Source organism: Chlorocebus sabaeus, chromosome 20 (genome assembly GCF_047675955.1).
Source record: "Chlorocebus sabaeus isolate Y175 chromosome 20, mChlSab1.0.hap1, whole genome shotgun sequence".
NCBI lineage: Eukaryota > Metazoa > Chordata > Mammalia > Primates > Cercopithecidae > Chlorocebus > Chlorocebus sabaeus.
In genome coordinates, this window is record NC_132923.1 from 125131644 (window position 1) to 125199298 (window position 67655).

The 67655-nt window shown below is 53.4% G+C and overlaps 4 protein-coding genes across 10 annotated transcripts; 2 read left to right on the top strand and 2 right to left on the bottom strand.

Annotated features, from left to right (window-relative positions):
• The first annotated feature begins 6341 nt into the window (after positions 1-6341).
• On the top strand, positions 6342-12311 carry MAD2L2 (mitotic arrest deficient 2 like 2). Its single transcript, XM_007980551.3, has 9 exons — positions 6342-6693; positions 7118-7169; positions 7259-7377; positions 9205-9276; positions 9873-9973; positions 10659-10753; positions 11068-11141; positions 11619-11711; positions 11976-12311. Exons 2-9 carry the CDS (start codon positions 7130-7132, stop codon positions 12015-12017), a joined length of 636 nt encoding a protein of 211 aa, XP_007978742.1. The 5' UTR covers positions 6342-6693; positions 7118-7129; the 3' UTR covers positions 12018-12311.
• A 131-nt stretch (positions 12312-12442) lies between these two features.
• FBXO6 (F-box protein 6) lies at positions 12443-23390 on the bottom strand. 3 transcript variants are annotated; one of them, XM_007980556.3, is made up of 6 exons: positions 23232-23390; positions 18919-19207; positions 15433-15559; positions 14795-14890; positions 13419-13554; positions 12443-13212 (listed from the first exon to the last, which is right to left on the bottom strand). In XM_007980556.3, the coding sequence occupies exons 2-6, from the start codon at positions 19202-19204 to the stop codon at positions 12976-12978; spliced, it is 882 nt and encodes a 293-aa protein (XP_007978747.3). In that variant the 5' UTR covers positions 19205-19207; positions 23232-23390; the 3' UTR covers positions 12443-12975. The 3 variants fall into 3 exon arrangements, with proteins under 3 accessions (XP_007978747.3, XP_007978746.3, XP_007978748.3); XM_007980555.3 differs by lacking the exon at positions 23232-23390 and adding an exon at positions 23054-23174; XM_007980557.3 differs by lacking the exon at positions 23232-23390 and adding an exon at positions 22743-22975.
• A 1414-nt stretch (positions 23391-24804) lies between these two features.
• FBXO44 (F-box protein 44) lies at positions 24805-33375 on the bottom strand. Of its 5 annotated transcripts, none has more exons than XM_007980563.3 (7): positions 32870-32968; positions 31725-32019; positions 29029-29155; positions 28792-28887; positions 28550-28685; positions 25779-25957; positions 24805-25569 (listed from the first exon to the last, which is right to left on the bottom strand). In XM_007980563.3, the coding sequence occupies exons 2-6, from the start codon at positions 31987-31989 to the stop codon at positions 25814-25816; spliced, it is 768 nt and encodes a 255-aa protein (XP_007978754.1). In that variant the 5' UTR covers positions 31990-32019; positions 32870-32968; the 3' UTR covers positions 24805-25569; positions 25779-25813. The 5 variants fall into 5 exon arrangements, with proteins under 5 accessions (XP_007978754.1, XP_037840965.1, XP_007978752.1 ...); XM_037985037.2 differs by adding an exon at positions 32129-32304 and having other exon boundaries at positions 24805-25957; positions 32870-32945; XM_007980561.3 differs by lacking the exon at positions 32870-32968 and adding an exon at positions 33261-33375 and having other exon boundaries at positions 24805-25957.
• Positions 33376-33387: 12 nt separating this feature from the next.
• Positions 33388-39565, top strand: FBXO2 (F-box protein 2). Its single transcript, XM_007980558.3, has 6 exons — positions 33388-33526; positions 37083-37454; positions 37857-37986; positions 38056-38151; positions 38707-38845; positions 39089-39565. Exons 1-6 carry the CDS (start codon positions 33505-33507, stop codon positions 39221-39223), a joined length of 894 nt encoding a protein of 297 aa, XP_007978749.1. The 5' UTR covers positions 33388-33504; the 3' UTR covers positions 39224-39565.
• Positions 39566-67655: the final 28090 nt, after the last annotated feature.

Consider the following 67655-nt stretch of genomic DNA (forward strand, 5'->3'; position numbering starts at 1 on the left):
CTACACTAAAAACCACTGAACTGCACCCAGTGAAAAGGTGAACTTCATGGTTTGTTTGTTTGTTTCTGAGACAGAGTCTTGGAGTCTCGCTCTGTCCCCCAGGCTGGAGTGTAGTGGCGTGATCTGGGCTCACTGCAAGCTCCTCCTCCCCGGTTCACGCCATTCTCTTGCCTCAGACTGCCGAGTAGCTGGGACTACAGGCGCCCACCACCACGCCCAGCTAATTTTTTGTATTTTTACTAGAGACGGGGTTTCACTGTGTTAGCCAGGATGGTCTCGATCTCCTGACCTCGTGATCTGCCTGCCTCAGCCTCCCAAAGTGCTGGGATTACAGGCGTGAGCCACCGCGCCCGGCTTATGGTTTGTGAATTATATCTCCATAGAGAAGTTTTTTTTTTTTAAATGGCAGTTGAGCTGGATCAAAAGTTCTTATCTTGTGGCCCAGGATGGCTTCAGAGTATATCTGGACACTCCTGATGTTGTGTAAGACATTTAGTGTCTCTGGGCCAGGTGCAGTGGCTCAAGCCTGTAATCCCAGCACTTTGGGAGGCTGAGGCGGGCACATTACTTGGGGTCAGGAGTTCAAGGCCAGCCTGGCCAACATGGCAAAACCCTGTCTGTACCAAAAGTACAAAAAAATTAGCTAGGCGTGGTGGCACATGCCTGTAGTCCCAGCTACTCCGGAGGCCGAGGCAGGAGAATCGCTTGCACCAAGGAGGCGGAGGTTGCAGTGAGTCGAGATCACGCCATTGCACTCCAGCCTGGGCGACAAGAGTGAGACTCAGTCTCAAAAAAAAAAAAAAAAAAAGAAAGAGACATTTTCTGTCTCTGTATAGAAGCCCAAAGTTTAAGAGCATATGACCAGGCTAGGCGCGGTGGCTCATGCCAGTAATCCGAGCTTTGGGAGGCTGAGGCAGGAACTCTGGAGGCCAAGTGTTCAAGACCAGCCTGGGTAACACAGCGAGACCCTGTCTCTATGAAAAAAGAGCAGATGACCAGCAAGGTCCCCCTGACCACTGAGGGGTCAGCAACACTGGGAATCAGTAGAATCCCACAGAGGGAATGGTGGGTGAGGGCTTTGCTCTGGCTGCAGTGTTGAAAGCCATCTCAGGTCAGCAGTGAACCCTGAGATCTGGGACAGCTGTCCAGGTCAGGCCTCACACCAGAAGGCAGATGAGAGCGGAGAGGAGCTGTCGGCTGGAAACCCTTGTCTTTAGGCATCTTGTTCCATGATGATACGTGTCCTCCCTAGGGCAGTTTGGGAGTTGCCTGCTGCCTTGGGAAATGGAAATGGAGCTATGGGGAAGCTGCTAAGGATAGTTTGGATGGGGTTTTGAAAAGCATGACAGCTTGTCCAGAGTGTTTGTTCTGGGGGCTTAAATAGTGTATATAGACCTTAATATCATTGTCATAACAGCCTTAATTGAGCATTTATGTGGGCATTGAGCACTTTATTTGTTTATTTATTTTTCGAGACAGGGTCTCACTTTATCACCCAGGTTGGAGTGCAGTGGTACAAACATGGCTCACTGCAGCCTTGATTTCCCGGGCTCAAGTGATCCTACCACCTCAGCCCGCTAAGTAGCTGGGACTACAGGTGCATGCCACCATGCTCAGCTAATTTTTATATTTTTTGTAGAGTTTTTGCCATGTTGCCCAGGCTTGTCTCGAACTCCTGAGCTCAAGTGGTCCGTCCGCCTTGGCCTCCCAAAATCCTGGGATCATAGGAGTGAGCCACTGTGCCTGGCATTGTGCACTTTATATTTTTTATAAATATGAACATGGACATAAGCATTTGCTCTTTGCTCAATCCTATGAAATTGGAACTACCATTATCCCATTTTACAGATGAGCAAACTGAGGTTCAGAGAAAGAAGAGCCTCACAGCTGGTTAAGGGGAAGCATTGGGGAGAGAAGCAGCAGGGTGGACACATGAGCAGGACGAGTGGGTGCTGGGGACACCATTGGGAACATGCCACAGCCCTTGCTTTTGTTTTTGAAAATAACTTTTCTCTGCATAGTGCCCATAGCCCAGGCACTGAAGTCAATGTCTTTTGCTCCTCATCCAGACTCAGTTGAGATTCAAGTCAGGCAAGTGGTAATGAGCCACTGTCCACCATCATTTCATTCCTCTGTCACTCATTCTTTCATCCACTCATTTGACACACATTCGCTGAGAACCTGAATTTGGGCTGGGCATGGTGGCTGAAGCCTGTAATCTCAGCATTTTGGGAGGCTGAGGCAGGAGGATCACTTGAGCCCCAGAGTTCGAGACCAGCCTAGGCAACATGGTAAGACTCTGCCTCTGCAAAAAATTTTAAAAATCAGCCAGGTGTGGTGGTGCACACCTGTAATCCTAGCTACCCTGGTGGCTGAGGTAGGAGGATCTCTTGAGCCCAGGAGTTTCAGGCTGCAGTGAGCTATGATTGCCCCACTGCACTTTAGCCTGGGTGACAAGGAGAGACCCTGTCTCTGGAAAAGAAAAAAAAAGAGAGAGAGAGAGAACCTGAATTTGGCTAGGCACTGCATTGAAATAATGAATGAGGCTGGGTCCCTGCCCAGGATCATTGCAACTGGATGGGCCCCTGAGCATCAGGATATCAGGAGATTGTCACCAGGCTATGTGTGGCTCACTCTGTACGTCCCCCATACCCATGTGATTGGTGTCCTGGGAACCTTCATTCTGCCATCAGCCTGGTGGAGATGGGAGGGGTCTTGGAATGACCTCTGGGGGCTGGAAACCTCATTGCCTGGTTCACTCACTGGGTGTTTGTTCCATAAACCCCAGCAGTCCTCTTCTGCCCGTGCAGGCCTTTCTCTTTGCTGGGCTGGTGCTCACAGCTCACCTTCTCAGTTTCTACTTCAATGTCTCTTGGGAGTGATTTTCCCTCCATCCCCATTGCAGATCCTCAGGGACCTGCTCTAGTTGGCAAATAAGCTCTCGCTCCCCCTAAACACCCATCCTTCCTTCCCACCTGCCTTCCTACATATTGTCATTATGGTGAAAAATATGCAAATAACTTTGAACAACAGTTTCCCAGCAGACGGGTGTTCAAAAATGTAATAAATTAACCCCATAATGTAATCTGGATCCCGTGACCATCCATCATGCTGATGCGATTAAGATATGCAAAACCAGATGCTGAGGAGCCCATGGATGGAGTGTTGGCAGAGCTCCCCGGATGGGCCCATGATGGGCCCATGCTGACTCGGCCCCCTGCCCCTGCTCCCACCCCCATGGAACCTGAGGCCATCAGAGGTTTAGGGAACATCTGTCTGGCCTGTTCATTTCACTAATGAGACTGAAGCCTTTTGGGGGTTTGGGGTCAGATCGGTTTGAATCCTTACCCATCTGCTTCCTAGCCCACCTTCCTTCTGTTTGTGATTGGATCTGAACCCAAGTCCCCAAACCCAGACTTTTTTTTTTTTTTTGAGATGGAGTTTTTGCTCTTGTTGCCCAGGCTGGAGTGCAATGGTGCGATCTTGGATCTCGGCTCACCACAACCTCCGCCTCCCGGGTTCAAGCAATTCTCCTGCCTCAACTTCCCGAGTAGCTGGGATTACAGGCATGTGCCACCACGCCTGGCTAATTTTGTATTTTTAGTAGACACAGGGTTTCTCCATGTTGGTCAGGTTGATCTCGAACTCCTGACCTCAGGTGATCTGCCCGCCTCAGCCTCCCAAAGTGTGGGGATTACAGGCATGAGCCACCCACCGTGCCCAGCTGACATTTTTTTTTAATTGCAATAATTTTGGGTTACACGGATAAGTTCTTTAGTGGTGACTGCTGAGATTTTGGTGCACCCGTCACCTGAGCAGTGTAGACTGTACCCAATACGTAGTCTTTTGTCCCTCACCTCCCCACCCTTCCCCTAGAGTCCCCAAAGTTCAATATATCATTCCTATGCCTTTGCATCCCCATAGGTTAACTCCCACTTACAAGTGAGAACGTACGATATTTGCAAACCCAGATATTTTTACCCACAGGTTTCTAGTTGACAAGGTGGGTACCCCAGTGTCAAAAGCTGTTGGGACCTCAGTTTCCCCAAGGAAAAATGAGGGTTGAGTTTATGTCCTTCAAGGTTTTTCTCACGTTCTTAGCTCTGTGTGTCAGGAATTCTATGGGTGGCTTGTATTGTGTCTTCTCGGGGCAGAGGGCTGGGGCTGGGAGTCCATGGACGGAGGGCCTGACTTGAGCCCCAGTGCCCCTCACACTGTGTCCTGAAGGCCATCCCACAGGAGTCACCTGGCTCTCAGTTTCCCCAACCCAGGCCCCAGTCTGAAGGGCTCCTTTGCAAAGAGTTGCCCCCTATGACTGCCACTGCCTGTCACTGATACAGAAGCTGCTTAAGCAGCCTCCAGAGAGGGAAAGGAAAGACCCTTGTTTTTCCCAAGTTCTGCAGTGAGTCAATCTCAGGGAACCACAGGACACTGTCTATAAGCCACTGAGCTGCTTGGCCAGTTCTGTGTGGAAATGGCATGATGTGGGCAGGATCCCCACGTCTTGAGAAGGGTTGCTGTGGCCAGAACGTGCTGCTGCCAAATGCACCAGTTCCTAAAACAAAATCATCCGTCCCTTTGGACGGATGATTTTACATCACAAGTTTACAAAATGCATCACTTTTTTTTTTTTTTTTTTTTTTTTGAGACGGAGTCTCACTGTGTAGCCCAGGCTGGAGTGCAGTGGCTGGATCTTAGCTCACTGCAAGCTCCGCCTCCCGGGTTCACGCCATTCTCCTGCCTCAGCCTCCCGACTAGCTGGGACTACAGGCGCCCGCCACCTCGCCCGGCTAGTTTTTTGTATTTTTTAGTAAAGACGGGGTTTCACCGTGTTAGCCAGGATGGTCTTGATCTCCTGACCTCGTGATCCACCCGTCTCGGCCTCCCAAAGTGCTGGGATTACAGGCTTGAGCCACCGCGCCCGGCTGCATCACATTTTTACAAAATGCAGATATTCTCTGGGAACAGTCCAAACCTCTGTGGCGATTCCGACACTTTGCTGGGCATCCGGGCCCCTGGGGAGCTTGTTAAAGGGCCAGTGCCCTGCTGTGCACCCCACCTCGATCAGGTTGCTCACAGGTTGCTCGGGGCAGCAGGGCAGCTGTGATTAATGGGCTCCTGGGGGATTCTGATGCAGATTTCCTAGGACTGCATTTGAAGAAATGTTTTGCTGACATTCCTAGCTTAATGGGTTACTTACAAGTTACTTTTTCTCTCCCCATTAGAAGTCTGGAAATGCAGGTTTGAAGGCATCAGGGGGTCGGGGGAGGGATCCGGGTCTCCTATAATGAGCTGTAAATGATAAACAAGCCTGGCTAGATCTGTGTCCAAACAGACGGATGGGATTAACAAGCTCGTACCTCCCTGGAGGTCGCAGACAAAGTCCTCTTGGCTTCTGGTCCTGACTTGTTGCCCACTAACTCCGTAGCTGCTTCTCAGATCTTAGTTTTCTCAGTTGTAAAATAAGGGGGCTGTAAATAAGTGGAAGCCCTGGTGTGAGAAGAGGCATCAGAGCTAGGTTTGTATTCCCACTGTGTGATTTTGGCGAATTAGAGAACGTTTCTGGGCCTGTTTAACCATCTGTAAAGTGGGACTGTAAAGTGGAGATTTAGCTGCTAGGGTTAAGGAGGGAATTAAAGGAATCAGTGTTTGACACATAAGAAGCACTCGATGCTAGTCATTTTTTATTATTTTAATTAATATCATCTCTGAGGGCCCTTTCAGGACTTCCAGACGGAGTCCACGTCCGTGGGGGACTTCGGAGCAGTAAAAGGTAGTGGCAGGAGGCACCTCGGCCATCGCCCACCCCACTAGCTGGGAGACTCGGGCAGGTTATTCACCCTTCTGCACCTCGCTTCACTCATCTGTATAAAGGGAACAGTCACAGTAACTGCCTCATGGAGTTACTCCGGGGATTTAGATAATCCAGTGACACACGTAGCCCAGTGCCCAGCACTCGGCTGGAGCTCCATAAAGGTCAGCTATTGTTCTGAAGCGTAGGGCGGGGAGAGTTCATCCTGTTGGGCCGTCAGGCCAGGCTGTATTTAGGTACCCGGTGGGGGCGGGGCGGGGGCGGCGCCGGTGCACGCCCTCTTTTTTTTATTTTTAAAATTTCACCCGGGTCTTGACAACCGGTGCAACCCTGTCCTCCCCTGTTCCCGCCCCCGAGCCAGAGGAGCCTCTTTTAGGTGGGCAACTGCAGAGATGGTGACTCGGGTTAGCTCAGATGTGGCTGCCCTTAGTCCCCAGCTGCGCACTCCCCTTTGCCCTCCCCAGCAACCCCTACCCGCCCTCTTCCGGCGCGTGCTAAAGCGAGAGAAACGCCCTCGGGGGAAGATATGTAGCAATCCGATGGAACTTGGAGATCAACGTTGTGTTTCCTTCGCGCCCACCTGAAGTCGAAGGGAGGTGGAGCGGCGGGTCTCAGCCCCTCCCCGACGCCGAAACCCGGCCTACGTCCCCCGGAGCCCAGTCCCCACAGGCGGAACCGCCCTGTGCGAGCGAGGCCGGGTTTGGACTGCGCGGGAATGGGCGTGGCCTGGGCGGGGCGGGCGCTAGGACCCGCCGGAGCGCCGTGAACGTCACCCAGCGGCGCCGAGGCCCCGGGTTGAGCGGGAGGCGCGATCGGTCCGGTCGGTGGCTCCCCGCGGCGGGGCCGGGCCCGATCTCGGGCGGGAACCGAGCCCAGAGCCGGTACTGGGGGAGGGAGAGGGGGCGGATTCCCGCCGGGAGGGATCCGGCCGGGCAGGGGGCGGAGTCTTATTCCAGCGCAGCTTTGCTTTCCGCGTGTCCCGCTTTGCACTGCCGGCCCTGCGCATCCAGCTGTTTCCCTCTGCGTCCGCGGCCCTGCCCTTTTCGGGGGCACGGCTGTGATCTTTCCACCCCCCGAGACAGCGGAGCGAGGGGGCGCGGGCGGCCAGTGGATAGAGACTGATGCCCCCAAGCACGGACGCCAGCGTCGGGTTGGGGGTTCTTCCCAGCTGCTCTGAGCCTGTGCGAAGCGGGAGGTCATGCCCCAGTTCCCACGGACTGTGGGGAGGGAAGAGACGGTGGAGGCGAGCGGGTTCTGGGCTCCTGGGTGTCTGGAACTACCCTCTGCCCTTGCCCCACCACTCAGGTAGCGGGAAGGATGACCACGCTCACACGACAAGACCTCAACTTTGGCCAAGGTAGGGAGGCTGGACCTGCGGGGTCGGGGGCGGGGGCGTCTGGGCTGGCGGGCTTCCCCGAGCGCACCACCTGCTTGTGCCCCCTGCAGTGGTGGCTGATGTGCTCTGCGAGTTCCTGGAGGTGGCTGTGCATCTCATCCTCTACGTGCGCGAGGTCTACCCTGTGGGCATCTTCCAGAAACGCAAGAAGTACAACGTGCCGGTCCAGGTGAGTCACGTCCCAGAACCACAGCTTGGGTACAGGGTGGACTTTTAAGAACTCTTCGAGGCCGGGCGCGGTGGCTCAAGTCTGTAATCCCAGCACTTTGGGAGGCCGAGACGGGCGGATCACGAGGTCAGGAGATCGAGACCATCCTGGCTAACACGGTGAAACCCCGTCTCTACTGAAAAATACAAGAAAAAAAAACTAGCCGGGCGAGGTGGCAGGCGCCTGTAGTCCCAGCTACTCGGGAGGCTGAGGCAGGAGAATGGCGTGAACCCGGGAGGCGGAGCTTGCAGTGAGCCGTGACCCGGTGTCACTGCACTCCAGCCTGGGCGACAGCGGGAGACTCTGTCTCAAAAAAAAAAAAAAAAAAAAAAAGAACTCTTCGGTCGGGTGTGGTGGCTCACGCCTGTAATCCTGGCACTTTGGGAGGCCGAGGCGGGCAGATCACTTCAGGTCAGGAGTTCGAGACCAGCCTGACAAACCATGGTGAAACCCCATCTCTACTAAAAATACAAAAATTGGCTGGGCGTGGTGGCTAACGCCTGTAATCCCAGATACTCAGGAGGCTGAGGCAGGAGAATCGCTTGAACCTGGGAGGCGGAGGTTGCAGTGAGCCAAGATTGTGCCACTGCATTCCAGCCTGGGTGACAAGAGCGAAACTCCGTCTCAAAAAAAAAAAAAAACCTCTTCCACTTCAGGCCAAGCCAGCACTTTATTTTTTATTTTATTTTATTTTTTGAGACTGAGTCTCGCTGTGTGGCCCTGCCTGGAGTGCAGTTACATGATCTTGGCTCACTGCAACTTCCACCTCCCGGGTTCAAGCGATTCTCCTGCCTCAGCCTCCCAAGTAGCTGGGGATTAAAGGCGTGTGCCACCACACCTGGCTAATTTTTGTATTTTCAGTAGAGACAAGGTTTCGCCGTGTTGGCCAGGCTGGTATTGAACTCCTGACCTCCAGTGATCCGTCTGCCTTGGCCTCCCGAAGTGGTGGGATTACAGGCATGAGCACTTTATTACGAAATAGATTTTGTGTTAGATAATGTTGCCCAACTGTGGGCTAATGTAAGTGTTTTGAGTGTGTTTGGGTAGGCCTGGCTATGATGTTCTGTATGTTACATGTATTAATTGCATTTTCCACTGGCGATATTTGATGGCTTTATCCAAACAAACAACAACAAACCCATAGTATCCGAACAACAACAAACCCATAGTAAGTTGTTGAAGGCCACCTTTAGAGGGAAAAGGAAAAAAAAAATTGACATTTACTCACTTTTTCTTTATGATGAAGTGATTGAAGCTCAGAGAAGTTAAGGAATTTGCCTGAGGCCACACAGTTCCTTAGTTCTTAACTTTTGAAATCTGATTACGTTTTTCTGGATCCTTTTTCTGGAAAAATGCCCACGTGCACAAAGATACAACTTTAGGGACTTTTCAGACTCTGGAGGAGTCCATGGACCCCACATTAAGAACCCCTGATGATATACTAAATGCTCGTATTATTTTTAGTAGAGACGGGGTTTTGCCATTTTGGCCAGGCTGGTCTGAAACTCCTGACCTCAGGCGATCCACCCACCTTATCCTCTCAAAGTGCCAGGATTATAGGAGTGAGCCACTGCGCCCAGCCTGAGTTCTTATCTTCTAACTTCTTTCTCCATAGATAAATTCACAGTTGTTAGCCTCTGGAGGGAAAGTGGGGTCTTCTGGGTAGGGGGCCCTGGAGAGCTGCTGGGCCTCTGACCGAAGGCAGACAGGGCCTTGGGCTCCTGGTCGTGTTGGATGGTTTCCCCATCTGTGCTTTGGGCCTCACCAGCCGCTTGGTGTTGTGTGCAGATGTCCTGCCACCCGGAGCTGAATCAGTATATCCAGGACACGCTGCACTGCGTCAAGCCACTCTTGGAGAAGGTGAGGGTGCACTGGGCTCCGCAGCCACCTCACCCCCTGCTCACCCCTGTCCCTCTATGCTCACAGTCCAACTCTGGGATGGGGTGATGCTAGGACTCTGTGGCGTCTTCATGGCTCCAATACCCAGAAGCCTGTTCCCTGCACTCTGGAGACCATCCCAACCCAGGGGCAGGCTCCAAGGCATGTGGGCCATGTTCAGGGTGCCTTGGGCCTGGGAACCTGGGTTGAAGCTGGCTGTGAGTAGGGACTGCCCTGGTGGGTTCTGGGTTCTTCTCACATCCGTTCCCTGTTCTCCACGCTAAACATTGTGTCTGAGCTGAACCCCTCAGGGTTTCTTCCCCATCTAGTCCTGATCTCAGACTTCCTGGGACCTTCCCTATGGGGCCTGGTTATTCCCTCAGCCTGCACTGCTCATACCGGAGGGTGCCAGCTTCTCAAACCCGAGCTATCTGGGCTCTTGGGGACGCCCAGCCTAGCAGCTGAGCAGGGCTGTGAGTGGGCCGCTTCCCCTCCTTCCTTGGGCAAGGGGGTGGAGGCGGGGTGGTGGAGTGGGGGTGGGGTGCCTGGGTCTGCAGTGGGGGTTCCTCTCCTTGCAGAATGATGTGGAGAAAGTGGTGGTGGTGATTTTGGATAAAGAGCACCGCCCAGTGGAGAAATTCGTCTTTGAGATCACCCAGCCTCCACTGCTGTCCATCAGGTGGGCTGCCCCTGCCCCTCGCCCACTAGCTGGCAGCAGGCCTGTCTCTGGCAACACACCCACCCCTTTAAGGCGGCCCTTGAATACCTTGGAAAAGGCCTGGGGGGAGAAAGGGCAAGATGCGCCAGCCTGACAAGGGGACAGCCTGTAAGCAGCTGAGATGGGTCCAGAGAAATGACATGAGCTACCCAGGGTCACCTGGCTAGGGGCAGAGCCCAGGACACAGAACCAGTTTTCTGTCCAGTCAACTCAAAGTTGACCTCTGGCACATGTGTTAGTTGGTCAACTGCATGCTTCCGATGGTGAGGTCAGGGCACTTGGAATCTATGACCAACCTGTCCCCACAGGCTGCGTGGCCTTAGGCAAGCCCTTTCCCCTCCTGGCTTGGTGTCCTGGTTCTTGGGCCTGGCTGCACATTAAAACCACCTAGGGAGGCCTCCTCAGATCGCCCCTATCTCCCCTGCCCCCCGCCAAATTCTGACTTTGTCTGGGGTGGGGCTGGGCATTTGTTGTAAACTCCCTTGCTGGTTTGAATTGTGTGGACAGGATAGGGGGCTGGGTCCTAGGCATGCAGCACTCTCAGAGGCACTGGAGGGGGTTCTGTACCCCAGGTCTGCATCCAGGCTTGATGCCTGGGGTGGAGGGGAGGGCGCCAGTGTGATGGGAAGACCTCCTCTCCTCTCAGCTCAGACTCCCTGTTGTCTCACGTGGAGCAGCTGCTCCGAGCCTTCATCCTGAAGATCAGCGTGTGTGATGCCGTCCTGGACCACAACCCCCCAGGTGTGTTCCCTCCCCACCCTCTCTTCCCTTGGCGTTTCCACGGTTGTTTCGGGTTGGTCTGTGTTCCCAGGTCCATGTTTGGCTGCTCTGAGACTCATCTCTTCCTAACCCTGAGAGTCCACCTCCTCTGGGAAGCTTCCCTGATTGATTCCACCTGGCTTCCATCTCCCTATTGACTGGGGCTTTTCTTAGCACTTGCTTTGCCATCTGCTCTGGGGGTGCTGCCGAGCCAGCAAGGGAAGTGGGAAGAGGCTGGGCCCAGTGGCAGGCACCAGGGCGGCGGGGGAGCCTCCACCAACCTCTTGCCTCTCCAGGCTGTACCTTCACAGTCCTAGTGCACACAAGAGAAGCCGCCACTCGAAACATGGAGAAGATCCAGGTCATCAAGGTGAGATGAGACGGGTCTGGGTCTGGGTGCAGCCTCTAGAAACGTGATGCGGCAGTTTCAGGCAGGCAGGGGCGTCGCCTGTGGCCAGCCATCCATTATATTGGTGCAGCAGTGCCTGGTACCCAGCAGGTCCTCAGGCCTGGCCACTGCTCCACCTGGGCACTTGGGGCAGTGAGGAGCTCAGGTGGAGCCACCTGCTGGGGCCCCCAGCTCATCCTGGCTCTTCTGAAGTGGGGGCTCTTCAGGGAGGGGTCCTGGCCCATCAGATTCAGCATTGGTACCTGGGGCTTGTCACTTGGGTTCTATGGACTTGGCCTCTGTGGGGGATGGGGGGGCCTGGGGTCTGCATCACCAACAGCTTCCTAGTGATTCTGAGGCTCAGGTTGGAGGCCCCTGGTCTGGAGTGGGAGGGACAGCAAAGTGAGGGCAGGCAAGGGCCCAGTTCCGTCACCCCCCTGACCTTTGTCCCCTCCCTAGGATTTCCCCTGGATCCTGGCGGATGAGCAGGATGTCCACATGCATGACCCCCGTCTGATACCACTAAAAACCATGACGTCGGACATTTTAAAGGTGAGCTTCGTGGGGACCTGGGAAGCTTTATTTAGGGGCTGCTTAGGAAGTGAGGCCCGGCACTGAGGCCTTACTAGAGGGCTTGGGGGAGAGAACGAGGGAATGTCTGGTGGAGGGCTCCTCCCGTCTCTACTCTTCTCCACCTCGGCTATGGCCACGAGGCCCCACCCTTGGCGGAGATCTGCCCACCAGGTGCTTCTGTGTCCTCCAGCAGGGATGCCCTGGCTGTCTCGCTGACTGTGGCTGTTTGTTTATGGTCGTCAGATGCAGCTTTACGTGGAAGAGCGTGCTCACAAAGGCAGCTGAGGGGGCATCTGCCACCTCGCTGATGCCCGAACTGTCAGACTTTGGGGGATCCCTGCCTGGGGCAGTGCTGCATGGCTGCCCTGATTCCAAGTGCTCTTATCGCCTCTGTGTGTGGATCACCCGCCCCAGCCCGGGGCCGCTCAGGTCTGCTTGGAGGATGCCTCCCCCAGGAGGCAGTGAAGGATGCCGCAACCTCGACTTCTCAGCCTCCTGGGGTTCTGCCGGCCAACACTGTCTGTCTCAAATACTGTGCTGTGAGTTCTTTCAATAAAGGGGCCCCAAGGGCTGGGCTGAGCTGATGCCATCATTAACCAGAGTGGGAGGGACAGGTATGGCCAGGGGAAAACCTGGTGGGGGGGGTGCTGCTTCTCCACCAAAATGCCAGGGACCCCCTCTCCCCACTCCTAAAACCAACCCCAGGCTGATTTTACTGAAAACATGTATTTTTTATTTTTTAATATTTATTTATTTATTTATTTATTTATTTATTTATTTATTATTATTATTATTTGAGACAGAGTCTCGCTCTGTCGCCCAGGCTGGAGTGCAGTGGCGTGATCTCGGCTCACTGCAAGCTCCGCCTCCCAGGTTCACACCAGTCTCCCGCCTCAGCCTCCCAAGTAGCTGGGACTACAGGCACCTGCCACCACGTTAATTTTTTGTATTTTTAGTAGAGATGGGATTTCACCATGTTGGCCAGGATGGTCTCGATCTCCTGACCTCGTGATCTGCCCGCCTTGGCCTCCCAAAGTGCTGGGATTACAGGCGTGAGCCACTGTGCCCAGCCTGAAAACATTTATTAAAACAAAACGTCAGAGCTATGTGACAGTAAGTTTCCACAAGCTGGTAGGGTTGAACCGGGGCAGGAGTCGCTGGTACAGGGACTTCACTGCCCACCCCATGCTCAGCTCCTGCATGGAGGAACCTCTGGCTGACCCGGATACAGTATGGACAGCTGTCAGAAAATCTGGAGAACAGCTTGGTAGGGCGATTGGGCAGCCTCCTCCTGTCCATGCTTCTGCCCAGGCTGAGCCTCGGAGGAGGCCTGGGTCCTGGTCCTCTTGTGGCTGACGACGATGCTGCTGTTGGTGACTCGGGGCCCATACCAGCCTGCCCAGTACTGGGTGTCACTGCCCCCGTGCTGAAAGAGGATGTAGCGGACACCCCGGGGGTAGTCTGAGAAGGTGTAGGAGACCTGCCGGGAGGAGGGGACAGGAAGTGACCACCAGGACTGGGGAGGGGAAGGCACGAGCCAGGTCCTCTAAGAGAGCTGCCCAGGCGGGAAGGCAACAGCTCCAGGCCAGAGAGCAGGGGCACCTTGGGCCCTGAGGCTGCCCCTTGCTTCCTGCCATCCTGGCCCTGGGAGGAGTGGGTAGAGAGAGCAAGTGGGTGAGGCCTCACCTCTGTCCATGCAGCATTGTTCCACTGTTGGATGGTCACAGGTGGGGGCTCGAAGGAGGCCAATACGAAGTAGTCAGCTGAGGTCAGCTGCACCTTGAGTTGGTAGGTGCAGCCACAGTCGGCTCTGGCAGCAAACCTGGTGGAGGGGTTGAGAGCCCTGTGTCCAAGCCACCGAGGGCTGGCCCCAGCACTGGGGGCAGGGGGAACCTACACATTGGAGCTTGGAGCTTTGTTTCCCATCAGCCAACACTGCTCTGCCTGCTAGGCCCAGCTGGCTTCAGCGCTCCCTATGCCCCACTGTAGCCTGGGGGTAAGCAGTTGGTCCATGCTGGCCTCAGTTACCCCATCTGAGAAAAGGGACCCTTTCGGGCATCCTACTAAAGATGTGACCTCAAAAAGCAAAAGATCCCTCCAGAGAGGCCTGGTCTGTCCAAGCCACGTCACCTGTACTTACAATGGACCAGGCTGTGGATTCAGTGGGAGAGTCAAGGGGGTAGCCTGTGTAATGGGGCTGGCACAGAGCTCACCTTCTGCTCAGCCCAGCCCAGCCACCTCTCCCCTCTGCAGCTCTGCATACTCTTCCATCCTCGCCCATTTATCCTCAGAGTGGCGGCCCTGGGGTCTGCCTAGAACTGGGGTCCTGCTTCTGCCACTGGCCAAGCCAGAGCCTGGCACACTTCTGTGCACAGAGTAGGAGCTCGAAAAAGAGTCATGGGATGAATAGGAAAAGGACCCGGGGAGGCAGGTAGGTCAGGGGACCTGAGGGTTTCCACCCAGTCCAGAGAGGGCTGAGGTCCTCTGTTGTCCGAGTGCCTGTCAGTGTTGACCGGGCACAGTGGCTCACGCCTGTAATCCCAGCACTTTGGGAGGCCAAGGTGGGTGGATCACTTGAGGTCAGGAGTTTGAAACTAGCCTGACCAGCATGGTGAAACTCCATCTGTATTAAAATGATTAAAAAAATAGCCGGGCGTAGTGGTGGGCAACTGTAATCCCAGCTACTCGGGAGGCTGAGGCAGGAGAATCGCTTGAACGTGGGAGGTGGAGGTTGCAGTGAGCCAAGATCGCGCCACTGCACTCCAGCCTGGGTGAAAGAGCAAGACTCTCAAAAAAAAAAGTGCCTGTCCATGACAACCCACCGGGGGGCCTCAGCCTCCTCATCTGCACACTGGCGCTGCTGTGTCCTGCTGACTCCGTCACAGGGTGGTGGGGAGGCCAGGAGGTGCCGCAGGGTCTGGGCACAGCGGGGGCAGAGGCCGGGGCTACCTGGCTGTAGGACACTGCTGGGCACAGTGGGCACTTGCTGTGGCTTGTCTCACCCGGCACAGCAGTAAGAGGAGCATGTAGAGTGGGGGACACAGGCCATGGACCTTACTCACCAGTCCTTAACCACGATGTCCGGCCGGAATGTGTCCAGTAGCTCCTCCCAGTAGCCCTCAGCTACAAGGTCCACCAGCTGGGACTTGAGGCACATTCTGGGGAGCAGAGTTGGGGGCTTGCGTACCTGGGTGTGCTATGCATGGCCCCCCCTCGCCCAAGCCTTGGCAGCCCCTGGGAGCCCAGGGAGGTGGTCTGGGGACTTAGGGTATCCTTTGGCCGCCGCAGGACAGGCACTGGCTGGGGCTGACTGGTTTCTCCTCCAGTGTAGGAGGGAGTCTGACCCACTTGTGCCTGGGTGGCATCTGATTCCAGTCCAAAGGCCTAGTGTTCCAGGGCACCAGGCAGGGCACTCTTGTAAACTCAAGTTCCTAGCTTAGGGATGGATGCCTGTAGATAGCCCTGGCTTATCTTAACCACCCAATGGACTCTTGGCCTGCTTCAGTGATCCCCACCCCCACTGTCCATGAACACAGCACTGAGTGACTCCAGGAAGCAGTGACTCTGGGCAAGTTTTGGGGCCACCTCCCTTGAGCTTCACAGAGAGGCCTTCCCTTAGAAGACTTTGCCTGAGACTTGGCAAAGGTGTCCTAACCCTCTGTCCCCTCCATGCAAGCCTGGTAGGTTCAGTTTGCCTTACTCATAGGATGTGACAAAATACTTCTTGACTTTGGGGTCAGGAAAATCTGTCCCGTGGGCTCCAGGGAGGCTCTCCACCTTCCAGCGGTCCCCACCATTGAAATCGATTTGCCAAGCAAACATATCCTCTAGGAAGAACAGAAGCCGAGGTGAGACCCGCTGTGTAAATCCAAAATACAGCCCTCCCCACCTGGTCCTGGGAGGGCGGGAGGGAGGGTGGTTGGCGTTAGTGACCTTCTTGGGAGGCAGGACTTGCTCATGCTCAGGTTTCTGGGGCTGTGGACACCAAAGGGTTAACAAGCTTGTTCCTTCTCAAGGGCACTGTGTAGCTAAGGTACCCCATCAGCCCAAGTATACCCCAACTGCACCCTGGAGCACCCCTCCAACACATTCCCACCTGTCTTCACCATATCAGCTCTGACCTGACTCTGTCCCTCCCACACAGTCCCAAACTGGCCTCACTCCTAACACACAGCTGGAGAAAATGCATGTTACCAGAAATTCTAAACTAACCCCTTCCTCACTTCCATGTTGCGGTGGAACTCTGGGAAATACCCAAGTATCAGTTCTCAAAAAATGAAATTACGAGGGGCCTATGAGAGTACTGTCCTCAAAGACTAATGTGAGGCCAGGCACAATGGCTTGGTCTGTAATCCCAGCACTTTGGGAGGCTGAGGCAGGTGGATCTCTTGAATCCAGGAGTTCAAGACCAGCCTAGGGAACATAGCGACACCCTTTTTTTTTTTTTTTTTAAATAAGTAAAATAATTTTTTAAAAAAGGCTAACAAGTGTTCATCCCAACACAGACTGCTTACTTGACCCAGATGGCACCCCAGATGTCCAGGAGGGAGAGGCCATTGGTTAACGACATAACCCAGATTGGAGGCCCTAGAGGATGGGTTTGTGGGTGGCCATGGGAACAAAGATTCCCATAGGGCCCAGATGGCCCAGGGCAAGAGTGCTAAGTGGAGGAACTGGTACCCTTTGGGCTGGGTGGTGTGGTAACATTCATGGGTGGACTTCCATTAGGTGGACCTGGTGGGTTCAGGGGGGCGATCACCCTCTTCACACTGAACTTAGAGGACCTTAGAAAACAAGGGCGCTTCTCTACTGGCGCTGCCCAGGCAATCACTGGGGCACTTCTCAAATGGCTTGCTCCCCCTCCAGAAGCCCGCTATTCTCACGTGCTCTGGGGTCCCCAGTAGAGAACCAGAGGAGTAATACAGAAATCCACGAGCTGGGCTGACGCTGAGTACAGACCTGGGGGTATCTCAGCAAGGCTTGACTGAACACTGCCGGCCCCGGGCAGGCCAGGCTGCAAGGCCAGCTCCGTTAGGCGGTGTTAAGCCAAGTGGGCAGCTTAGCTGGGCAGCTTCTGAATGAAATCCGGGGCAGGCAGAGGGACTGAGTGTCGAGCGCTGTCTATGGGGGCTCTGGGATTTGGGGTGGGGGGAATTTGAGGCCTTTATCTGTCAGGACCAAACCCTGGAAGCTGGGCAATTGTGCATCTTTGGGGAAGTCACTCATCTTGGGCCCAAAGCTCGCCATCTATACAATGGAGTCCACCCTAATTGTCTTGGCATCTCCCAGGTTCCTGTGTGTGTGTGTAAGAGAGAGAGAGAGAGAGAGAGAGAGAGAGAGACCCTCTGTCACTCAGGCTGCTGGAGTGCAGTGGCGCGATCTCAGCTCACTGCAACCTCCGCTTCCCAGGACCTCCGCTTCCCAGGTTCAAGTGGTGCTCCTGCCTCAGCCTCCCAAGTAGTTGGGATTACAGGTGCCCACCACCATGCCCAGCTGATTTGTGTATTTTTTGGTAGAGGGTTTTACCATGTTGGCTTTTACCAGGGTTTTACCATGTTGGCCAGGCTGGTCTCGAACTCCTGACCTCAAGTGATCTGCCTGCCTTGGCCTCCCAAAGTGCTGGGATTATAGGCATGAGCCACCGTGCCTGGCCTATTTGTTTTATTTTTAAATTATTTTTTTCAGAGACAGGGTCTCACTCTGTTTCCCAGGCTGGAGTGCAGTGGCACAATCTTGGCTCACTTCAACCTCCACCTCCTGGGTTCAAGCGATTCTCCTGCTTCAGCCTCCTGAGGAGTTGAGATTACAGGTGCCTGCCACCATGCCTGGCTAATTTTTTTGTATTTTTATAGAGATGGAGTTTCACCATGTTGTCCAGGCTGGTCTTGAACACCTGACCTCAAGTAATTGCCCATCTCAGCCTCCCAAAGTGCTGGGATTACAGGTATGAGCCACTGCACCTGGCCAATCTCCCTGGATCCTAATGAGGATGAAGAGAATACAGAGATAGCAAGGAGGTTCTAAGTACACAAACCAGGTCTCCAAATCAGTTGCTGCTGGAGTCCCAACAGGAAGTATGGTGTGTCCGGGGTGGATGGTGGCTCATGCCTATAATTCCAGCACTTTGGGAGGCTGAGGCAGGCGGATCATTTGAGCCCAGGAGTTCGAGACCAGTCTGGGCAACATGGTGAGACCCTGTCTGTAATTAAAAAATATATATATGGGAAGCGTGGTGCCTGGTACATAGCAGGTACCAAATGAAGGAAGGGAAAAGGGAAAAAAAATCCCTGGGAAATACAAGAGAATGTAACAGGCTAAGTGGAGACCTTCAGCTGTGATCACAGGCCCCTCTGGATCCTCATTTTGTTTGTATAATGGGGCTAACAGGAGGATGGGTAAGTACATTTGTAAAGATCTCCCATGAATACCTGGCACAGACGAGGCCCTTGGTCAACATGAGGCAGCTTGGGCTGTACTCTGGGGGACAGGTGGGTCTGCAGTGTGCTTGTTCATTCAACGAGCATTTCTTGGGCACCTGCTATGTGCAGGTGTCACTGTGGATGCTATAGTGTAGCAAACAATGTCCATTTGGCCACTGGAACTTGAAGTTTGTGGCAGAAAAAAATATGGAAATTCTGAAAAAAACACTTTTTTTTTGGAGACTAAGTTTCACTCTTGTCACCCAGGCTGGAGTGCAGTGGAGTCATCCCAGCTCACTGCAACCTCTGCCTCCCAGGTTCAAGCGATGCTCCTGCCTCAGCCTCCCGAGCAGCTGGGATTCTAGGTGTGGGTCAGCATGCCCAACTTCCTGTGTTTTTAGTAGAGACAGGGCCTCGCCATTTTGACCAGGCTGGTCTCCAACTCCTTACCTCAGGTGATCCGCCCATCTCAGCCTCCCAAAGTGTTGGGATTACAGGCGTGAGCCCCCGCGCCTGGTGAAAAATGTTACAGGGCATGAAATGGAGGTGCTATGCTGGAGGTGGAGAGTGCTGTTTTTAGATTGGGAGCACAGGGCAGGTCTCTGAACTGAGACCTGAAAAATGAGAAGGAACCAAGGGAGTGAGGTGGGTGTTTAGGATTAGAGAACATTCCAGGTAGCGTGGGAATCACAAGTGCCAAGGCCCAAGGATGGGAAGGATGGGAAGGAACGAGCCCGGTGGTGGCCTCCACCCTGCCCCCATGCCACCTTCAGCGCACGGGTTGCGCAGGAGGTTCCTGTGCAGGCTCCGTAGGAAGTAGAAGATCTTCCAGTCGGCCACGGGCTGGTCCCAGTCCTCGGTGATGAAGCCCTCTCGAAGGCACTTGCGCTTCCAGAGGGTCATGAGGTCGATGAGATCCCGCCAGAGGCTGCAGACCAGGCGGCAGTTCAGCAGCAGCTGGCGGGCGGGCACGTGCGTGAACAGCTCCAGCAGGATGTTCTCGGGCAGCTCGTTAATGCTGTCCAGGGCTGCCTTGGGGTGGGGAGCATCCATGGCCTGTGGGGGGGGACAGCGGTTATGAGCCTGACCAGGGAGGTGGGCCCTCAGGTCCCCAGGGAACTAGGCCAGGGACTCCTCTCCAACCCTGCATTAGCCAGGTGTGGTGGCACACTCGTGGAGTCCCAGCTAGTTGGGAGGCGGAAGCAGAGGCTGAGCCTGGGAGTTCAAGGCTACAGTGAGCTATGATTGCGCCACTGCATCCCTGCCCGGGCAACTGAGCAAGAACCTGGCTCAAAAACAAAAACAAAAAAACCACAAAAGAGCATTTCGGAGGCTGAGGGTCCTTCCAGTAAACAGTAGCCCCTCAGTGGAAAGAGTAGTCATGGGACCCACATTCAGAAGAGTGCAAAACAAGTAGGAAAGTCTTTAGAGACACATATTTTAAAAGGCCCCTCCCCAATTTAAGAAAAAATTGCTTAATTTTAAAGCCAGTGGTTTGGGTGGACTGTAAGATTTTGTGGAGGCCACACTTATCTGCAAAGTTCTGTGAGGGTTTTGGTGATTGTTGTTATTTTAATGCTCTGGATTCACTGTCAGAATATATCTTTTTTTTTTTTTTTTTGAGACAATCTTGCTCTGTTGCCCAGGCTGGAGTGCAGTGGTGCGATCTCGGCTCACTGCAACCTCCGCCTCCTGGGTTCAAGCGATTCTCCTGCCTCAGCCTCCCGAGTAGCTGGGACTATAGGTGCCCACTACCACGCCCAGCTAATTTTTTTGTATTTTTAGTAGAGACAAGGTTTCACCGTGTTAGCCAGGATGGTCTCCATCTCCTGACCCCGTGATCCACCCGCCTTGGCCTCCCAAAGTGCTGGAATTACAGGTGTGAGCCACCGCGCCTGGCCAGAATATAAAATCAGTTTTATGAATGTTCATTCAGTGGTTGGCGAGCGCTAAGAAACCACCTGCCTCTCTCCAGAAGCTCACTTTGGCCTGGAAGTCAGATGTGATCAAACAACCCCATGGGAAGCCCCCACAGCACCCGGCTGGGCTGCCTTGGGTGTCAGGCCAGAATCTACTTGGAGATGGCCGGAAAACAAAAATCAGATGGAGGGTGCCTGAGAAGACTGCCTGGGTTTGAATCCTGCTCTGCAGTGACCAGTTGGGAAGCTGTGGAAAGGAGGCGGTAACTGTCCTGACCCTGGAAGGGCCAGGAGAACCAAGTGAAGCACAGATCTTCGGTCAGCATTGCTGCCAGCACAAACCTGCCCTCAACACTGTCCCCCCTGTACCTCTGCACTGCACGCGGGTTCTGGAAAACTTCAAGCAATGCCACAGCCCTGGCCTGAATCTGTTACCTGGGGGCACCTATTAGTCCCCTAAAGGGATCCCAGGTACTTGCCCCAGTAGGTGGGGGTTGGCCAGCAGCCAGGGCTCTGCCCTGTCACTCAGGTGGGCCTCATCTGCTTACACATGAGGAGAGAATGTTCTCCACCTACAAGCAGGGAAACAGAAACTTGCGGGCCTCTTTTTTTTTTTTTCCCTCCCCCACCCCCGAGACAGAGTTTCGCTCTTGTTGCCCAGGCTGGAGTGCAGTGGTGGGATCTCAGCTCACTGCAATCTCCACCTCCTGGGTTCGAGCAATTCTCCAGCCTCAGCTTTCCAAGTAACTGTGATTACAGGTGTCCGCCACCACACCCCGCTAATTTTTTATTTTTAGTAGAGATGGGGTTTCACCATGTTGGCCAGGCTGGTTTTGAACTCCTGACCTCAGGTGATCCACCCGCCTCGGCCTCCCAAAGTGCTGGGATTACAGGCGTAAACCACTGCTCCTGGCCTTTTGCTGTGGCCTCCTGATTTTCCACAGAGGCTTGGCCATAGCAGCAGTTCATAGTCTTCTGAAAGCTCCCATCCCAGAAAACCGGAGGGTGGGTGTATGCTGGCTCCTGCCCGGGGAGGAACACTTTACATGGCAGAGAAAACAGGTGAGGTACTTGTGCCTCGTGAAAAATGCTTTGCAAGCTGGGAGCGGTGGCTCAAGTCTGTAATCCCAGCACTTTGGGAGGCCAAGGTGGGCGGATCAGGAGGGCAGAAGTTCGAGACCAGCCTGGCCAACATAGTGAAACCTCGTCTCTACTAAAAATACAAAAAATTAGCCAGGTTTGGTGGTGTGTGCCTGTAATCCCAGCTACTTGGGAGGCTGAGATAGGAGAATCATGTGAACCCGGGAGGCAGAGGTTGTAGTGAGCCGAGATTGCACCATTGCACTCCAGCCTGGGTGACAGTGCAAGACACGCCTCCAAATAAAAAACAAAAAAGAAAAGAAAAAAGGCTTTGCAACCTTGGTAACACAGGGAGACCCTGTCTCTATAAATAGTGAAAAAATTCGCCGGGCATAGTGGCGAGTGCCTGTGGTCCTAGCTACTTGGGAGGCTATGGTGTTAAGATCGCCTGAGCCCAGGAGGTCAAGGCTGCAGTAGCTCACAGGCGTGAGCCACCAAACCCGGCCCCTCAGAGGTTTTCTAACTTAGAGTCCATGAGGCCTGCTGAGGTCACACTCTAGGGAAAGAAGGAGCCCGCTGGAGCAGAGTGAGCCATGATTCCTCCACGGCATTCCAGCCTGGGCAAGAGCAAAACTGTCAAAAAGAGAAAGGCTTTGATAGGGAAAAAAACCCCAAAAAACTCAATGTGGCCAAGTCTTCTAAGTTATGAGAAGCAAATGTAAGCATTCGAAAAAAAATGTAAAACCTGTCAATTAAAAATGCCTGTAGTCTGGGCAACATAGTGAGACACTGTCTCTAGAAGAAAAGAAATTAGGTTGGGGGCGGGGACTCATGCCTGTAATTCCAGCACTTTGGTAGGCCGAGGTGGGCAGATCACAAGGTGGGGAGTTCAAGACCAGCCTGGGTAATATGGTGAAACTCCATCTCTATAAAAATACAAAAATTAGTTGAGTGTGGTATCGTGTGCCCGTAGTCCCAGCTACTCGGGACGGTGAGGCAGGAGAATTGCTTGAACCCGGGAAGTGGAGGTTGCAGTGAGCTGAGATTGCACCACTGCACTACAGCCTGGGCAACACAGTGAGACTGTCTCAAAAAAAAAAAAAAAAGAAGAAGAAAAGAAATTGGCTAGACCTGGTGGCCCGTGCCTATAGTCCCTGCTACTCAGGAGGCTGAGGCAGGAGAATGGCTTGAGCCCAGGAAGTGGAGGCTGCAGTGAGCTGTGACCATGCCACTGCACTCCGGCCTGGGTGACAGAGCAAGACTGCCTAAAATAAATAAATAAATAAATAAACGCTGGCAACTTCTAAAGTCACTGTCTAGACTCTAGACCAAATAAAAGTCACTGGGCTCCAAGCTAGAGGCGTTTAGGCACCAATAGCTTCCTACCGTGGTGACTGAAGTCTGGTCTCTGGCCCAGTCCGCATTTTCTTGCGCCCCTTCCCCGCCCCCACACGGGGCATTTTGTGGTGGGGAAGTCCATGCCAGCCCTAGGAAGCCCTCACACCGATCGGGTTCCCCAACTGCCCGGCCCGGCGTCTCGTGCTGGCCTTCACCGCACCCACCCTCCCAGCAAGCTCTCGGGGCACTCTTACTTCACCGGTTTCTCGGAAACAGAAACCGTGGCTGGGGAAAGGCAGGCGCCGGATCTCGCAGGCGCGTGGGGGCCTGGAGGTCCCCTGACAGTTCTCCGAATCCGGCAATGGCCTCGGGATGTGGCCGGGGTGGAGGCGGCCGCAGAGCCTCCGCTCAGGTGGCCCCGGGGCCAGGCCCCCAGTCCGGACCCAGCGGCCCGCGCCCCCCAGCCCTGGACGCCCGGACCAGCGCCCGCAGGCTCCGTGAACGCCCAGGCGCCTGAGACCCCGGCTCCCCACTCGCCCGCCGCCCGTCCCCCCGGGGCCGCAACCTGGAAGCAGCGGCGGAGCTCCGGGTCGGCCCGAGCCTACGGCCTCGGCGGCGTCGTCGCTGGGCCCCGCCCGGCCCCGCCGCCGCGTCACGCGCTGCGCTCGGTCTCCACCCCCGCCCCGGACCCCGCTGCCGTCCCTCTCGGCCCGGCCCCGCACCTTCGCCGCGGGAAGACTAACCTGAGGTCCCTGGGGCCCGGGCCCTCGCTGCGGCCTGCGTGTCCTGAAGCTTAGTCTCCCCCTCCAGGCGGCGGGCGGCTCAGCACCCACACCTGCACCCCCCTCCTCTGCAAGGCAAAAGTCCCTGAACGCTAGGCAGCTCACCGGACCTCCGCACTAGTTCCTTCCTTACGGGACCCAGGGCTCCACCCTTGACCCTCGGTTCACTCCCTAGAGGGAGGAGCTGACACCCAGCAGGCTCCTTCTTTCCCTAGGGCGTGACCTCCGCAGGTAACAACCTGAGGGGCTGGGAGGTGGCTAACGCCTGTGATCCCAGCACTTTGGGAGGCCGAGGTGGGGAAGGTTGCTTTAGGTCAGGAGTTCGAGACCAGCCTAGCCAACATGGCAAAAAACCTGTCTCTACTAAAAATACAAAAATTAGCAGGGCATGGTGGCGCATGGCTGTAATCCCAGCTCCTCCGAAGGCTGAGGTGGGAGAATCGCTTGAACCTGGGAGGCTGCAGTGAGCCAAGACTGCACCACTGCACTGCAGGCTGGGCAACAGAGCCAGACCTTGTCTCAAAATTGTCAGGATTAAGGTCATGAATTTCTTCCATCAGTCAACAAATAATTAGCAAGCACCTTGTTCAGGCAACCACCAAGGGTTGTGCAGGCTGTGCACTGCACAAGGGGACTGGCCCAGGCCACATTAATTGCAGTCAGGGCTACATCTTCTCCATGGAAGGCCGTCCTTTTGCAGTTTCTCATGGGCTGGTGGATGGTGATCCTGCCTTGGCCAAAGCCCTTATCTAGCTCACCCTTGATTGAGATAGCTAAATGTAAGGAGTATTTATTAAGTGCTGTATTAGTCCATGTTCATACTGCTATAAAGAAATACTCGAGACTGGAATTTATAAAGGAAAGAGGTTTAATTGACTTACAGTTTCATATGGCTGGGGAGGCCTCAAGAAACAATCATGGTGGAAGGTGAAGCGGAAGCACATGGCAGCAGGAGGGAGCCAGGGAAACTGTCACTTGTAAAACCATCAGATCTCGTGAGAACTCACTCACTATCATGAGAACAGCATGGGGAAAACCGACCCCATAATCCAGTCACTTCCCACCAGGTCTTTCCCTAAACACCCAGGATTACCATTCAAGATGAGGTGTGGGTGGGGACACAAGGCTTAACCATATCAAGCACCAGCTGTGTGCCAGGCACCATTCTAAATGCTTCGGCTTCATCCAATGTTAGTAAAGCTCTTGGCAAAGAATAACACCAGGAGGCAGAGCCTGGGTGGCACTGCTGATTTGGCACAAGGTGGACTCAGGGGCTGCTCAGAGATGTCCACACACCCCAACCCCAGCCTGTGGCTGGGCCTCCAGAGGAAGCCAGCAGTACTGGACGGCTGCCAGGTGAGACACCTGCAGCTCACTGAGGGGTCTGTCCCATGAACCTGCTTCTGTGATGGTCCGGTTCCTGAAATGCTGACCCCTCTGTACCTTAGGCAGAAGCCACACCATTGTACCATCTGCAGGTCCCGGCGGGACCACCTAAAGCCTGCCTTTCCTTCCAGAAACCACAGGGCACAGGTTAGGCTGGGCACACCTTTTATTTGACTGCATGCAGTAGGGCGAGGTCAGGAGAACACTGCTGTCCTTCCAGCAGGACAAGAGGCAAGTTCCAAGGGTGGCTGGGTGGGAGACAGAGGTCTTGGGAATGCCAGTTCTAGGGGCGGGGTGGCGGCTTGGAATGCTCTCCAAGCCACAGGGGGTCTGGCCTGGATTTGGGAGGTGGGCAGGGGATCCTTCAAACACCCTACCACACTCATCCAGGGCTCATGTGTCCAGCTGTCAGAGCGGGTCCCAACCCTGCTCCCCACCTACCCTGGGACATCCTGTGCAGGATTCCCTCAGTCCTCTGGGAACCTGACCCCCACCTGGCACCCATCTAGCTTCTGGGCTCTACTGATAGTGAGGACAGTCCACACCTGACCTGGACCCCACTCCACCCTGGGTCTGCCCATCTCAGACCGGGCCTGAGCCTCTGGGCCAAAGCCACCTCTTCTGAGCAGGCAGGCAGAGTAAGAGACTGGGAGCAGCAGACAGGGGCAAAGCATGGCCCACGAGCCCACCGTCCACTTCCCAGACTGGTCTGAGTTACATGGTCACCTCCCTGCACCATCAGGGCAGCTGCAAGCTTGTCAGATGTCTTGCCTGTCCCTGCTCTGAGGGTCAAAGAACACAGAATGGTCCCAGGAGGGGAAGGGAGAGACAGATCCAGGCTGGCCTCCAAGCTTGACTTTCTGGGGGGCCCAGGGGAACACGCCGCACCTCCCACATCTCAGGTGCTCCGTCTCTGAAAGAGGCCCATGCAGGCTTCCTCACCCATCATTCAGGTCAAGACCTTTTGGGGAGAGCTGGCCCCCACCCCAGCATGTGAGGGCTGCCCACGCTGAGAGGCTCCACAAAGAAGAGGCAGCTGGGGGCAAGGGTCAGAGGTCTGGGGACGCCTGGCCTCCACCTCCCCTTCCCAAGCCCAGCCGTTTTCTGACAGCAGTTGTTTACCAGTCAGGGTTCAGCAGATGGGGGCTCAGGGGGCGTCAGGGCAGCGGGGGCCCGATGGTGATGCTGCTGTTGGTGACCCTCGGGCCGTACCAGCCGGCCCAGTAATGAGTGTCCACGCCGCCGTGCTGAAACCAGATGTAGCGGACGCCGGGCGGGTAGTTGGAGAATGTGTGGGAGACCTGGCGGGGCAGGTAGAGGAGGGAGAAAGGTCAAGGGAGCTGACTCAGGCTGGGTGTGGCGGTTCACACCGGGAATCCTAGTACTTTGGGAGGCCGAGCTGGGAGGGTTGTTTGAGCCCAGGAGTTTGCGACCAGTTTGGTTGCAAACCAGAGATAGTGAGATACCATCTCTACAAGGAAAAAAAAAAAAATTAGCCAGGCATGGTGATGTGTGCCTGTACTTCCAGGCAGGCTGAGGCAAGAGGAGTACAGACTAAGGTAGGAGTTCAAGACTGCAGTGAGCTGTGATCACGCCACTGCACTCCAGCCTGGACAACAGAGTGAGACCCTGTCTCTAAAAAACAAAAGAAATAAAAGAAAATGAGCCTTAAAAAAAAAGGGTGGGAGCTGACCCTGAGTGTGGCACTGCCTGAGGGGGGCAGGGGAACAAGGAAGTGGCTGAGTTCTCGGTGCCAGTCTAGAAATCAGTGGAGTTCTAGTTTGAGCTCTGTGATTTGGGACAGATCATTTCCTTTCTCTGTGCCTCAGTTTCCTCATCTATAAAATGGAGCAAAATCCTGCTGGTCCACTCCACAGGTTTATCATTCAGCCCAAAGGAATGGAAAGAAACTGCAAGCTGCCAAAGGATGTCCAATATGCTCATCACAGGGCACATATATTATTTAAGCTAAAATTAAGTAAAATTGCCGTGCGCGGTGGCTCACGCCTGTAATCCCAGCACTTTGGCAGGCTGGGGTGGGTGGATCACCTGAGGTTGGGAGTTCGAGACCAGCCTGACCAACATGGAGAAACCCCATCTCTACTAAAAATACAAAATTAGCTGGTGTGGTGGCGCATGCCTGTAATCCCAGCTGCTCAGGAGGCTGAGGCAGGAGAATCACTTGAACCTGGGAGGTGGAGGTTGTAGTGAGCTGAGATCACGCCACTGCACTCCAGCCTGGGCGACAGAGTGAGACTCCATCTCAAAAAAAAAAAAAAAAAAAAAAAAAAAATTAAAATTAGATGAAAAAAAATTCAGGTACTCAGCTGTACTAGAAACTGGCTCTTACTAACTGTTCAGTGGTCACATGTAGCTACTGACTACTTTATGGATAGTGTAGACACAGACCATTTCTATCACTACAGAAAGTTCTATCGGACAGGGCTGGGGTTGGCAAACGATGACCTGCAGGCCCACTGCCTGTTTTTATAAATAAAGTTTTACTGGAACAGAGCCATGTCCATTCGTTTACCTATTGTCTAGAGCTGTTTTCACACAACAACAGCAGAGTTAGAGAGTTGAGTAATTGTGACAAAGACAGTGTGACCTGCAAAGCCTAAAATATTCATGTCTGCCATTTTAAGAAAACATTTGCTAGGGCTGGGCACAGTGGCTCATGCCTGTAGTCCCAGCACTTTGGGAGTTTGAGGCAGAAGGATGACTTGAGGCCAGAAGTGCAAGACCAGCCTGGGCAACAAAGCAAAACTCTATCTCTACAAAAAAAAAAAGAAAAAAAATTTTTTTTGAGACGGAGTCTTGCTCTGTCGCCCAGGCTGGAGTACAGTGGCCGGATCTCAGCTCACTGCAAGCTCCGCCTCCCAGGCTCACGCCATTCTCCTGGCTCAGCCTCCCGAGTAGCTGGGACTACAGGCGCCCGCCACCTCGCCCGACTAGTTTTTTGTATTTTTTTTTAGTAGAGACGGGGTTTCACCGTGTTAGCCAGGATGGTCTCGATCTCCTGACCTCGTGATCCGCCCGTCTCGGTCTCCCAAAGTGCTGGGATTACAGGCTTGAGCCACCACGCCTGGCCAAAAAAGTTTTTTTAATTAGTGGTGGTGCGCACCTGTACTCCCAGCTGCTCAGGAGGCTGAGGCAGGAGGATGGCTTGAGCCTAAGAATTTGAGTCTGCAGTGAGCTATGAATGCGCCAGCCTGGGTGACAGAGACCCTGTCCCTAAAAATATGTAAGTAAATTAAAACAAACAAACAAACAAACGTTTGCTAATCCCAGTCTAGAAAACAGTAATAATCAATACTAGTAATTAGTAACAGTCAAACAGTCAACCTTTTGGAATTTTTTTTTCTTTTTTTCTTTTTTTTTTTTTTAAGATGGAGTTTCCCTCTTGTTGCCCAGGCTGGAGTGCAATGGTGCGATCTCGGCTCACTGCAACCTCTGCCTCCTGGATTCAAGCGATTCTTCTGCCTTAGCCTCCTGAGTAGCTGGCATGCACCACCACGCCTGGGTAATTTTGTATTGTTGGTAAAGACAGGGTTTCTCCATGTTGGTCAGGCTAGTCTCCAACTCCCAACCTCAGGTGATCTGCCTGTCTGGGCCTCCCAAAGTGCTGGGATTACAGGTGTGAGCCAAAGCGCCCTGCCAACCTTTTGGAATATTTTTTGGCCCTGGCCTTGCCAGCATCATTTCACTGATTTCTTTCAGAGCTCTATGACGGAAGCACTATATACCCATTTTACAGAAGCAGTGAGTAAAGCTCAGAGCATTGGAAGCACAGCTGAGAAGGTGCAGAGCTTGGATCTGAACCTAGGCCCCATCTGACCGCAGCCTCAGCCTTGGACAATCTGCCTCTGCCCCTGCCTCCCAGGCCCACGCACCTCCCTCCACTTGGCATCGCTCTTCTGCTGGATGGTTGCCGGGTCTGGCTGGAAGGTCCCCAGAGGCGCGTGCGCGGACGACAGGAGCTGAACGCACAGCTGGTACTTGGACCCGCAATCTGGCCTGGCTGCGAACCTGCAGGGAGAGGGAGGGCCCATCAGGGCCTCGGAGATTGGGGGCAGGGCAGGGGTGGGGCGCCTGATTGGCATGCCCCCCCCAGACCCTTGCCCCAGGCACTCACCAGTCCTTGACCTCGATGTCCGGCCGTGTGGTATCCATCAGCTCCTCCCAATACCCTTCGGCCTTGAGGTCCACCACCTGGGACTTGAGGCAGGTGCTGGGGGCAGGCAGAAGGGTGGGAGGGGCTGGGGCTCACCACTAGGGCAGTGAGGGGCTAGGACTGCCCCTTTCCAGGGTGGGAGGGACCCCAGGGTAAATAGATTTGGGCTTTCCCCTACCCCAAGTCCCTGGATCTTACTAATATGAAGTCACGAAGTATTTCTTGACCTGGTCATTGGGGAATTCCTTCCTCTGGTCTCGAGAGAGATCCTCCACCTTCCACTCATCGCCTCCATTCACATCCAGGCTCCAGAACTCGAACCCCTCTGATGGAAAAGCAGAGTTCACACTGAAGGGAAGCCCCTCAGTGGCCACCTTCTCCCAAGTGCCCCTTCCTCCCAACTCCTCTGCCCGCATCTTGGCGGCTGCCCTCAAGCCCTGTGCTGTGGGACGCTGCAGATCACAGTGGCCACCACGTATTAGCTGCTTCCTGTGTTGCAGGCACAGGGAGGTGACTTCCCTGGGGGCCCTGAGACACATGGTGATGTGAATGACTAGACCTCTTCTGTGATGGAGAACGCTCTGATGTGGGTCAGACAAACCTGGGTCTAGTCCCAGCTCTACCAGCACTCGGTTGTGTGACCTTGGGCCAGTTGCTCTTCCTCTCTGACCCTTGGTTGTCTCCTCTGTAAATCCGAGTAAGAACAGGGCCTGAGAAGCTTTTTTGGCAAAGTGCCAAAATATTTTAGGACTTGTGGCCCACATACTATCTCTATTGTATAGTTTTTTGTTTGTTGTTGTTTCTTTTCCTATAACCCTTCAAAAACATAAAAACTTTTTTTTTGTTGTTTGTTTTTTAAGACAGAGTTTCGCTCATCACCCAGGCTGGAGTGCAATGGCTCGATCTCGGCTCACTGTAACCTCTGCCTCCTGGGTTCCAGTGATTCTCCTGCCTCAGCCTCCCGAGTAGCTGGGATTATAGTCGCATGCCACCATACCTGGCTAATTTTTGTATTTTTTTGTAGAGGCAGGGTTTTGCCATGTTGGCCAGGCTGGTCTCGATCTCCTGACCTCAGATGATCCACCCACCTTGGCCTCCCAAAGTGCTGGGATTACAGGTATGAGCCACTGCTCCTGGCCCAGATGCCTTCTGTGATGGAGAACGCTCTGATGTGGGCCAGACAGACCTGGGTCTAGTCCCAGCTCTACCAGTACTCAGCTGTGTGACCTCAGGCCAGTTGCTTTCCCTCTCTGAGCCTCAGTTGTCTCCTCTGTAAACTGGAGTAAGAACAGGGGCTGGGAAGCTTTTTTCGCAAAGTGCCAAAATAATTTAGGACTTGTGGGCCACAAACTATCTCTATTGTATGGTTTTTTTGGTTGTTGTTTCTTCTCTCTCTCTCTCTTTTTTTTTTTTTTTAAATAATCCTTTAAAAATGTAAAAACAGGCCAGGCACAGTGGCTCACACCTGTAATCCCAGCACTTTGGGAGGCTGAGGCGGGTGGATCACCTGAGGTTGGGAGTTCGAGACCAGCCTGACCAACATGGAGAAACCCCATCTCTACTAAAAATACAAAATTAGCTGGATGTGGTGGCGCATGACTGTAATCCCAGCTACTCGAGAGGCTGAGGCAGGAGAATCACTTGAACCCGGGAGGCGGAGGTTGCAGTGAGCTGAGATCGTGCCATTGCACTCCAGCCTGGGCAACAAGAGTGAAAATCTGTCTCAAAAAATAAAAATAAAAAATAAAAATAAATAAAAATGTAAAAACAATTCTTAATGCCTTAGCCAGATTTGGCTCATGGACAGCTTGGAGGAGTTGTTTTATTATCATTTTGCTCCAGAATTTGGTCAAATTGTGGAAAACGAGGTTCCCATGCCATCCCAGTGTCTACCCAACAACACAGCAAGCAAGGATCAGTAGAAACCTTGCTTTACCTGTTGTTGTAACATACTGGGAAGAAGACCAGATCTCCCATTCTTCCACAAGCAAAACCCCTTTGGCCCTCTGGGACCATGTCAGTAGGCCCAACCCTGGAGCCTAGAAACTAGGCCAACAAAACATGGCCCTGACTTCCTGGCCTTGTGTCTTAAGCAGAATTAGTTTCAGTTGGCCAACATTCCCTTTCCTAGGAAAGGTCACTGGGGAAATAATCTTAAGAGTAGAATAAGAGGCCGGGCGTGGTGGCTCATGCGTGTAATCCCAGCACTTTGGGAGGCCAAGGCAGGTGGATCACTTGAGGCCAGGAGTTTAACACCAGCCTGGCCAAATACAGGCTGGTTTAACACCAGCCTGTATTTTAATAGAGACATGGTGAAACCATGTCTCTATTAAAAATACAAAAAATTAGCTGGGCATGGTGGCGGGCACCTGTAATCCCACCTGTAGTCCCAGCTACTCAGGAGGCTGAGGCAGGAGAATCCCTTGAACCCGGGAGGTGGAGGTTGCAGTGAGCCAGGATCGCACCATTGCACTCCAGCTTGGGCAACAGAGCGAGATTCCATCCAAAAAAAAAAAATTAGCCAGGTATGGTGGCGCATGCCTGTAATCCCAGCTATTTGGGAGGCTGAACCTGGGAGGTAGAGGTTACAGTGAGCCAAGATTGCACCACTGTATTCCAGCCTGGGTGACAGAGTGAAACTCTGTCTCAAAAAAAAAAAAAAAAAAAGAAAAAAAAAAGAAGAGTAGAGTAACAATAAGAAACACCACTCTTGGCCTCAGTTTGCCCATCTGAAAAATGTGTGTACTATCAGTAGCTACCTCTTGGGGTTACTGTGAGAGGAGAAAAGGTGTTAAACCATCCAAAGCACCTGGCTCATACTAAGTGCTCAATACATGTTCCTGGTGTCACAACTGTGTGTACTGGAGGCATGCCAGACCCGGCCTGTACCCCACCTTCAGCACACGGGTTGTGCAGGAGGTTCCTGTGCAGGCTCCGTAGGAAGTAGAAGATCTTCCAGTCGGCCACGGGCTGGTCCCAGTCCTCGGTGATGAAGCCCTCTCGAAGGCACTTGCGCTTCCAGAGGGTCACCAGGTCGATGAGGTCCCGCCAGAGGCTGCAGACCAGGCGGCAGTTCAGCAGCAGCTGGCGGGCGGGCACGTGCGTGAACAGCTCCAGCAGGATGTTCTCGGGCAGCTCGTTGATGTTCCCCACAGCCATGGCTAGTGGCTTCTGGATACCCTCCTGTGGCTGTTGAAAAGCTATGCTGCAGGCCTCATCCCTGCTTTGTCATTTATCTCGGGAGAGTCATGGTGCCTCTCCCAGCCTCAGTTTCCTTCTCTGTAAATGGGTACCTTACCTCCAGGGGTCACTGGGGCGGTCCAAGGAGCTTAGGGCATATCAGGTACTTTAATAAAAGGTGAGCTCTGATTTTTTTCTCTGGCTTCTCACAACAAACGTGGAAGGCACTGCCCAAGGTCAAAAATAAGGGCAGAGGGGGAAGGAGCCGGGATCTTCTTTGATTCCAGGGCCAGCCTATTTCAGTAAGCCAGTCTTTAATGGGGATATACTGCGCAGCCCGGCAGAGCACCCCAGGCCTCCAGTGCCGTCACCATCCTTTCTCCCATCCTTGGAACATGATGGGAGGAGGAGACTAATTATCACTGCCTCTCCCGGAGGTCCAAAGGGCTGCAGCCACCTTCTCAGGATCTCAGAGGACATGACCTCCTGCCTAGCTGGGAGTGGCAAGAGGGTGGGCGACAGGGAAGGGCCCTTCCTATCTCCCTACCCCCACCCCCAGCCCCGCGGCTGGGCTCCTCCAGCCCCAAGTCTGCCAGCGCGCCTGCAGCCTCCCCTTCCCACGCTGTGCTTTAAAATGTCCCCCAAAGTCTGGGCTCCGACCCCTGCACATCGATGGCGATCCCAGCCCCCGTTCGCGGCCGCGCCGCGCAGCCCGTTCAGGCCCGGCGGCCTGGGCCTGGTCGGTGCCGGGCCTCCCTCGGCAACTGCGGCGCGACCGGGAACCCAGGAGCCTTCCCGGCAGCCCCCGCCCAGCCGCGCCCCCTCCCCGGCGCCCCCCGCGCCCCCTCCTGCCGGTCACCTGCGCTCGGCTGCAGCGGCACGATCCGCTGGGCCGCCCAAGCTGCACCGCCTGGACCTGCGCTTGCCGGGAAAGTGAGGCTCCGCCCCGGCCCTCCAGGCCCCGCCCCCGCGCCCAGCGCCCCGCCCCCGCGCCCAGGGCCCCGCCCCGCGCAGCGCTGGGCCAGGGACGCGCCCCCCGCCGCGTCGTAGGAAAATTACCTGGTGTTGGGGGTGGGGCGGAAGGCGCCTCCTATCCCCCGACTACGCTTGGGCCACCCGCCCCGCACCCTCGGCCTGACCCAGCCTCTCCCTGCCTCCCCTCGCCGCCTCCTCCCAGCAGTCCCCCAGGAGCGAGCTGGGAGATGCCCCAAATCGGACCCCTCCCCAATTAAACGAAAACAACTCCTGACCTTTCCCGGCCTCCTGGGTCCGCTGAGGAACCCGCAGCCCCGGGCCTCGAGCCGATTGCTGGGACTGCGGGGCGGCCGGGCGCGGGGCCAGAGGCGGGGCGGGGCGGGTCGGGTCGGGGGCCTTTAAGAGGCGCGGCCGCCGGGACCGACACAGACGCGGACAGCGCCGGTACTCGCCGCCCCGGGACTCGCGCAGCCCGCAGCGCTCCGGCTCCTCCTCCTCTCGCGACCGCCCTCCGCAGCGATGGACGGAGACGGTGACCCAGGTAGCCGCCGCCTGGACGGCTCGCTGCGGCGGGGAGGGGAGATGGGGTCGGCGGGCGAGCGCTGCATAGAGCGGAGTCAGAGAGCGAGGGGGCCCGGAGACCTGGCGCGGCAAACTTTCACGCCAGCGAAGTCCTAGAGGCGGTCTCCAAAGAGCACATCTCTCTGCTATCTTGGTCTGGCGGGAGGCCTTGAGAGGCGACCCGCAGGGAGAGAGGACTCCTGGGTCCCATTTAGCCAGGAGGTAGCACGAGAGGACCCCCACGTTCCCGCCTCCCAGCTTCCTGAGTGTCTGTCTGGCGGGCGCCTGGGATGCGTCTGGGACGGAGGCTGTGAGCCTTTTCTTTCATCAGCTCTTCCAGCTCTGGGCCTTGGGCCGCCTGGATCCCCGTGGGTTCCTTGGGGTCCCTGGCCTGGCCTCACCTATCCCTGCCTTCCTCCTGAGCTCCCTTGTCTGGAGGGGCGGCCCCTCCCCTCCCCGGCGTGGTGAGATGCCCAGTGGGGACCGGGCCAGCGGTGAGGGAGCGTTGGGGGCAGCTTTGGTTGGTGCTCAGAGCCTTCCCAGGCTGCCCAGTCATCCTCTCTGGCACCCAAGACCCCTCACCCCCATCCCTCCAACTCCCTGCGGGGCCTGCAGGGGTTGCTTGCTGAGTCAGGATGGAAACAAGACCTGCCTGCAGACAGCCCTCACTCTTTCCTCATCAGGTCCAGCTGGGGGTGGGCATTGCTTGGGGTATGCGATGGCAAACAGACTGATGAAAGCTCCGGGCCCCCCCACCCCCCATTCTCCCCACCCCCCATTCTCCCCACCCCCCATTCCCCCCACCTCCAGCCCTGAAAATCCCAGCTCCTGCAGCCCTTGCTCCCAATCCACGGCCTTCTGGCCACACCCTCTGTAGGGCTCCAGAACTGGCTCCTGCTTTTTCCCAGGGCTCAGCTATTCCCTGGACTCTGGGGCCCACTCCAGATGAGTGAATCAGCCTCGCAGGCAGGCAGCTTCCAGGGGCCAGATAACTTTCCGCCGGCAACAATGTGGGGAGTTGTGTGTGTAAGAGAGAGGGTGGGGGGAGCTGTAATTGGATCTGGGGCCTTGAGTGCCAGGCCCCGGGGCCAGAAGAGGGGACTGGGTGAGGTGCACCTTTCGGGGAGCATCAGGTGTCCGATGGGGCCAGGGCCAGAGGGGAGGGCTGGAGAGGTGAGGACACTGGGCCCAGCTCCCCAGAGAGCTGTGGGCATCTGCCTGGGCAGGCGATGTGGCTTCAGGGCTTGGCATTTTCCTCTGTCTTCCTGCTGTTCTGCAATGTGGTCTGGGAGAAGCTGTTAAGCCCCTTTTGGCCTCAGTTTCCTCTTTGCCAAAGGGGCAGGTGTAAATCCCCACATCATAAAGATGTGGCCAAAAAAATGCTAATAAGGAAGGAGAAGTGCTGTGTTCAATGTGGTTCACTCAGTAAGACTGACTGAGGACTCGCTCTGTGCTCTGGGCTCTGCGAAAGCTCTCAAGGGCCCGACTGTGTGTTGGGCAGGGAGGAGAAGCTGCATGTGAAGAGGTTAAGGGCTGGTGGGCCTGGAGACTTGGGTCTGGGCCCTGCCACCTGTCCCCTTCCCCAGTGCCTGGCCTGTTCCCACCACTGCCTTGACTCTCCAGGGCCTAGCCCATGGGAGCTCCCCATCGTAGGTCTGAGAGCTGTAGTCTTCCTGATCACCCAGAGTGGCCCTGTCTCCTCCTCACTGACTCTCCCTCATCCAGGCATCTGGGGCACTCGGTGTCCACTTACTCAAGGCTGTGATGGCCCCGCTGAAGCCAACTGGGATCCAAGAGACAGTCCGGCTGCTGCGGTGACATCTGCCTGCCTCCTTACAATTCAGAATGCTCTTGTCCCCCTTGTCAGGGGATTTGGACATCTGTCCTGTTTGTATGGCCTAGCACAATGATTACTCCCATTTATAGATGAGAAAACTGAGGGCCAAGGATGGGAAAAGGAGGTAGAGAAAGTTTCCTTCCCCAAGGCCCTATGTCATCTCCTTGCTTGTTATGGTTTATTTAAATAAGTCCCTCCTCATCCCCAAATCACACAATAGCTGGGGACAGCTGGGTTTCTGGGCTCTGTTCTCCAGCCCCTGAAGGCCCCAGGTCCCATGTCCCCTTCCCTAAATACTGGCAGTGTGTCCTTCAACAAGTCACTTAATCCCTGAGCCTGAATATTTGCACCTGCAAAGTCAAAATCCTGGCCTTGGTGCAGTGGGGCATGACTGTAATCCCAGCACTTTAGGAGGCTGAGGCAGGAGGATTGCTTGAGTACAGGAGTTGAGGCCAGCCTGGGCAACAGAGTGAGATCCTATCTTTAAAAATAAAAGTTAGCCGGGCGTGGCGGCTGATGCCTTTAATCCTAGCACTTTGGGAGGCCTAGGTGGGTGGATCACCTGAGGTCAGGAGTTTGAGACCAGCCAGGCCAACATGGCGAAACCCCATCTCTACTAAAAAGACAAAATTTAGCCAGGTGTGGTGGCACATGTGTGTAATCCCAGCTACTTGGGAAACTGAGGCAGAAGACTCGCTTTCTCAGCTTCCAGCTACCCAGGAGGCAGAGGTTTCAGTGAGCCGAGATCACGCCACTGCACTCCAGCCTGGAGTGTAGTGACAGAGCGAGCGAGATTCCATCTCAAAAAAAAAAAAAAAAAAAAAAGAAAAGGCAGAATCCTAACACTGCCTACTAATTCAGTGAATTATTTTGTGGAGGCTGTGGTGGTTTAAGATGGCTCTGGAGCCAGGCTGTCTGGGTTCAAATTCAGGCTCCAACCACTGATTAGCCGTGTGATCCTGGGCCGTTTCACCTCTCTGTGCCTCAGTTTCCTCATCAATGAAATAAGGACAGCAATAAGAGCAACCTTAAAGAAATGGTATGAGGATTTAAAAGTAAATGAAGTTGAAATGCTTTGAACAGTGGCTAACACTTGCCGAGTACCCCCAAAACATGAGTTCCTGACAACAGACCAGGGAAAGTGCCAGATGCCAGGCACAGGGCATGAAGCTGTGTTTTCCAGACCATGTTCTGGTCCTCATGAGACTCCGTATGGTCCAGAGACAGGCGTTTATCATAGGATCACACCACAGGACAAAAGCTAGGAAGGGCTGTGAGAGGGTGTCATAGGGGGAAATCTCAGAAGGCTTCCTGAGGAGGTGAGGGGAGCAGGGATCTCAGAGGGTGGTTGGGAGGATGAAAGAAGTTCCTGTGTGAAGCATTGTACAGTGCTATAGATGGATGTCATTAATAATAAAAATATGATCCTTGCTGCCATCTGCCCAGGCCTGGGGTTTACTGGTCCAGCAGAGGAAACAGGCCTCTGAGGCACCTCTTTGGACTTAGGGGCTGATCCAGGGTTGGTCCCTGGCCCTGTGGCCCTCTTCCTTGGGCACCAGTCTGTAGTCACAGAATCTCCGACCCCAGCTGTGGATTGTCCCAAGGTGGGTGGGGAAGGATATGGGCACATTGCAGTCCTGGGGCCTGGAGGGGTACAGGGTGGGGGAATCACAAACCCCCCACCCACCCCTGCCTGCAGAAAGCATGGGGCAGCCCGAGGAGGCAAGCCCGGAGGAGCAGCCGGACGAGGCCAGCGCTGAGGAGGAGCGGCCAGAGGACCAAGAGGAGGAGGAGGAGGAGGCGGTGGCCGCCGCGTACCTGGACGAGCTGCCCGAGCCGCTGCTGCTGCGCGTGCTAGCCGCACTCCCGGCCGCCGAGCTGGTGCAGGCCTGCCGCCTGGTGTGCCTGCGCTGGAAGGAGCTGGTGGACGGCGCCCCGCTGTGGCTGCTCAAGTGCCAGCAGGAGGGGCTGGTGCCCGAGGGCGGCGCGGAGGAGGAGCGCGACCACTGGCAGCAGTTCTACTTCTTGAGCAAGCGGCGCCGCAACCTTCTGCGCAACCCATGCGGGGAAGGTGAGAAGCCCTCGCCCGGCGAGCTCAGCTTCCCCTGCTGCAAAACGGGCCGAAATGGCGCCGCCTGGCTTTGAGGGAGAAATGGAAGAAAGCGCCTGGCTCAGTGCCAGCAATGGGTAGCCCCAAGGCTGTCTATTACTGTACCTCTCTGGCCACCTGTGTCCTGGGGTCTCCCGGCTCCTCCTACCCTCAGCCAGCTGGGGCAGGGCGGGATAGGGGACATACCTGCCGGGAGGCAGATTTAGAAAGTGCCCACTGGTTCACTCTCTCATTCATCATCTGCCCACCCGGACACCAAGTGCCACCTTTGCCCTGCCCACCTCCACATAGTGGCAAGAGCCAGCCCTGCCACAGCCTTAGCAGGGACTGAGTGACCAGGGTGGGGCTGTCGTATCCCTACAGAGGACTTGGAGGGCTGGTGTGACGTGGAGCATGGCGGGGACGGCTGGAGGGTGGAGGAGCTGCCTGGAGACAGTGGGGTGGAGTTCACCCATGACGAGAGCGTCAAGAAGTACTTCGCCTCCTCCTTCGAGTAAGGAGAAGGGGGTGGAGGAGGGGGGAAGGGGGAGCATCCGCTCTGTCCTAACTCCAGTTCTCCCAGGTGGTGTCGCAAAGCACAGATCATTGACCTGCAGGCTGAGGGCTACTGGGAGGAGCTGCTGGACACGACTCAGCCGGCCATCGTGGTGAAGGACTGGTGAGAGGGCCCTGGGGTGGCATGGGGCTGGCAGGAGTGGGGTAAGGCAGAGGGGTGAGCCAGCTGGGGAACCCCCCCCAGGGATGCTGCCTCCCCACTGCAGGGGTTGAGGCCACGTGGGCCACCGGTCTGCAAAGGTTGACAGCTTCCGAGTATTCAGGCGAACCTGGAAACCCACCTCCCCTCCTGAGTTTTAATTGTTGGCAAATATATGCACATATATATGTTTGTATGTATGTAATGTATATATTTCAAAATCAGTCTGCGGTCCAAACCAAAGGCCACTCTGTGGACTGGCTTTGGCCCCAAGCTGGTGTCCGGCCAACCTGGAATGTAGTCCTTGTGTTTCGCTCTTGGGCTGTCACTTTCTCTTGCTGGCCTCGTTTCCCTTATCTGTAAACTCGGAACACTGGCAGTGCTGGCCGACAGGGATGTTGGGCGCACAGGAGGACTTTTGTGGAAATCCCTATCCCCAGGACGTGTTCAGCAGGGCTGAGGCCATGCCCCCACCCCACCCCACCCCCGCCCCCCACCTCCCTCCCTCCCTCTGAGCAGGTACTCGGGCCGCAGCGACGCTGGTTGCCTGTACGAGCTCACCGTGAAGCTACTGTCCGAGCACGAGGACGTGCTGGCTGAGTTCAGCAGCGGGCAGGTGGCAGTGCCCCAAGACAGTGACGGCGGGGGCTGGTTGGAGGTGAGCCTGGGGTATCCGGGGCGGAGGGGTGGGGCCCGGACGTGAGGGGCGTGACTTAAGGAGACCCCGCCCGCGGTGCTCCTGGGCTGGGCAGGGCTGAGATAGTCACTGGGTGGTGGAGAGAGCTCTGAATACGGCCGAGAAACCGAATGGGGGAGCTGCAGGTCGGTCGGTGTGCTGGGGTGGGGCGGCAGGGGAGGCCTCAGGACCTCTGAGGCTGACTCTTCTTACCTCCGCCCCCAGATCTCCCACACCTTTACCGACTACGGGCCGGGCGTCCGCTTCGTCCGCTTCGAGCACGGGGGGCAGGACTCCGTCTACTGGAAGGGCTGGTTCGGGGCTCGGGTGACCAACAGCAGCGTGTGGGTAGAACCCTGAGCGGCCCGGCCCTGCCTCCACCCACCCCCAGCTGCCTGGAGGGGCAAAGGCCGGGGGTAGATAGGCCTTAACTTAGTTCATAGCGTCCTTGCCTTCCCCAAGCCACACATCCTCCTCCCGTCCCTTGCTCCGAGCCTAGCCCCTGAGCAGGGAGAGAGAAGTTTTGTTGGCATAGGTTTGCTTAGGTAGCCGGCTTCTAGAACGTAGATCCGTGAGGGCGTGAGCTTGGACTGGACCCACTGCTGAATCCCTTGCATCTAGCACACGGCCTGCCACAAAGTGGGCTCTCAATAAATATTATTTGTCCAAGGAAGGAATGAATGAACAAATGGATGAACGCTGCTCCCTTCCCGTCCTTTTCTGTCTCCTGAGGGCCCCCGGCATAGCCTGGAAAAATACTTGGTAGGGCTCCAGTTGCTCTGGTTTCCAGCGGCCCTTGGGCCAGTATGGAGCCAGCTGGGCCTGGCCCTGCCAGGCAGGACAAAGCTGGGATTGTGAGACCAAGGAAGGGTGAGCTGAGCCTGGCGCCTGACCGACACCCAAGCTGCCCAGAGGCCAGAAAAGGGCATGTTGGGGGGGCTGCCCTCCAGGCCTCTCTTGGTCCAGTGATTATCCTAGGCCTTGCTACGATCCCCCATCCTTTACTAAAGGCAGAGTGGGGTTGGGGGTGTACCAGTTCTCAGGGCCTGGGTGACCAATAGCAGCATGTGGGTAGAGCCCTGAGTGGCCCTGCTTCTACCCTCCCCCAGATGCTTGGAAGGGTAGAGGCTGGGAGTAGATAGGCCTTAACTTAGTCCATAGCGTCCTCACCTTCCCCAAGCCTCCACAGCCCTTCATCAAGCTGGGCCCCTAGGGCAAGGTGTCAGTTCCTTTGTCTGATTGGCAACTGGGGTGGGTGTGGACTGTGCTAGGGTCTAGGGTACCAGTTCTCTTGGGCCCAGGGATGGAGTTGAGGGGCCTGGGGTGGGGGATGGGAGGTGGGGATGGGGAAGCACAAAAAGGGTTGGTTTGGAGTTTCTCTTAGTTCATGCCCACCCTTTGGAGTCATTAGCATCTGGTCTGATTGGCCCTTTTCCAAGCCTGGCCCAGAGGTTGGCCCAGCCATTGGCCTGGGGGAGGGGAGGTGGGGAGGGCATTGTGCCAGACTCTGTGCTCCTTCCGGCCACCCCAGCCCCTTCCAGAGACTGTTAGCTGCTGGTCCTGGGGGCGGGCATTTGAAGAGCCTGGAACCTTCTGCCCTTCTCTCCTGAAATGGAGACCAATAAAATCACTGAGAGCCTCCAGCTTTGCTTTGGTTCTGAACCCTGATGCTACCTTCTGGTCTGGTGGGATTGCAGGGGTCAAGCTGGGGCCTGCCTGCAATTGTTCATTCATTCGTTCGTTCATTTACTTACAATTCCCAGAGCCCCAACCCCAGGCCAGGTCATGTGTGGGGGCCCTGAAGTTACAGCGGGGAATGAGAGACTCCTTCCCAGGAAGAATCAGAAGCCTGGCCACATGAAGGGTAGGACCCCAGGGGAGGGGGAGCCAGTGTCCTGGGCCCTCCAGTGCAGTGGTGGAGATGCAGCCCCTGCTCTGGGGATATCCTCAGTCTGACAAGGGAGACAAAACCTTGACTTCAGAAAACTCTCAGTTTCAAGGGAGAGGCATAGCCTTTTCCACAAGGGTGCCCTCAGTCCTGTTTAGGGGATTTCAGTCTGGTGGGGAAGGCACAATCCATATTCACCGGAGCTGCCAATCAGACAAAGGAACTGATGCTTTGCCCTCGGGGTCCAGCTTGATGAAGGGCTATGGAGGAACAGGCTCACCCCATGAACTCCCATGCTTAGGGGTGGGAGACTAAGGGTGAGCGTGTGGGGAGCCAGGTTAATAGGGGATGGGGTGAGTGGAGAAAGGATTGGAGCCCACAGTGGGCTATGGGAGGAAACTGAAGATGGAGACAGATCGTGGGCGTGAGGGGCCAGGAGGTTAGGTAGGGGTGCCCGTGAGTACTGGAGGTCAGCACTGGAATGTGGGGGGTATGGAAGGTGCTGTAGGTGGAGGGGGGGCACCCCTGAGTTTCAGGCGCCCATGGAACATTCGGGAAAGAGGCCCATAGAAAGTGTGGGGCCCTGGGCTGCTGATGCAGTTATAGGAGATGCAGTGTCTGTGGCCAGAAACCAAAGCCAAGGGCGGAAACAGGCATGGAGTGAGGCAGGAGAGGCCTCTGGGCTCACAACAGACCGACCAGGGACAGGGGAAGCAGGGCAGCCAGGAAGGCAGGGGGAGGGGTGGGAGGTAGGTGCAAAACCAGAAGGCCACCTGCAGCCAAGAGCCTGAGGAAGGAACCAGAAGCCCTGCCCGGAAGCCCAGAGGCCCTGAGCCTGCTGTGGTCTCTCCCCAGGGCATGGGGCCCTCAGAGGAGACCAGAGGGGCCTCAGACTCACTCTCCCTGTCAGTAGAGAGACATCGGATACACCAGTGGTGTTTAGGTTGGGAATACAAGACAATTGCTTCTCAGCCTTCAAAGGGCTGTGTGAGGCGGGCCAGAAGGCTCACTGGGCATAGGGCACTTCCTATTACACCACCCCACAGTCCAGTCAGAGGTGGGACAGGGGAGAGCGCATGGCCATCCCTCTTACGGTTTCCTGGCAAGTGATACAGAGTAACTGGAGAAGTAGAAGCTCTTGTCCAGGCACATCTGGCTCCTAAGTGAGTGCTCTTAACTCCTGTTAGCATTTCTCCCCTACCCTGGAGGACAGAGCTGGACCCACGTGTAAACGTTACAGGATGGCAGACACCAGCTGCCTGTAGGGAGAAACCTGTGTGGCATCCAGCAGGGGGCACCCCAGGGCTGTCTCTGGGACAGTGGGGCCAGTTGAAGCCAGAGTCAGCAGATAGGGCTTTCATGTCTCCTAAGATCCTATTTTTTATTTAAAAAAAAAAAACAAAACAAAACATTCAGAGACAGGGTCTCACTCTATCACAGACTGGAGTGCAGTGGTATGATCATGGCTCACTGCAGCCTCAATGTTCTGGGCTCAAGCAATCCTTCCACCTCAGCCTCCTGAGTAGCTGGGATTGCAGGCATGTGCCGCCACACCAGGCTAATTTTTATTTTTTGTAGAGATGGGGTCTTGCCGTGTTGGTCAGGCAGGTCTCAAACTCCTGGCCTCAAGCAATCCTCCTGCCTCGGCCTCCCAAAGTGCTGGGATTACAGACGTGAGCCACCGTGCCCAGCCAGTTCTTCCTAATCATTTGATATTTATGAAGATGGACCTACTATCTGTAAGGTAGCGACAAAACAAACAAAGTCTCTGGTGTCTTGGAAAGTACAGTCTAGATGGAGAAACATAACACAAGCAACTAAATGAGTGAACAAGATGATTACCCACACAAGATAGCACTTCATCAATAAGCCAGGCACTACTCTGAAAGCTTTCTATATATTAATTTGTCATAATAACCTCACGAAGTGGAAACTGTGATTACTTCCATTTTTACAGATGAGAAAATTGGGGCCAGCGCAGTGGTTCACGCCTGGAATCCCAGCACTTTGAGAGGCTGAGGCGGGTGGATCACCGGAGGTCAAGAGTTCGAGACCAGCCTGACCAACATGGTGAAACCCCGTCACTACTAAAAATACACAAAAATTATTTGAGTGTGATGGTGTGCACCTGTAATCCCAGCTACCTGGGAGGCTGAGACAGGAGAATCTCTTGAACCCAGGAGGCAGAGGTTACAGTGAGCTGAGATTGCACCACTGGACTCCAGCCTGGGCAAGAAGAGCCAAACTCAGTCTCAAAAAAAAAAAAAAAAAAAAAAAAAAAAGAAAAGAAAAGAAAAAGAAAAAGAAAAAAAGAAAATTGAAGCACAGAGAGATTAAGCAACTTGCCTCGGGCCACACTGCTAAGAAGTGATGGAACTGGAATTCTTTTTTTTTTTTTGATACAGAGTCTCGCTTTGTCGCCCAGGCTGGATTGCAGAGGTGTGATCTCTGCTCACTGCAACCTCTGCCTCCTTGGTTCAAGTGATTCTCCTGCCTCAGCCTCCCGAGTAGCTGGGATTACAGGCGTCCGCCACCACGCCTGGGTTTTTTTTTTTTTTTTTTTTTTTTTGTATTTTTAGTAGAGACGGAGTTTCACCAGGTTCGCCAGACTGGTTTCAAACTCCTGACCTCAAGTGATCCACCCGACTCAGCCTCCCACAGCACTAGGATTACAGGCATGAGCCACCACACCAGGCTGGAACTGGAACTCTACTCAGCCACTTAGACACTTGACCTCTGCAGTATAGAGAGGGAGGGAAGGAGTGCAATTTTGGCTGGGGTGATCAGGGAGGACTTCTTTGAGGAAGTGATTTTTTTTTTTTGGAGACGGAGTCTCACTCTGTTGCCCAGCCTGGAGTGCAGTGGTGCTATCTCAGCTTACTGCAACCTCTGCTTTCCAGATTCAAGCGATTCTTGTGTCTCGGCCTCCGGAGTAACTGGGATTACAGGCATACACCACCATGCCCAGCTAATTTTTTTTTTCCTAAATAGAAACAAGGTCTGTCAGGCTGGTCTTTAACTCCTGGCCTCAAGCGATCCACCCGCCTCTGCCTCCCAAAGTGCTGGGATTGCAGACGTGAGTCACGGCACCTGCCTGGAAATGACACTTGAATCACGTGATAACAAGAGGCTGAGGCAGGAGAATGGCGTGGACCCGGGAGGCGGAGCTTGCAGTGAGCTGAGATCCGGCCACTGCTCTCCAGCCTGGGCTACAGAGCGAGACTCCATCTCAAAAAAAAAAGAAACCAGCCACAGGGCTCTGGGGAAAGAGCATTGCAGAGGCAGCCAAAGGCTCCGAGGTGGGAATGAGCTTATTCACAGGTCAGAAAGGCAGCCAGTATGGCTAGGGCAGTGAGCAAGTGAGGAGGTGATCTGATGTGAGCTTGGAGATGTAGGTGGGTGACCCAGAGAGTTTCCTGAGGACCTACTATGTGCTCTGCCCTATAGGATATAAATGCTGTAAGAAGCAGATACGATATCGTTTCTGTTAAGGAAAAACCTTTGCTCTGTTCAGCAGGAGCTAGGGATGGGGGTTTAGACATCAGCTGCTGACAATCTTGTTGATGAAACCTAATTTCCCAAGAGTAGCAGGATGATCAGGATGATGATGATGGTGATGATGCTGATGGCAGCAATGATGGCAATGACAGGCATTTGCTGAGGACCTAGAGCGCCAGTTCATGTGCTAAGTGCACAAGCTCATTTAATCTGCGCAGTGGCCCTCTCTGGTAGATATAGATGTTCCCAAGTTATAGATAAAAGAGCTAAGACTCAGAGATGCTCGGTAGCTTGCCACGGTCACGCAATGAATAAGGAGTTGAAGCTGGCTTTCCAACTTAAGTCCTTTTTTCTTTAAATTGACATTTTATATGTGTATATAGACTTTTAATTAACATTATTTTCACAGAGCCAAGCAAACATTTTCAGTCGGCAGGAGGGAAAGAGGGGAGTTGTGGGTCGTGTTTTTTTTTTTTTTTTTTTTTTTTGAGATAGAGTCTCGCTCTGTCGTCCAAGCTAGAGTGCAGTGGTGCAATCTCAGTTCACTGAAACCTCCACCTCCCAAGTTCAAGCGATTCTCCTGCCTCACTAGCTTAAGTTTTAATGACTTTGCTGGGGTACAGAGTCAGAAGGGGCCACATGCTGGGGGACAGAGCAAGGACAGAAGCTGGGGGCTTCCAGGTGAGGAAGAGCAGAAAGAGTTGGAGATGATGAGGACACTGGGCTCCGGAGTGTCTGTGTGTACCATTACCCCAGGCGGAAGGAGGGGTGCTAGATGTTTGGGTGCTATTTTGGCTAAGGGGTCAGGGAAGGTAAAATGAATCTCCTCTTAGATTTCTCAGTGGAAACTTCTGTTTAACAGTTTTGTAATGGAAAAGTCCCTCTTTCCCTTTCTGATTTCTTTTTCTTTTCTTTTTTTGAGACGGAGTCTCGCTCTGTTGCCAGGCTGGAGTGCAGGGGCGCGATCTCGGCTCATTGCCTCTGCCTCCCGGGTTCAAACGATTCTCCTGCCTCAGCCTCCTGAGTAGCTGGGACTACAGGCGCCTGCCACCACGCCCAGCTAATTTTTGCATTTTTGGGAGAGATGGGGTTTCACCATGTTGGTCAGGCTGGTCTCGAATTCTTGACCATGTGATCCGCCCGCCTCGGCCTCCCAAAATTTTGGGATTACAGGCGTGAACAACTGCACCTGGCCTCTGATTTCTTTACCTTAAAAATCTGGATTTTTGTGTACACAGTGTATTCAGTTGTGGACACGGTGTATTCAGTTGTGCACACAGAGGGAGAGAAGGGCCAGTTCCTCCAAGTACCACTAGGTGTCAGCATTGTCAAGACTGTCCCCGAGTTGGGTCTTTCCTGCCCATTTCTCTGCGGAGGAAAAGTCGAATTTGAATCCAAATCCTGGTCTCTTTCCATTGCTTGGGGCTGAGCCTGGGTCCTGAGGGGCTGGGATTTGGAGCTGCTCTGACCCCAGAGGCTCTATGAGAAACATTTAGGAGGCTAGGTCTCCAAGGCCTGGGAGGCCCCTGGGTCTCACCCCAGGCCACATAGCAAGGGCTTTGGATGGCTGGAATCCCCTCCAGAGCTGGGCCTCTCCCAACTAGGGAGGGCCGGTGGTATCCTGGGATCTAGCCCCCAGTGAGTCTGGGAGACTAGAGCCCCCGCCAAGTCCATCCCCACCTCAGCAGAGCCCCGGGCCTTGTTTCAGGTCCCAAGCCTGCAGTGAACACAGAACATCCAGGCAGATCCATTCCTGGGCTCCTGGTGCTTAATGACTTTGCTATTTCCCCCCACTGTACATTAAACCTAATCTTGTGTTGACTCTGCTGAACAAGGAGAATAATGAAGAAGATTAAGATGAGATGGTATTCATTCTCCTCCAACAAAAGCCAATTAATCATCAGTAGGATTACCACCCGGAGCCAGGCGCTGCTTGCTAGGAGCTCTGCAGACAGGATGGAACAGGGCTGGGGGCCATTCGCTAGTGCGGCCACTGGGGTCTGCTGGTCATGCAGCAGGAAATATTGCAGGTAGGTGTTAGGGAGAACTGCCTGGATGAAGGAGGGGGCTGGTGCCAAGGAGGAGGGTGTGAAGAGCTTGGAATCACCACAGAGGTGATGTTTCTAAGTCATGGAGGGGAGCTCTGTGGAAGTTCCTGACCACCTGACCATGTCCATCCTAGGCCCTCTGGGACCTTCCCCTGCCTTTCTGCGGTCACCTTTGATGAATGAAGCTGCATTCAGGGGTCTCTGGCCTCCTCCCCACTCTGCTTTTTTTCCTCCCTTCCTCTCCTAGGAATCAGGGAGGCCATTTGTCCAGGGTTAACAGCTTAGGTTTAGAGTCAGAAACATGGCCGAGCACGGTGGCTCATGCCTGTAATCCCAGCACTTTGGGAGGCCAAGGCGGGTGGATGGCTTGAAGCCAGGAGTTCCCGACCAGCCTAGGCAACATGGTGAAACCCCGTCTCTACCAAAAAATACAAAACAATTAGGTGGGCCTGGTGGCACATGCCTGTAGTCCCAGCTACTTGGGAGGCTGAGGCATGAGAATCGCTTGAACCTGGGAGATGGAGGTTGCAGTGAGCAGAGATCGCGCCACTGCACTCCAGCCTGGGTGACAGTGAGATTTTCTAGAATAGAATAGAATAGAATAGAACAGAATAGAATAGAATAGAATAGAATAAATAAAATAAAATAGAAACACTTGGGCTTCACCTGGCTTTGCCCCTTGTCCTCAAATGGAGCCTACGATCCTCACCTGCCAACCTGGTTTGGTGCTCCCAGGCACTAATGTGCCTCTGGTTCCCTGCACCCACTAGATTCTTGGAACAAGATGGTAAAGCTGAATGGAACAGCCTGACTGCTGTGGGCTGTTGCTGAAAGGTGAGGAAACCAACATTTGTTGATCTGCTGCTGCATTATCTCATTGACTGCCTACAGCAACCTCCTCGGGAGGCTTTATTTTTGTCATCACAATTTATTGAAGAGGAAGCCGAAGCTCAGAGAGGTGGGGCCCTTGGTCGAGGTCACAAAGCTATAGGCTGCAGATTTCGCTGAGACAGGGTTTCTGTCGCAGTGGCCCCCCAAGCTTGAACCCTTTCCCCATCTGCACGTTGCTTCGTGCACATGGAAGGCATTCAGTGCGTGCTGGCCGGATGAATGAAACGCTCATCAAATGCTATTTCTGGTCCAGTAAGTTCCGTTTCAGACTCTCCCACATCTTGATAACTCCCAGAAGTAAATGGATTGTGTGTGATTTGTGAAATTCTTCTTGGTAATTCTTGGCAACTCACCCGTCTTACTACTACTGTGAAGAAAACTCTACCCTCCCATCCAGATCTAAGAGTCTGCTTCATTTACTCGGATTGATGACGTTTTTCTAAATTTCCTTTTTATTTTTTTTTTATTTTCTGAGCATGGCAAAAGTATCCTCAAAGTCCAATTTTACAATCTATGCTATCTCACACATGCTGAGCACTCGCCATGTGATAGGTGTGTTCAAAACATCACTTGTGTATGATTTTATTTAATCCTCCAAGCACATCTATGTGCTATTATTCCCATTTCAGAGGCTGAGATGAAACTGAGGTCCAGAGACATGCATTCTCGCCCCAGGTCACACAGCAAGGGCTTTGCATGGATGGAATCCCCTCCACAGCTGCCTCTCCCTGCCCCCCTGCCACCACCTGCAGGTTTTCCTGGGTGAAGTGATTCTTGCGGAGGGATTCTAGTCCTGTGTGTCAGACAGGAATCGTGGTGGAGGCCATGGGCTTCTGGGTTCGGTTGGAACTGGTGGAATCTTCTGTGTCCCACAAATTACACACTTAGGCTCAGCCTCAGGAATCGATCTTTGGTTCATATGTGAAAGGATTTACCACTTAAGGTTTTTTTTTTTTTTTTTTTTTTTTTTTGTTTTTTTTTTTTTTTGAGACGGAGTCTCGCTCTGTCGCGCAGGCTGGGGTGCAGTGGCCGGATCTCAGCTCACTGCAAGCTCCGCCTCCCGGGTTCACGCCATTCTCCTGCCTCAGCCTCCCGAGTAGCTGGGACTACAGGCGCCCGCCACCTTGCCCAGCTAGTTTTTTGTATTTTTAGTAGAGACGGGGTTTCACCATGTTAGCCAGGATGGTCTCAATCTCCCGACCTCATGATCCGCCTCCCGGGTTCACGCCATTCTCCTGCCTCAGCCTCCCGAGTAGCTGGGACTACAGGCGCCCGCCACCTTGCCCAGCTAGTTTTTTGTATTTTTAGTAGAGACGGGGTTTCACCATGTTAGCCAGGATGGTCTCAATCTCCCGACCTCATGATCCGCCCACCTCGGCCTCCCAAAGTGCTGGGATTACAGGCTTGAGCCACCGCACCTGGCCGCTTTTTTTTTTTTTTTGAGACAAAGCCTCACTCTATCCCCAGGTTGGAGTGCAATGACATGATCTTGGCTCACTGCAACCTCCACCTCCCAGATGCAGGCAATTCACCTGCCTCAGCCTCCGAGTAGCTGGGATTACAGGCGTGCACCACCACACCTGGCTGTTTTTTGTATTTTTGGTAGAGACGGGGTTTCGCCATGTTGGTCAGGCTGGTCTGGAACTCCTGACCTCAAGTGATCCGCCCGCCTTGGCCTCCCAAAGTGTTGGGATTACAGGCGTGAGCCCCTGTGCCCGGCCATGTTTCTGACTCTAAACCTAAGCTGGCACCTTCTGTGTGCCAGCACCTTGTTATGCTTTGAGGATACAACAGTGAACCAATGAGGTTCTTGTCCTCTAGGAGCTCACAGACTAAAGAGAGAAAAGGATCTGGGTTCCCAGTTCTGACCCTCCCCGGGTGTGTGACTAGTCAGTGCCTCAGTTTCCACACTGTAAAATGGGGATGATTTTGTTACTTACCTGACAGGATTGTTAGAAGAATCAAATGAATTAATATAGGTAAGACACTTAGATCAAGGCCTGCACATAAAAGGTGCTACATACAAGTTTGTTCAGTAAAATAGACAATTCTGGCAACTATAGTCTAATAATAGTGAAAGAGCTGTGAGGGGAAGCCTACTGAATTTTAGAGGAGGGACATCTAACATAGATCTTGATCAGAGAAGGCGTCCTGGAGGAGGCAGTCCATGGATTCTTGACCTGAGTGATGGTAGGAGGGTGAATTACTTTGCTAGCTAGCTTGTAGCTTCCTGGGCTGTCACTGGGAGCTGCAGTACTTACTGTCCTTTTCCCAGGGCTTATTGTCATAATTTATCAATGTGCTAAGCACTGTAGTGGCATCTGGATTTGAATAGAAATCTCTGTCCTCAGGGACCCGTGATTGAGAGGGGTGGGAGCAAAGGGTCCTGAATATGTTCTAGGACAGAATAACAGGCCCCCAGATGCTGTGGGCAGTGTGTGGGGAGGTCTCCAGTGGGGTAGGGTGTAGAGAGGCCCTCAAAGCTGCAGAAAGACAAAGATGTCTTTGAAAAAAAGAAAACGAAAAAAAAAAAAAAAAAAGGAAGGGGGAAGCCGGCAGGGAAAATGATTTTCTCGGTTGGCATTTCTCAGGGAATTAAATCTTATTTTTCGTCACCACCAAGTGGAATAATCCAATATATTAAGGCAGAAGCCCCCGCTCCTATTTATTGCCGCGACTTTGACCTAACAGTCTCGGGTCTGCATTTGGAATCAGACTGTCCCGGGGAGGGAGAGCAGGAGGGAGGAGGCATCAACCCCTTGGATCAATTACTTTCCTCTCCGACACAGGAAAAATGAATTATTCCCCGAAAAGCAGGCACCTCATCCGATGAATTCTGCACTGCAGAGCTGGCGGAGTTCTACCAAATTGAATTTGGTCTTTGAGAGACATTTAAAACCAAGTGGAGTGTGTGTGCTGGTGGGGTGTGTCTGACAGCCACGGGGGCTTCTGTTAGTTGGGGCTGAAGAAGCCCCCCACTCAGTTATGGTCCTCTGGGTCCAGGGGCAGGAGGTAGCCATGCTTCCTGCCCCAGGGACCCCCAGCACTCTGCAGGGATGAGGTGTTTTTCTCCCAGCCTGAGGCTCAGAGAAGTAAGGTTGCTTGTCTGAGGCCACACAGTGAGCTGGTAACCATAGCAACCTGTTACCTTTATGTCCCTGTCCTCTGGGTCCTGCTGAAAATGTTCCTCGCCTTCCCAGGGAACCCCAGGTTGAGCAAGTTGGAGCTGGGAGCTTTCCTTTCTGGAGCACTGGTTTTTCATGTCCATGGCTGTATCACCTGGGGCAAGTAGCTTCACCTCTCTAGGCCTCTGTTTCCTAACCCAGAAAACAGTGTTAACTACAGTCCTTGTAGCGTTTGCTTCTCTATCAGATACAAAGGGCAGAAATGCAATTCCAGGTGTTTTAATCCAAAAGCAAAGGGTTTGGCTCACATGAATGAGAAGCTCCGTGTGGATTTCTGGCAGTGTCCTTTCAGGTACAGCTGGATCCAGAGGCCCCAACAGTGTATTCAGAACTCGGCTTTTCTCTGTCTCGCAGCTCTGTGTGGCTTCATCCCAGGGAGGCTCACTCCAGAAGGGGTCGGGTGCTCCCCAGGCCTATGTCCTTCCAGCATCAAGTTCAATGGGTTCATGCGCCCACCTCTGAGCTAGTTGCTGTGGCTAGAGGGCCGGCGCCCTGGTAGGCAAGGCTTGGGGTGGAGTCACCCAAGTAAGAACCATGTGGCTGGCGGAAGAGTGCAGAGGGTGCTGGGTCAAAAACCTAACACAGAACCCCACCCCTCACAGGTCTCGACATGGAAGAATTCATCATGGTGCTTGCCACAGGGCAACTGCTCAGCCAGCCATGGCTCTGCTGACAGTGACACCTTCTGTTTCCACTAAGGGGGCTGCCACGTCCTCCTGGGCAGGGTGTGAGGGGCCCTCCCTGTACTTCCTTTGCCTCCCTCATGGCCTCCCACTGCCTCTGCTCCCATCTCCAGGCCAGGTGTCAGGCATCAGCCCTCTGCCTGGCCAGGAGTCCCCAGGGAATGGGGGGCATTCCTCACCCCACACATCCTGGGAGCTGCAGAGGCTGCAATTTCACTAATGATGTGGAGAAGAGAAGAAAAGACTAGCCCAAGAGGGAGCTATTTTAGCCGAAAAACCTCCCTATGGATTTGGGCCGGTTTTTCAGCACTAATGAACTGGGGCCAAGGGAATTTCCAGGGAGGGAGGCAGCTGTGTCTAGTCCAGGTTCTGGTTCTAGAGGGGCTGGAGGTCTGGCCAGGGAGAGAGCAGTGGGGGGCCGGGGAGGGTGCAATGGGGGGCTCTGTGCCCCGAGCTGAGAAGTGCTCACTGGCTCACCCCACAGATGCACTGCTCACTCTGTGTTACCCCCGCTCTCCTCACATAGGAAAGATCCCCAATGGCCAAGATGATCTTGCCAAGCTTTGTTATCTCTATAACCCCTACTGTGAGAACACTGTGTATCTGTTTTATTTTCCCCTGATATAAAGTCATGTCATGATATTGCAATTGCCTTTTTTTTTTCTTTTATACAGAGTCTTCCTCTGTCACCCAGGCTGGAGTGCAGCGGTGCTATCTCTGTTCACTGCAACTTCTGCCTCCCAGGTTCAAGTGATTCTCCTGCCTCAGCCTCCTGAATAGCTGGGACTATAGGCATGTGCCGCTGCAAACTTACAGACTGGGAGATACTGTTTTCACCAGATTCTGGGCTTCAGCCTGACCCTATCCCTCAATTTCTAATGTCTTTGGGAAAGCATTCACCCAGTCAGTTAGCTTTGAGGATAGACTGGAGCTCTAGGCCTGACCTGACCCCCTGGGTGGTTTGCTGGTTTTCTCTGGGCCTTGATGAGCCAGACTAAAATGTCAAGGTGATAATCCCTGTCTTCTCCCCCATTAGTGCTGATTCCACCTCAGAAAATGTTGGTCTGGTGGTGAAGGGACAGGCAGTCCATGCAAATATGCACTATGCAGTCACGTGAGGTTTCTCCAAAGCCAGCATCTCCCTCAAATACTGGAAGTCAGCACACACTGTGGCCAGAGAAGACAACCCATTTATACCCTGTCCAGAACCCAAAAGAAGAGCAGGGCTATACCTGGCACAACAGATACCGCAGACAAAACTTGCCAGAGTCCAGCAGCTGCACTTCTGCTTTGCTGAAGCGGGGGGTTTCCTGTGTCCATAGGGGCTGGCAGTTGGGGACCAGTGATGCTTTTCCTTTGAATGACTTTGCGCCCCAGTCCTGGGTTTTAGTCACTATGGGATGTGGGGAAGCAGAACTTTAGGGAAAGATATGGTCCTGTGCCATTCAGATCACCTGCAGCAGTTGCCTTAGGGTGGGGAGAATTTTCAGAGCATGCCAACCAGGCTAGAGGGTGGAAGGGAAACCATGTGGACCCCGGACTGAGAGAGAGGTGCTTCAGCACCGCGGACAGCGCCCTGCCGGCCTCTGGACCCAGAGACCTGAGCAGTGAGGAGTGGGGATCCTGAATGAAAGAGCCTCATGTGGCCAGGGCAACCCAGTCCCTGCCCTCAGGGAAGGAGAGAGGGGAGGCACAAGGATTATTAGCACTTCTATCAGCCAGCACTGGTGATGGACACTTTAATACATTAGCCCACCTTGGCTTCCTCTTTATTCTTATTTTACAGCAGAGAGAACGGAGGCTCAGGAAGGCTGAATAGGCTGCCCAGGTCACACAGCTAGTTAGCGGTAGAGCATGAACTTCTGTCCAAGTTCATCTGGCTCCAGACATCTTACTGTCTCTCTGATCAAATGGGAGAGGCACAGCCTTCAAACACTTGTGGCAACCATGGCCCCAGAGCTGCTGGCATTTGTGGTTGGAAGGCTGGATTTGCATTTGTGTGTGGTTTTGTGAATGCTTCTGGGTGTGCATGAGGGTGAATTCAGTGGAGTGTGACTGTTTACAGGAGGCTGTGTGAGTCCCCATGGGAGCTAGAAGATGAGAGGTGGTGTCACATCTCAAAGACCCTCCCTCCTCCCTCCTCCTGGAAGGAGACCTAGAATCCACTGGCCTTTTTTTTTAAGCACTTAAAGAACAGACCAGAACTGATAGCTAAATTAAACCTGCTGAGAGTGCCTGTTTAATTGAAAATGCCATCTGTAATTTAAATGTCAGAATTGGGATGGTTATTATAGGCGCCTTGAAGACTGGGGCTCATTTCACAGTTTCAAAACAGACTGGGAAAAGCAGCAAATGGACCATTGCCTGCAGTGTCGTGAAGCGATTAATAACTTCTCTGGTCCTGCTGAGCTCTGGCTCCCACCACTGCCCACACAGAGGGAGTATGGCTGGGAGCTGGGAGCTAAGGGCTTGGGCTCTGGGACTCCGCCTCCTGCCTCGCCCCCTCCATACCTCTGTGCCATCCTCCACTCAGCTTCAGGGCAGCCATTCCAAAGGGTGACGCGTATCCTGTCTCACTTCAGGGTCTCCCTGGCACTTCTGGAATGAAATCCTAACCTCTTAGTCTGGCACTCAAGGCCTTTGGAAGGCAAGGCCCTGCCTCCCTCTCCAGGTTTGGTGCCTGCCACTGGCTGCTCCTGACATCCTGAATGCCTCCAGGCCTTTGCACAAGCTGAGCCCTCAGCCTGGACAGCCATTGCTTTTCTTTGTCTTTTTTTTTTTTTTTTTTTTCCTTTTTTCTGGAGAACGGGGTCTCGCTATATTACCCAGGCAGGTCTCGAACTCCTGGGCTCAAGCTATCCTCCCGCCTCTGCCTCCCTGAGAGCTGGGATTACAGGCGTGAGCCACCGCGCCCGGCCGCCATTGCTTTTCTTACCCACACGGTGAACACAATGTATCATTCATGATTCAGCCCTTGTGTCACCATTTCCAGGAAGCCTTCCGTGAGTACCCTATGCCTCCCCAAAGCACTGATCCAGGCCAGGTTAAGTTTCCTTGTCTCCCATGGCCCCTTGCTCACCTTCATAGCTGACTTACCATGGGATTGTCTGTTCGCCAGTCGCTGTATGCTGTGAGCCCCTTAAGGACAATGATAGTGCTTTGTTCTTCTGAGACCCAGTGCTCTGCCCTGAACAATGACAATAGATAACATTTATTGAGCACCTACTGTGTACCAGGCACTGTCATTAGTCCCATCAAAATAGTTTTTTCATGAACCGTACATGAGACTTAACATTAGTCCTCCCCCTTTTTTAAAATGGAGTCTCGGCCAGGCATGGTGACTCACGCCTGTAATCCCAGCACTTTGGGAAGCCAAGGTGGGTGGATCTCTTGAGGTCAGGAGTTCGAGACCAGCCTAGTCAACATGGCGAAACCTCATCCTTACTAAAACTACAAAAATTAGCTGGGCCTGGTGACATGCACCTGTAATCTCAGCTACTCGGGAGTCTGAGGTAGGAGGATCACTTGAACTCAGGAGGTGGAGGTTGCAGTAAGCCGGGATAGTGCCACTGCACTCCAGCCTGGGCAGCAGAGTGAGACTCTGTCTCAAAAAGAAAAAAAAAATGGAGTCTCACTCTGTCACCTAGGCTGGAGAGCGATGGTGAGATCTTGGCTCACTGCAACCTCCTCCTCCTGGGTTCAAGAGATTCTCCTGCCTCAGCCTCCCGAGTAGCTGGGATTACAGGCATGCACCACCATGCCTGGTTATAATTTTTGTATTTTTAGTAGAGACAAGGTTTTGCTGTGTTGGCCAGGCTGGTCTTGAATTCCTGACCTCAAGTAATCCACCTGCCTCAGCCCCCCAAAGTGCTGGGATTACAAGCATGAGCCACCACAACCAGCCTAGTCTCATTTTTTGAGATGAAAAAACTGAGGCATGGAGGGTGACTTGTCACAAGCCAAATGGCTACCAGTGACAGTGCTGGGACTTGGATGGAGGCAGCCTGTCTCCGGAGGCCAACTTCTTAACCACTATGCTATAATGCCACATTCAGGGCCCTCTGCTTGGAGAATATTTGTTCATTTAACACATAAAGGGCTCGTCGGGTGTGTTCTATCCCAGGGAGGAGATGCCATAACAAAGTGATCCAAAGGGAGCTAAGCTAACCCCCACCCAAATGAACTTCCTGTTTCTGGACCTCAGGCCCTGGTGCTTCTTTCATGCACTAGAGGCTTTCAAGAGGGGGGATCCCTTTGCCAAGGCCCCCAGAGCTTAAAGGGGGGGTCTTTATCCCCTTTTCCCCCCGTCCACCATAGATAACTCCCTGCCAGCTCTGTGCTCTGTCTGTAATCCCCCAATTGCACTTAATGGGGCAGTGAGGTGCAGTTGGATATCGTGGTTGGTGCCCCAGCTTTGCTACTTAAAGCCTATGTAAGTAGCAAACGTTTCGCCTCCTGACCTCACTGTCTTCATCTCTAAAGTGGGGTCCTAATCATACCTAACTCAGAGTGTTGAGGATTAAATGAGATCGCGGAGGTGCAGTGCTTAGTAGAGGCACCCAGCAAAGGCCCAGCATGTGAGAGCTGTAACTTCCTTTTCCTTCCTTCCTTCTCCTTTCCTTCCTTCCTTCCTTCCTTCCTTCCTTCCTTCCTTCCTTCCTTCCTTCCTTCCTTCCTTCCTTCCTTCCCTCCTTCCTTCCTTCTTTTCTTCCTCCCTCCCTCCCTTCTTCTTTTTTTTTTTTTTTTGTGATGGAGTGTCCCTCTGTCACCCAGGCTGGAGTGCAATGAAGTGATCTTGGCTCACTGCAACCTCTGCCTCCCAGGTTCAAACGATTCTCCTGCCTCAGCCTCTTGAGTAGCTGGGATTACAGGCGTCCACCACCATGCCCGGCAAATTTTTGACAAGGTTTTGCCATATTGCCCAGGCTGGTCTTAAACTCCTGACCTAAGGTGATCTTCCCACCTCGGCCTCCCAAAGTGCTGAGATTACAAGTGTGAGCCACTACACTCGGCCTACATTTCCTTTTTCCTTCCTTCCTTCCTTTCTTCCTTCCTTTCTTCTTCCCTCCTTCCTTCCCTCCCTCTCCTTCCTCTCCCCTTCCCTTCCCTTCCCCTTCCTCCCTCTTTCTTTCTCTTCCTTCATTCCTTTCTTTCTTCTTTCTTTCTTTTTTTTCTTTCTTCTTTCTCTTGCTTTCTTCTCTTTCTTTCTTTCTTTCTTTCTTTCTTTCTTTCTTTCTTTCTTTCTTTCTTTCTTTCTTTCTTTCTTTCTTTCTCTCTCTCTCATTCCTTCCTTCCTCTTTCTTTCTTTTTTCTTTCTTCTTTCTCTCTCTCTCTTTCTTTTTCTTTCTTCCTTTCTTCTTTCTTTCTCTCTCTCTTTCTTTCTGCCTCCCCTCCCCTCCCTCCCTCCCTCCCTTCCCTCCCTCCCTCCCTCCCTCCTTCCCTCCTTCCTTCCTTCCTTCCTTCCTTCCTTCCTTCCTTCCTTCCTTCCTTCCTTCCTTCCTTCCTTCCTTCCTCTTTCTCTCTCTCCAAGCCCATGTCCTGGGTAACAGTCTGTGCCTACTCAGTGTTGCTGGGCCCCCAACTTCCAGTGTTGGGGCATTTTAAACTGCTTAGTGGAAAGAAAGCTGCCAAGATCATATTTTTGCGTCTGATGCTGCACCCATCATGCTCTCAGCATAGCCCCAATCTCCCAGCCCCCTGCCCACAGCCCATCTTTGTGTTCTTTCCACCCTCTCTCCTGCTCCATCCTTGACCTGGTCTTCTCTGGGGTTGTCGTGCAGTCATTTATTCCCTCAGCCAAGAGAAAAACACAGAAACTCGCTCCTAATTAGGTGGTTTCTATCTCCCCAGGTCTTCACTTCTTGCATGTTCTTGACTTGTTAGAGGAAATCGTATATCGACATTGGTATTGATTTGCATAATTCAGATATAATTAGGAGAAAGACTTGCTGGAGTGGCAGGCAGCAGGATTGGTGCTGCCGTATCCTGCTGACCTTGGGGAGAGCTTAGAACTGGGCCCTTAACTCTTACCAAGTTCATGTTTACTTTCTGTGCAAAGCCCTGTAGGCACCAGTCCCCTGAGCTTCACTCTTCTGTGAGGTTTTAAGGCGACAAAGAAGGACCCCCTGCCCACAGAGCGTCCCCTTGCCCACCCCAGCCTCTGGAATTCTGACCATGAGGGCTGTCCTGTGGGGCCTGCTGGGGATGCAGAACGACTTTCTACTGTCCTGGAGGTCAGCAGGCACAGGGTCAGCTTCCACGTGATGCCCACCATCTGGAGCTAGGAAGAGGATTTCAGGGTAGCGTCATCTTGACAGTTGGAGGAAGAAAAAAAAAAAACCCAAGCCCAAGCACCGCTTGAAGCAAGAGACTAGAAATTAGTGTGACCCCGTGAATTATATTGCTGCCGTGATGAAAAGTGCTGGTGCATCCTTGGAAAGATTAGGAACATAACGAGCCAGAGAAACAGATGAAAAATGCACGTCCGTGCCTGTTCTGTTTGTAGCCATTTCTTCATGCCTTTATTTATTCATCTATTCATTCAGCAAGTATTTATTGAGGGGCTAATATGTGCCAGGCACATAAAAGAATTAGGAGGCCGAGCATGGTGGCTCATGCCTGTAATCTTAGCACTTTGGGAGACCAAGGCGGGATGATCGCTTGAGCACAGGAGTTTGAGACTAGCCTGGGCAACACGGTTCAACCTCATCTCTACAAAAAATTTTTTAAGAATTAGCTGAGCGTGGAGGTACACGCCTGTGGTCCCAACTACTTGGGAGGCTGAGGTGGGAGGACTGATCGAGCCCAGGAGGTTGAGGCGGCAGTGAGCCGAGTTCGTGCTGCTGCACTCCAGTCTATGACAGAGGGAGACCCTGTCTAAAGATAAACAGGCAAACGAAAGAATTAGGTGTTCTCCTGGGAATGGGGATGTGACCTCAGAAAACTGTTATTGGTGAATTTGGTTCCCATGCACCCCAGCCTACGGGGGTGGATTTGGGTCCAGGATTTAGGGCCTGGGAGGCAGGCTCTGGAGGACTTGTGCCCAGAAGACCATACGATGCCCGCTTTGAATTGTGCCTCTGTCTGTTTCACCTGCAAGCTGGCACTGTCCCAGGAAGGCTCCTGACAGCACAGGGCTGGGGTGGAAGCAAGGGACATTCCTATCCGTAATGACCACCCTGGGGTGGAGTGAGGGGCACTGCCCATCAGGTGAGCTTCATGGGAAGCAGGACGATGGGGAAGGAGTTTCTCTCTATACGCACCCCTGCCCCTACTCCTGCACCAGTGTGACCCCTCCTCCTCCTGCCATACAGTCCCTGCAAAGTGGCCATCACCAGAAACCACAGCCAATTTCCCCAGGGAGCAATCTCCAGGGCACTGATTTACTCGTTAGCTGTCACCACAGGCCCTGAATAATCAGGTCTCTTCCCTCAGAAAGAATATTAGAGGCTGAGATGGGAAGGGCTAGGGCAGCGTGATATTTATTTCCCAGGCATTTGCTGCCATGAATCACGGGGCTGTCTCTAACCTGCTTTCACACAGCACCGCAGGCCCGTCCGCAGGCCCGGAGACACTTTCCAGGGTCCCAGGGGGCAGCTTGCCTGGTAATCCATTCCAGAGCCCAGCCCACGATTCAGGCTGCCTGTCAGGAGTGGCGCGCTGGGGAAACTGAGAGAGGGGAGGAGGCAGTCACCCTCTGTTTGGGGAGAGCTCCATGATTCATTCATTCCTTCATTCATCTGGGAAACATTTGTTGAACATCTGCTGCTTCCTGCTGTGCACTGGGCTGGGAGCTGGGCATAGAGGGGTGAACCAGCCAAGCCCGGTCCTATCCTTGGGAGCATAAGTGGTGTTTCCTTTTCCATCTTTCTACTCCCACCCAGGAGGCAAGACTGCTCTGAGCTCTGGCTGGGGGCGGGAATAGATCTCTACGTTCCTTGTCCTGCCCCCTCTCCCACCCCCGTCCCCACCCCATCCCACATCGGCCCAGATGGTTGAGCAAGATAATTCAGTCCCTTACTGCTGCAGTGATATTTCCCAACATTGTCCCAGGACTCCTCTGCTTTCCCTGAGTGGGAGAAGGAAATGCTTACTTTTTCAACCCCAACTCTTATCAGGCCCTTCCCCATGACTACTTACATTATCCCATTTAACCCCCATTGTACAGAGGAGGAGACATGCCCGGGGTCACACCGCCGCTTGCGGTGTGCTGTAGTGGGCTATAGCAGTATGCCTCTCTTCCAAACTTGGCCGTCGATGACTTCAGGTTGGTGGTGTGAAATTGACCACAGTGGGAGTATTTACACCATGGGAATGGGCAGGTGCTGTCAATCAGGGCATTTCCTCTTTGCAGAGCTATCTCAGCATGGACCAGCTTTGCACCACTGCACCCAGATGCTTTGACTGACACTCTTCTCTGGAGAAGCAGCAGAGGATGGCTGTCACAGTGGAGAAGCAAAAGATGTCCCTGCTGCTGGGAAGTGGTTGCTTGTTGTGGAACAACTGAGGAATAGTAACATGAATTCCCATTGGAGAGAGTTTTCAGCCCCTGCGTGGCCACTTTTTAACATCACAGGTTGCTTTAACAGTTGGGTTTGGTGCCCTGCCACCCTTCCCTCCCATACCCAGGTTGATGGTGGAGCTAAGGCCTTGCTGCTAATTGAGGTCTCAAGGTTAATGGGTACTTTTATTGGTGTGAGTGATAGCTTTTTGCTGGGCTCTGAGGACAAGGCAAGAATCTCGCCAGGGGACAGTGCACTGAGCACCGCCCCCCGCCCTCACCGCAAGAGATAAACACATATGTGTCCTCTAGGATACATTTTTTCTATGCTGGTGTCTTTTTTTTTTTTTTTCCCCTTCCCTCATCCTTCTGATCTCAGTTTAAACATCATCCCCTCAAGGAGACCCTGACCATCCTATCTATGGTATGTTTCTGTGCCTCACAGTTCTCTTTTAGTTTATTTTCTGTTGACTTACTTCTTTGTCTATTTCTTTCACTAGACTACAGCCTCCATGAGTGGGAAGCTGAGGCAAGAGAGGCTTAGTTCTTTTTTTTTGAGACGGAGTCTCACTGTGTCACCCAGGCTGGCATGCAGTGGTGTGATCTCAGCTCACCACAACCTCCACCTCCTGGGTTCAAGTGATTCTTGTGCTTCAGCCTCCTGAGTAGCTGGGATTACAGGTGTGTGCCACCATGCCTGGCTAATTTTTGTATTTTTGGTAGAAATGGGGTTTTGTCATGTTGCCCAGGCAAGTCTCGAACTCCTGACCTCAAGTGATCTGCCTACCTTGGCCCACCAAAGTGCTGGGATTACAGGCAATTTGCAACTTCTGATACTTCTTGTTGATCCTCTCCTCCCTGTGGCTTCCTGGTGTTTGATCTGGGAAGACTTTACCCCTGGCTGATTTCCCCCTAATGCACCTGCTCATCAGATGCCGGATGAGGGGGTCTGAGGTCAGGGTTAGGTCTCCAAACTTGGAGTCAGAGCCCTGATTCTGCACACTGGTTTTGGTGCTTACTGGCCATGGGCCACAGGGAGAGGACAGAAAGGACAGCCTGGAACAGAAGCTGCAGAAGGAAATGGCATCCACTCCCTATTAGGCCCTACCCCAGCCTTCTGTAGCTCCATTCTCCCAGGGACAATTTCCCAGTCACTCTAAAGCTTTCCTGTCTTAAAAAAAAAAACAAAAACCTTACTTTTGATGTTATAAAAATGATGCTTTCTGGCTGGGTACATTGGCTCATGCCTGTAATCCCAGCACTTTAGGAGGCCGAGATGGGTGGATCACCTGAGGTCAGGAGTTCAAGACCAGCCTGACCAACATGGCAAAACCCTGTCTCTCTTAAAAACACAAAAACTAGCCAGGCATGGTGGCGAATGCCTGTAATCTCAGCTACTCATGAGGCTGAGGCAGGAGAATCACTTGAACGTGGGGGGCAGAGGTTGCAGTGAGCTGAGATCACTCCACTTCATTCTAGTCTGGGCGTAAGAGTGACACTCCTTCTAAAAATAAAAAAAATTAAAAAATGCTTTCCACAGGACAATAGTAAGGCAAAATAAAAGGCATCTTTTAGACAAGAAAGAACCATGTTGACTTTCCTCCTTTCTTGTCCTGGATTAGCCCCGCCCACGTAAGCCCAAGACTCTGCCTCCTCTGGTAATTATAAGTAGCATTAAAACTGCCTCCCGGACCAAGTTATTACTTCCAAGAATAATAGTCTCTGTTACTACAGAAACTAATTAACAGCATGCAATGAGGGGGAAAAATTCAATTAATTAGTGGCTTAATAAGTGCTCACAACGACTCTGGGCTTGGCTTGGGCATTGGGATGGGAGGGATGGAGACCCCCAGAGGGCTAGGGGTGGGGGGGCTGCAGAGTGGGGGGAGAGCACAGGGCTTGGGAATGGGTGGGGTCCTGTAGGAGCCCGAGAATCCCAGAGAGCCTAGTTGAAGAGGAAAGAACCGTGTTTGTTTCTGTTTGTGTCTGTTTTTTGCAGACCCCCTCCTGAGCTGAGGCTCTCAGCCTTACTAGTAATACTGAGTGGGGAGGGGTCCTTGGTCTGGTGTTGTCTCATCGTGGTGGTTCGGCAGGTGCAGGGAAGTGAGGAAAGACTTGCTTTTTTCTGTCCTGCAGGCTGGAGGTGGGAAGGGGAGGTGAGCACACGGGTGACCTCTTCTCTGTCACAGCCCCACCCACCCCATCCCTTGGGATCTTCCCAACTCTCAGCCAGAGTCTTGGAGTCAGCTCTGACATTGCTCCTCCCCAAGCCCACCTCCCACCTGGCAGAGACTCTTGTGGCTGCTCACTGCTAAGCAGTTCCCTTGCTTCCCTTCCTCACCCTCACCCTGACCCCATCATCTCCTCCACCACGTCCTGGAGGGCACTCCTGCAGCGATCTGCCCGGCGCCCACCCCTTCTCCTCCAGCCCGTCCACCATCTGGCAGCCACTGGGCTCTGATGCTGGCACCACTGGGGAATAGGACGAGGTCAGGTCCCTGCTTCGAGCCACGAAGCCCTGGCTGGACTGGCACCAGCTCCTTTTCCAGGCTCTCTGTGGCCCCAACACCACATCTGCTTTGAGTTATTTGAATGAGACAAATGGGGAGTTGCCAAATACTGATGGTTCTCAGGGCTTGGGGCCTTCTATTGCACAGATCCCTTCGGAGGCCCTGAGAGGGGCCCTGGCATTATGTCCTAACGGTCATGTGTGTTTGTAAAATTTGCAGATGTAGATGACGTGAACTGCAGTCCATGAAGACCGACCATACCATTGTCTCTGTCCACTCAGACTTCCCACCTCCGCAGAGTGATCAGATGAAACGGGATTGATCCGAATGCCTGCATTTGGAAGTGCGTTCGTTTCTGACTGCCGCCGTAACAAACAACCACAAACGCAGTAGCTTCGGCAACACAAATGGATTAATTCGCAGCTCTGCAGGTCAGAAGTCCAAAGTGGGTCTCCCTGGGCCAAAATCAAGGGGTCAGCCTGGCTGCATTCCCTTCTGGAGGCTTTAAAGGGAAATTCACATCCATGCCTTTTCCAGCTTCCAGAGGCTGCCTGCATTCCTTGGTGTGTGGCCCCAACCCTCATCTATGTTGAACTGGGTCCTTCTCACACTGCTCTGTCTCTGATTCTCCCTCTTCTCTCTCCCTCTTCCACTTTTTTGTTTGTTTGTTTTTTTGAGATAGAGTCCTGCTCTGTTGCCCAGGCTGGAGTGCAGTGGCATGATCTCGGCTCACTGCATTCTCCGCCTCCCAGGTTCAAGCGATTCTTATGCCTCAGCTTCCTGAGTAGCTGGGATTACAGATGTGAGCCACCATGCCCTGCTAATTTTTTTAGAGATGGGGTTTTGCTACATTGGCCAGGATGGAACTCCTGGCCTCAAGTGATCTGCCCGCCTTGGCCTCCCAAAGTGCTGGGATTACAGGCGTGGGCCACCAGGCCCGGCCACCCTCTTCTACTTTTAAGGACTCTTATGATGACTTTGGACCTGCCTGGCTCATCCAGGATAATCTCCCTATTTTAAAGTCAGCCAATGAGCAGCTTCAACTCCCTCTGCCATGTAACCTACTATAGTCACAGGTTCTGGGGACTGGGGCACAGACAGTTTTGGGGGGCTATTATTCTGCCAGCCACAGTAAGGCACAATCGCAGCTCTGCAGACAATAAATGTGTGTGTGTGTTTGTGTGTGAGTGTGTGTGTGAAGACACATGTTTTGTGCATCCTACATAACAAAATATATTTATTACGTATGTATGTATATATACACATATGAACATATATGTGTGTATATGAATGTATGTATATACATTTTTTCTCTTTTTGAGACAGGATCTCACTTTGTTGCCCAGGCTGGAGTGCAGTGGCACAGTCATGACTCACTGCAGCCTTGATCTCTCAGGCCCAAATGATCTCCTACCTCAGCCTCCCAAGTGTAATATTAATAGCTGGGATCACAGGAGTGTGCCATCACACCTGGCTAATTTGTATGTGTATATTTCACTCAGCCATGCTGGAGGAATGATCTATCTTCTCTCTAGAAAATGATATTACAAAATCTTGACAGTTGAAGGGGGAATCCAAAAAGAATATGCAGTCAAAAATGTAAGAAAAAAAAAGTGTGTTGAGCAGATAATGAAAATATATTTCAAAATGTATTTGTATTTGTAACACTTTTTCTTTCTAAATAAGCATGAACTTTCATGCCTAATTTTACATTCTTTGAAAAAATTCCAGTGGAGCGTGGTGGCTCATGCCTATAATCCCAGCACTTTGGGAGGCTGAGGCAAGAGGGTCACTTGAGCTCAGGAGCTCAAGACCAGCCTGGACGATATACTGAGACCCCAATCTACAAAAAATTTAAAAAAATCTAGCCAGGTGTGGCAGTGCATGCTTGTAGTCCCAGCTACTCAGGAGGCTGAGGTGGGAGGATCTCTTGAGCCTGCGAGGTTGAGGCTGCACTGAGCTGTGATCGTGCAACAGCACTCCAGACTGGGTAGAGTGAGACCTCGTCTCAAAAAACCCACAAACCACAACCTGGGATCCTCTGCTTGCTGCCACCCCAGGACCCTTGCACATGCTCTTCTCTGTGTTGAGAGTGCTTCATGTCTCCTCCATTCTCTTGGCTTAACCCTCAGACTTCAGCTCAAGCTTTAGTGCTCCACAGAAATCTCTCCTGCTAGGCACAGTGGCTCACACCTATAATCCCAACACTTTGGGAGGCCGAGGCGGGCAGATCATGTGAGGTCAGGAGTTTGGGACCAGCCTGGCCAACATGATGAAACCCTGTTTCTACCAAAAATACAAAAATTAGCTGGGTGTGGTGGTGGGCGCCTGTGATCCCAGCTACTCGGGAGGCTGAGGCAGGAGAATTGCTTGAACCTGGGAGGAGGAGTTTGCAGTGAGTGGAGATTGCTCCACTGTACTCCAGCCTGGGGGACAAGAGCAAAACTCCGTCTCAAAAAAAAAAAAAAAAAAAAAAAAGAAATCTTCTCCCTTCATGTTCCCCCTTCCTCATGACTGGTCTCCTAGACTTCCCCATGGTTGGTCTCCTGGACTTCTGCTTTGTGGCTCCCCCTTCCTCATCGCTGGTCTCCTGGACTTCTGCTTTGTGTCCCCTCTGCAGTGATAACTCATGATTCGTGAACTTGCCTGTTGCTGTGTCCCCTGTTGGAATGCCAGCCCCATGACCTTGCCTATCTTGCTGCTATTTTCCCCACTGATTGGCACAGAGTCCAGCACACAGTAGGCACTCAATAAATACAGGCAAAATGAGAGGATGAGTACGAGGGTGGGTGAATGGTGTTCTCAGGGTGGGAGGGAGGGAGAGTGCTCCGGAATGCATGTACCCATCCCTGGTCCCACTGCTCGCATGTGCTGGTGCTGAGATTCAAGCTCAGAACCTTCCATGTCAAATTCATCCCTTCTACCACCCTGTACATTTGAGGCCAATGGCCGTTTAATGGATGCCCAAATGATGGGTGGCAGAGCATGTGTCAGCAAATCCTAAGGCAGGAAGTTGGTGAAGAGCTAAGCTTGGATTAAATGGTGGGGTGATAGGGAGCCATGGTGGGTTCTGAAGCACCACCAGCGGTCATGGCCTGCCTTTGGGGGAGTCTGCTCTGGAGAAGGGTCCCTGACCTGGGCCAGTCAGCTGGGACCAGCAGCTGAAACTGCAGCTTGCCTGTCTGCGCTGACCTGTCTTCCCACGGCCCCTCCGTTATGCCTACCAAAGCCAGCTGCTGTGGGCCGACCAGTTCCAGAGGGAGGCTGAGAAGGCATTTATTGAATTTATGATTTTAATTTATTACAATTCTAATCCCATTATGGGTTCCCTTTTGTCTGCAGCCTGCACAGCAGTGGAGTTTAATTATGGCCAAGCAAGATTTCCCCTACTCAGGGGACCTTTCCTGCCAGTCCTGGTGGCCCCTGGTTGCTGGAGGGGTGGTGGTGGGAGGGTAGGGAGGTGCAGAGTGGAGAAGGAGAGGCTCAGTGGTGTCCGGGAGTGGCAGGCTGTTGCAGCCCTTCCTGCGGCTGGCGGCTGTACTGGGCAGGATGTGTGGAGATGCCTAGTGAGTGACAATTAGGACTGCAGCGTGTGCCTGTGCTGGGTGAGCAGTGTGCAACCTAGGTGCAGAGCAAGTGACTTAAATGAGTGAGGCAGACAGGGTGTAATATAACAGGGACTGGAGGGGACTGTGGCAAATTGGAACAGCACATCCCACCTAAAGGGGCAGCCGTTTCTCTGCTCCACTGATCATTACCATGTAAGGGTGCCAGTTGTGAGTGGTCAGGTGGGCTCAGTCTTTGCAAGTGTCCCCATCTGTAAAATGGGCACAGTATTAATAATTGTCTTATTGACTTGGTGTGAGGACTCAATAAGCTAACAAATACAAAGTGCCTATTAATAGAACAATGGCTGGCATATAGTGAGTGGCAATGACTTTGTACTGATAATGATGACGATTTGTTGTTCTCTATCTGCACAAAAGACCAGATGTCTTCTTTCCCCTGTCCCCAACACACTCCTGGCAGGAAGATGGGGAGCATCTAATCATTGCAGTGCAGTTGTTTGGGGTGTCCAGAGCCATGGGCTTCCCTGACTGCCTGTGGGTTTGGCTTGAATGGCTCCAGCAGAAGAAAATGTTTGTGATTCAGAGAAAAAGCAGACGCCAGAAATGCTGCTGCCAACAGAACGCTTTGAGTCACCTGGACTCACTTCATATAGGGGGTTTTACTTTCTTTTGGTAGGTTATTCTGAGCCCGAGACATGCACGTTTGCAGGAAGGATTTGCCAGGTTTCGCTGGGCTGAGAGAGCAGCCACTGACAAGCTTGGGGAGAGGCGGAGTCACGTGGTGAGGCGTGGAAACAATGCCAGTTGAAGGGGCTCAATTGTGAGCCTTAAAGAGATTCCCAGTTGTGTCCAAGGACGAGGAGGGAGAAATTAGGAGCGGGAGTGACAGGAAAATTGTCTAGCCAGTCCTCTACAGCACATGCATTCTTCATTCAGCCACGGCTGGCAGAAAGAGACATACATGAGTGTGTGTGCATACATGGTGTGCGTGTGTGTGGCGTGTGCCTGTCTACCTCCTCCAAGACACACTCCTTGGTTAACCCTGGCTGACCTGGATTATACCTTCTCCTGTTCTTGATTTCCAGTTCGGGATCTTTGGAAAACCAGCTGCATCTCCTAGGGCAAGGTGTTTACCTTGCTGTGCCTCAGTTTACCCATCTGAAGAGTAGGGTGGTAATTCCAGCCCTACCTGCTCCAAAGGCAATCTAATGGTAGTGTTCTAGAAGGACTGTCTTTGAAGTCAGCACTCTTTTGGTTGCAAGTGACAAGAGGGTTTGAATGCACCCTCTCTCATCTGCAGAGCCCTCTGGAATTTCAAGGCTTTTTACACAATCACGTCTGATTCCAGATATGGTGAAGTCAACGGATTAGGAGACAACTGCCATTGAAAAGACAGCTGTGGCCAGGCACTGTGGCTCACACCTGTAATCCCAGCACTTTGGGAGGCCGAGGCAGGCAGATCACGTCAGGTCAGGAGTTTGAGACCAGCCTAGCCAACATGGTGAAACCCCGTCTCTACTAAAAATACAAAAGTTAGCGGGGCGTGGTGGCAGGCTCCTGTAATCCCAGTTACTCGGGAGGCTGAGGCAGGAGAATCGCTTGAACCCGGGAGGCGGAGGTTGCAGTGAGCCGAGATTGCACCACTGCACTCCAGCCTGGGTGACAGGAGAGAAACTCCGCCTCAAAAAAAAAAAAAAGAAAAAAAAGAAAAAAAGACAGCTTGTTACACTCACAGATCCCAAGAGGAGCAGGCTTGTCCAGCCATGAGGGGGCACATGGGGCAGTCAGGACGTAGAGGGAGGGGGAAATTGTAGGCAAGAGCATTTATTGTGGTTTCCATGAGAAGGAACAAATGAGGCAGAGCAAGCCGGCTTAGGGTTGGCTATTTTGAATAATTTCAGCACATTCTGGGCCACAAGGGCTGCCCCTAGTTGTCTGGCAGGTGACCCTGGAGTGGTCAGGGCAGGTGGATAGTGGTCCCAAGTGTGAGAGCCAATAAAGGAGGTAGTTGCGGGTATAG

Bases quoted from the DNA above. Each gene is read 5' to 3' on its own strand.
- FBXO44 (XM_007980561.3), bottom strand. From the start codon at position 31,989: ATGGCTGTGGGGAACATCAACGAGCTGCCCGAGAACATCCTGCTGGAG. The intron at 29,156-31,724 runs GTGGGGTACAGG...CTTTTCCATCAG, and splicing joins GCACAACCCGTGTGCTGAAG to AGGGGTTCGAGTTCTGGAGC. The intron at 25,958-28,549 runs GTGCGTGGGCCT...CTGCCCCGCCAG, and splicing joins GCGATGCCAAGTGGAGGGAG to GTCTCCCACACATTCTCCAA.
- FBXO2 (XM_007980558.3), top strand. From the start codon at position 33,505: ATGGACGGAGACGGTGACCCAG. The intron at 33,527-37,082 runs GTAGCCGCCGCC...CCCTGCCTGCAG, and splicing joins GGACGGAGACGGTGACCCAG to AAAGCATGGGGCAGCCCGAG. The intron at 37,987-38,055 runs GTAAGGAGAAGG...CAGTTCTCCCAG, and splicing joins TACTTCGCCTCCTCCTTCGA to GTGGTGTCGCAAAGCACAGA.
- FBXO6 (XM_007980556.3), bottom strand. From the start codon at position 19,204: ATGGATGCTCCCCACCCCAAGGCAGCCCTGGACAGCATTAACGAGCTG. The intron at 14,891-15,432 runs GTAAGGCAAACT...TCTGCTCCCCAG, and splicing joins TATTTTGTCACATCCTATGA to AATGTGCCTCAAGTCCCAGC. The intron at 13,213-13,418 runs GTGAGGCCTCAC...TCCTCCCGGCAG, and splicing joins ACAATGCTGCATGGACAGAG to GTCTCCTACACCTTCTCAGA.
- MAD2L2 (XM_007980551.3), top strand. From the start codon at position 7,130: ATGACCACGCTCACACGACAAGACCTCAACTTTGGCCAAG. The intron at 7,378-9,204 runs GTGAGTCACGTC...TGTTGTGTGCAG, and splicing joins AGTACAACGTGCCGGTCCAG to ATGTCCTGCCACCCGGAGCT. The intron at 11,712-11,975 runs GTGAGCTTCGTG...TATGGTCGTCAG, and splicing joins TGACGTCGGACATTTTAAAG to ATGCAGCTTTACGTGGAAGA.